General features: G+C 35.1%; 5 protein-coding genes and 1 long non-coding RNA gene across 7 annotated transcripts; 4 read left to right on the forward strand and 2 right to left on the reverse strand.

Moving 5' to 3' along the window:
* Positions 1-39680: 39680 nt before the first annotated feature.
* LOC139861401 (uncharacterized) lies at positions 39681-39890 on the reverse strand. Its single transcript, XM_071849786.1, has one exon. It carries the CDS (start codon positions 39888-39890, stop codon positions 39681-39683), a length of 210 nt encoding a protein of 69 aa, XP_071705887.1.
* A 1795-nt stretch (positions 39891-41685) lies between these two features.
* LOC139861127 (uncharacterized) lies at positions 41686-42123 on the forward strand. Its single transcript, XM_071849427.1, has one exon. It carries the CDS (start codon positions 41803-41805, stop codon positions 42010-42012), a length of 210 nt encoding a protein of 69 aa, XP_071705528.1. The 5' UTR covers positions 41686-41802; the 3' UTR covers positions 42013-42123.
* Positions 42124-44113: 1990 nt separating this feature from the next.
* On the reverse strand, positions 44114-49787 carry LOC139863554 (uncharacterized). The gene is made up of 3 exons (XM_071852174.1): positions 49539-49787; positions 45542-45850; positions 44114-44361 (listed from the first exon to the last, which is right to left on the reverse strand). Exons 1-3 carry the CDS (start codon positions 49741-49743, stop codon positions 44114-44116), a joined length of 762 nt encoding a protein of 253 aa, XP_071708275.1. The 5' UTR covers positions 49744-49787.
* A 943-nt stretch (positions 49788-50730) lies between these two features.
* LOC139861154 (F-box/LRR-repeat protein 12-like) lies at positions 50731-53589 on the forward strand. Of its 2 annotated transcripts, XM_071849452.1 has the most exons (3): positions 50731-50904; positions 52268-52326; positions 52550-53589. In XM_071849452.1, the coding sequence occupies exon 3, from the start codon at positions 52584-52586 to the stop codon at positions 53574-53576; it is 993 nt and encodes a 330-aa protein (XP_071705553.1). In that variant the 5' UTR covers positions 50731-50904; positions 52268-52326; positions 52550-52583; the 3' UTR covers positions 53577-53589. The 2 variants fall into 2 exon arrangements, with proteins under 2 accessions (XP_071705553.1, XP_071705552.1); XM_071849451.1 differs by lacking the exon at positions 52268-52326 and having other exon boundaries at positions 50732-50904; positions 52553-53589.
* Positions 53590-53885: 296 nt separating this feature from the next.
* Positions 53886-55485, forward strand: LOC139861156 (uncharacterized). The gene is made up of 3 exons (XR_011763662.1): positions 53886-54473; positions 54593-54989; positions 55390-55485. It is a non-coding gene; the product is annotated as an uncharacterized lncRNA (long non-coding RNA).
* Positions 55486-55621: 136 nt separating this feature from the next.
* LOC139861203 (ATPase family AAA domain-containing protein FIGL1-like) lies at positions 55622-56226 on the forward strand. The gene is made up of 2 exons (XM_071849522.1): positions 55622-55745; positions 55844-56226. The coding sequence occupies exons 1-2, from the start codon at positions 55635-55637 to the stop codon at positions 55955-55957; spliced, it is 225 nt and encodes a 74-aa protein (XP_071705623.1). The 5' UTR covers positions 55622-55634; the 3' UTR covers positions 55958-56226.
* Positions 56227-72089: the final 15863 nt, after the last annotated feature.

Here is a 72089-nt window from a genome sequence, read left to right on the forward strand (position 1 = left end):
ACATATGCCCAAAATACCCCTTTTAATACAAAATACAACTTCGACCCAGTGAGTTTAAGTTCCAACAAACTACGAGCATGATGTTGGGGATAAACTACCCAATCCTAGGTCGAATCCAAGCAAGCATCAAAATGGGAAAAATCATCTAATCCCGAGCATACCCTTGCCACGTCCGCCTTCGAACCTAAAAATGTAAACAACGAGAGGGTAAGCTAATGCTTAGTGAATGCAATACTTATACGCATACATACATAATCCAATTACTTGCATACACCTACACAACAACACAATAACATTAGCAAACCGCAATAACAAATAAACGATTAATCGTACGTACAACAAGTCAACATCATTAGCATAGAGATCTCAACAATAATACATGCCAAAAACGAATACGTACAATGCTAATAAAATTACACATCCCAATATACCCAATGTCGACATTCGACTCGATGGTGGCCGACGAAGAGTAGTAGGTCAAAATCGTTAACTACTCACCACCCATCGCACGCGTAAGTGGCCGACGAAGAGTAGTAGGTCAAAATCGTTAACTACTCACCACTACGCACCATGAGGCCGACGAAAAGTGCAACCGAAACATTAACACTTACCTCAATCACAAGGATGGCCGACGAAAAGCGGAACCGCTTACCATCCCACGATAAGTGGCCAACGAAGAGCGGATCCCGAAACGGATGACACTCACCACTTACCCCAACACACATATGTGGCCGACGAAGAGCGATAGGTCAAACATTAATCACTCACCACATATCTAAACATACACATGTAGCCGACGAAGAGTGATAGGTCAAACGTTAATCACTCGCTACATGCCCGAACACACACATGTGACCGACGAAGAGCGATAGGTCAAGCATTAATCACTCGTCACATAACCAAACACACACATGCACACGTGGCCGACAAAGAGCGATAGGTCAAGCGTTTATCACTCGCCACATACGCCAAACAAATATAGTCAACGAAGAGCTATCCACGCGGATATCACTCACTATATTTTCCAGCCCAATTGTGGTCCCCGAAAAGTGAGTCCTAACGGATGTCACTTACCACACCGCACGCAAGCAACCAAATTATATACATAAGCGTATAAATATTCCACTCACCTTGAAATACTTGAAGAACGTATTCCGCGATCTTAACTTCTTCCACCGACTTCACGCAAATCACCTACGCAAAGTATACATGCAAATAAGCTACTCACAATGCTTGTTCGACTTAAACAATACATATGTTCTCCTAGAACATCCTATTGACCAACTTTGACCAAAAACCATTTTTCGCTCGAAAACCTTCATAATCACAAATGACTTGTGATTATGCCTCAACAACATCATTTAAACATGGTTTGGTCATTCGATCACTCATTTAAACACACGACCCGCCCATTTGGTCCTAAAGTGTGTTTTACACCCTATTAAGCATAAAACGATACTCACAAGTCCAAAACTTATGAAATCACTTCCCGCGTTCCCGAAATAGCTAATCTTAACTCTTTTAGCCATTAAACGCCATTTATAGGGTTGTTTACTCAAAAACCCATTTTGACCTAAAACTAGTCAAAACACCAAATTGTAAGTTTACACCCCTAATCACCAACAATCCAAGTAGCTAGTGATTTCATCAACTAATTTAGTTTTACAAACCCACAATATCATCATCCAACCCTAGACCCACCAATATTAGGGTTATTGCACTAAAACTTAACCCGTTTACCCCAAACTTCCAAGAAATGGGTTTTACATCTACTTTAACACAAACCCTAGCATAATAAACGAATTAACACAACTAAATCCAAATTAGGGTTTTACCTTTTGAAGAAAACGAAGCTAGTACAACAACAACACAAGTAATGAGCTTAAACTTGAAGAATCCAAGCTTCTTCTTCCTCTTCTCAAGCTTTCTCACTCTACTCTCACTCTAGAACTTGAGGTTGAAGATGAGAGTGTTTGTGGACTTGAAAATGATCCAAAAGTGGATCTAAAACTGATCTAAAAGCCACAAATCCGTCCACAAGTGAAAGGACCATAATACCCTTCATTTAGACACTTAAAATGCTGAAAAAAAACGCATCAGACCCATTCGGCGCGCCGCGCCAAAAGGTCGCGCGCCGCTCCACACTGCAGGTCAGATTTCAGAAACTTGTTTTGGCCATAACTTTTTGACCGTAGCTCCGTTTTCGATGAACCAAATATCATTGGAAACGTAATAAGATATTCTTTCCAATGGTAAGGCTTTGAAACATCAACTCAAACTTTATTTGGGGTTGAAAAGATACGTACACACTTTGTACCTCAAACGACGTCCAGTTTTCTTCGACGTTCGAGCAAGCAACACGTACCTGCTTCGTACACTTCGTATACGAATCGTACACCATAAATACATTATGTACAATAAATATTTGGGTCTTACAAGAAGACAAAGTAAAGTACGCTACGCATACCTTCACAGGTACTGCGTTAACATGGTGGAACACCTATCTCGAGCAGGTGGGACAAGATGCTGCTTACACACTACCGTGGTCAGCATTCAAGCACTTGATTAACGAACAGTACCGTCCCAGAAACGAGGTCAATAAGCTCAAAGTAGAGCTTAGAGGATTACGAACGCAAGGTTTCGACATTACCACGTGCGAACGACGATTCACAGAGTTTTGCCTATTGTGTCCAAGAGCGTTCGAAGATGAAGAAGAGAAGATCGACGCATTTGTAAAAGGGTTACCAGAAAGGATTTAAGAAGATGTGAGTTCACATGAGCCCCCTCCATACAAAAGGCAAGTCGAATGGCTCACAAACTCATAAATCAGATTGAGGGAAGGATTAAAGAACAGGAGGCCGAAGAAGCCAACACGAAACAAGTCAAGAGAAAGTGGGAAGAAAATAGCGACAAAAGTCATCAACACAACAACAGTAACAATCACCTCAACAATCATCACAACAATAATCACAAATTCAATCGCACCATTTATCGCAACAACAAACGCCCCAACAACAACAATAACTACTACAATAACCGTCCCAACAACAATTTCAACCGCAACTACAACCCCAACAATAACAATAACAACAACAACAACAAGAGGCAGAAAAATCGATGCCTAAGGTGTGAGAAATATCATTCGGATGACTTTTGTATGGAGTTATGCACCAAATGCAATAGAACAGGTCACAGTGCTACAAAGTGTGAAGTCTACGGACCAGCGGATAACAGAAATAAAGGAACGTATAACGCCGGAACAAGTATTGCCAACGTTACATGTTTCGGATGCGGGAAGAAGGGTCATTATAGAAATAAGTGTCCAAACCCGGGGAATAATAATGGTCAAGGCCGAGGAAGAGTCTTCAACATAAATGCGGTTGAAGCACAGGAAGACCCGAAGCTTGTTACAGGTACGTTCCTTATTGATGAAAAACCTACTTATGTTTTATTTGATTTGGGTGCAGATAGAAGCTATATGAGTAGAGATTTTTGTGCTAAATTAAGTTTTCCATTGACACCTTTGGATAATAAATTTTTACTCGAATTAGCAAACGGTAAATTAATTACAGCAGATAAAATATGTCGGAACAGAGAAATTAAACTGGTTAGCGAAACGTTTAAGATTGATATGATACCAGTAAAGTTAGGGAGTTTTGATGTGATAATTGGCATGGACAGGTTGAAAGAGATGAAAGCAGAAATCGTTTGTTACAAAAATGCGATTCGCATTATGCGCGAAAAGAGAAAACCCTTAATGGTGTACGGAGAAAAGAACAACGCGAAGCTAAATCTTATTAGTAATTTGAAGGCGCAAAAGCTAATAAGAAAAGGTTGCTATGCTGTTCTAGCACACATCGAAGAAGTCAAACCCGAAGAAAAGAACATCAATGATGTTCCCGTCGCAAAAGAATTTCAAGATGTATTTCCGAAAGAATTACCAGGACTACCTCCACACCGATCTGTTGAATTCCAAATAGATCTTGTACCAGGAGCTGCACCAATAGCTCGTGCTCCTTACAGACTCGCACCTAGCGAAATGAAGGAATTACAAAGTCAATTACAAGAACTTTAAGAGCGTGGTTTCATTCGACCAAGTACATCACCATGGGGAGCTCCAGTGTTTTTTGTCAAAAAGAAGGATGGTACATTCAGGTTATGTATCGACTACCGAGAGCTGAACAAACTTACCATCAAGAACCGTTATCCACTACTGAGAATCGACGACTTATTTAATTAAATACAAGGTTCATCGGTTTATTCGAAGATTGATTTACATTTCAGGTATCATCAAATGCGGGTGAAAGAGGATGATATTCCGAAGACTATTTTTAGAACTCGTTACGGTCATTATGAGTTTATGGTTATGCCGTTTGGATTGACTAATGTACCAGCTGTGTTCATGGACCTCATGAACCGAGTGTGTGGACCATATCTTGACAAGTTTGTCATTGTTTTCATTGATGACATACTTATTTACTCAAAGAATGATCAAGAGTACGAAGAACATTTGAGAAAAGTGCTAGAATTGTTGAGGAAGGAAAAATTGAACGCTAAATTTTCAAAGTGTGCATTTTGGTTGAAAGAAGTTCAATTTCTCGTGTCATATAGTGAGCAAAGAATGTATTCAAGTTGATCCAGTAAAGATTGAAACCGTTAAGAAGTGGAAACACCAAAAACTCCTATGCAGATATGCCAATTTTTAGGATTGGCTGGTTACTACAGAAGATTCATTCAAGATTTTTCCAAAAGAGCAAAACCCTTGACTACATTAACGCATAAAGGGAATAAATTTGAATGAAAGGATGAACAAGAGAAAGCGTTTCAGTTGTTGAAGAAAAAGTTAACTACGGCACCTATATTGTCATTGCCTGAAGGGAATGATGATTTTGTGATATATTGTGATGCCTCAAAGCAAGGCCTCAGTTGTGTATTGATGCAACAAACGAAGGTGATTGCCTATGCATCCAGACAATTGAAGATTCATGAGCAAAATTATACGACTCATGATTTGGAATTGGGTGCTGTTGTTTTTGCATTAAAGACTTGGAGGCACTACTTATATGGGGTCAAAAGTATTATATATACCGACCACAAGAGTCTCCAACATATATTTGATCAGAAACAATTGAACATGAGGCAGCGTAGGTGGATTGAGTTGTTGAATGATTACAACTTTGAGATTCGTTACCACCCGGGGAAGGCGAATGCAGTAGCAGACGCCCTAAGCAGAAAGGACAGGGAACCTATTCGGGTAAAAACTATGAATATAATTATTCATACTAACCTTACTACTCAAATAAAGGAGGCACAACGGGGAGTTATAAAAGAGGAAAATTTGAAGAATGAAATACCCAAAGGATCGGAGAAACATCTTGATATTCGGGAAGATGGAACCCGATATAGGGCTGAAAGAATTTGGGTACCAAAGTTTGGAGATGTGAGAGAAATGTTACTTAAGGAAGCCCATAAAACCAGATACTCAATACATCCTGGAGCGGGAAAGATGTACAAAGATCTCAAGAAACACTTTTGGTGGCTGGGTATGAAAGCCGATATCGCTAAATACGTAGGAGAATGTTTGACGTGTTCTAAGGTCAAACCTGAACATCAGAAACCATCAGGTCTACTTTAACAACCCGAGATCCCGGAATGGAAATGGGAAAACATTACCATGGATTTCATTACTAAATTGCCAAGGACTGCAAGTGGTTATAATACTATTTGGGTAATAATCGATCGTCTCACCAAGTCAGCACACTTTCTGCCAATGAGAGAAGATGATAAAATGGAGAAGTTGACGCGATTATATTTGAAGGAATTTGTCTCCAGACATGGAATACCAATCTCTATTATCACTGATAGGGATGGCAGATTTGTTTCAAGGTTTTGGCAGACATTGCAACAAGCATTGGGGACTCGTCTAGACATGAGTACTGCCCATCACCCACAAACTGATGGACAGAGTGAAAGGATGATATAGACACTTGAAGACATGCTACGAGCATGTGTTATTAATTTTGGAAACAGTTGGGACCGACATCTACCGTTAGCAGAGTTTTTCGACAACAACAGTTACCACTCGAGTATTGAGATGGCACTGTTTGAGGCACTTTATGGTAGAAAGTGCAGATCTCCGATTTGTTGGAGCGAGATGGGGGATAGACAAATTACGGGTCCAGAGATAATCCAAAAAACTACCGAGAAAATCATTCAAATTCAACAACGGTTGAAAACTGTCATAACCCGACCTTAACCATAAGGACGAATACAATAACATATGATTTCATCGCGAGGTATTGACCTCTATATGCGACATTTTTCAAAAACTGCATTCGTTTTTACAATACAAACCATAGCTTTTATTACAAATACAAGGTTTAAACAACTTAATAATGATTATCGTTTAGCGATAATCTTAGACTTACAAACTTTAGATGTGATAATAACAATACGACCTCCAACATATTTTACATTACAAATCCTCCGATATGCAGTTTTATTTTTGACACAAATATGCATACTCAAGATCTTGCTTAAATTCAACATGTTGCAGCGGAAGCTTTTAGTTATCACCTGAGAATAAACATGCTTAAAATGTCAACATAAAGTTGGTGAGATATAGGTTTAAAGCCGGCAGCATTATGAATATAGACCACAAGATTTCATATATAAACGTTTTAATAAAAATATTCTAAGTTGTTGAGCACTTGATAACCATACTTAACATTTAATCAACGTCGCATATTCCCTTTATTATGAAATCTTACTACACCGTACCAAGTGTAGTCACCGAAACGAAGTACTGTGCAACCGTTGAATACTGGTCGTCCAGTCCGGTTGGGGTTGTCAGGCCCGATAGATCTATCAACAGGATTCGCGTTTACAATACCTCATGTAAATAGTAGTTACCAAGTTACAGGGAAGTATGCCAGTGGTACAACTCAACGTAGAATATATTTTTTTAATCACTTGTGTCCATAACGTAAATCATAAAATGCATGTATTCTCATCCCGAAATATTTAGAGTTTAAAAGTGGGACTATATACTCACTTTTGTCTTGAAGGTATTTAACTCGACTTGGTCTCCGATAGATATCACGAACCTAACCATATATATAATATATCAACATATTTTCTTTTCAAGTAATCGTTACATATATATATATATATATATATATATATATATATATATATATATATATATATATATATATATATATATATATATATATATATACTTTTAATACTTTTAATATTTTTTTAGTCCGTAGTTAGCAGTCCGATGTTAGTGGTCCACAATTAGTTGCTTAAATAAAATAAATAAAGACCCCATCGTATTCGTGTTGATCAGAATTAATCTTGACCCATGGTACCATGTTGTCAAATGACGTGTTGCGTACATAAAGTACCGTGTTGTCAAATGACGTGTTGCGTACAATCATGAGGTCTTATGATTAATCTTCTCGTGTTGTTTACGGGTGGTCCTGAAATATATAAAATAAAATCATAAGTAAATATATATTAAATATTATGTTAATTAGCCAAGATATGATTAACCCGATTTTGTCATAATATGATATATTACATGTCTTGAAGTGTTTTTAAAAATCAAATTAGAAGGATCTATTTAGTTTGCGAACAAGTTTGAAATCACTCAAACTATGTTCTTGTTGTTAAAATTTTATAACACAAAATAAAATAGCTATATAAATATGAATCGAATAAGGTTATGAATAAGGTTACTACCTCAAGTTACTTGGACAAAGCTACTGGAAAAGGTAAGAAAAATCTTGGAATCAAAAGAGTGGTGGAGTGGGATTGAAAGATTGGAAGTAATCTCCTTGAAATCGGATGACTATATTGATACGTTCTTGAGTAGGTAAATGAAGAGAGATTAGGGAGTGAATTAACTTGAAAGAAAATTGGAAATGAAATTGTATGTGTGTGTGTGTGCAAAATAGCATGATTATGGGTTGGATATATAGGAGATTTAGTTTGTTTTCTTGCACAAAAGTCACACATGAGGTTAAATGGCTGGTTCCCACATGTAACATCATGTCTAGTGGCTGATCATTGAAGTTTATTGTTGGTATATACCAATAGTAAATACGTATAGAAGCTATGTATGATACGGTTACATATACCCTTGATATACTTGTAGAAATTTTGAGGAATCGGAACTAGAATTCAAATATGGACGGGTTTATAACTGTAAAAGAGGCTCAAAACTGGGCTTTTATTTTTGGGTCAAACCGGGCCAAAATAAAATTTTAAGACATTTTTAATAAAGCAATGTTAGCCCACCCGTTTACAATACCTCGCTAAATACGTAGGAGAATGTTTGACGTGTTCTAAGGTCAAACCTGAACATCAGAAACCATCAGGTCTACTTTAACAACCCGAGATCCCGGAATGGAAATGGGAAAACATTACCATGGATTTCATTACTAAATTGCCAAGGACTGCAAGTGGTTATAATACTATTTGGGTAATAATCGATCGTCTCACCAAGTCAGCACACTTTCTGCCAATGAGAGAAGATGATAAAATGGAGAAGTTGACGCGATTATATTTGAAGGAATTTGTCTCCAGACATGGAATACCAATCTCTATTATCACTGATAGGGATGGCAGATTTGTTTCAACGTAGAATATTTTTTTTTAATCACTTGTGTCCATAACGTAAATCATAAAATGCATGTATTCTCATCCCGAAATATTTAGAGTTTAAAAGTGGGACTATATACTCACTTTTGTCTTGAAGGTATTTAACTCGACTTGGTCTCCGATAGATATCACGAACCTAACCATATATATAATATATCAACATATTTTCTTTTCAAGTAATCGTTACATATATATATATATATATATATATATATATATATATATATATATATATATATATATATATATATATATATATATATACTTTTAATACTTTTAATATTTTTTTAGTCCGTAGTTAGCAGTCCGATGTTAGTGGTCCACAATTAGTTGCTTAAATAAAATAAATAAAGACCCCATCGTATTCGTGTTGATCAGAATTAATCTTGACCCATGGTACCATGTTGTCAAATGACGTGTTGCGTACATAAAGTACCGTGTTGTCAAATGACGTGTTGCGTACAATCATGAGGTCTTATGATTAATCTTCTCGTGTTGTTTACGGGTGGTCCTGAAATATATAAAATAAAATCATAAGTAAATATATATTAAATATTATGTTAATTAGCCAAGATATGATTAACCCAATTTTGTCATAATATGATATATTACAGGTCTTGAAGTGTTTTTAAAAATCAAATTAGAAGGATCTATTTAGTTTGCGAACAAGTTTGAAATCACTCAAACTATGTTCTTGTTGTTAAAATTTTATAACACAAAATAAAATAGCTATATAAATATGAATCGAATAAGGTTATGAATAAGGTTACTACCTCAAGTTACTTGGACAAAGCTACTGGAAAAGGTAAGAAAAATCTTGGAATCAAAAGAGTGGTGGAGTGGGATTGAAATATTGGAAGTAATCTCCTTGAAATCGGATGACTATATTGATACGTTCTTGAGTAGGTAAATGAAGAGAGATTAGGGAGTGAATTAACTTGAAAGAAAATTGGAAATGAAATTGTATGTGTGTGTGTGCAAAATAGCATGATTATGGGTTGGATATATAGGAGATTTAGTTTGTTTTCTTGCACAAAAGTCACACATGAGGTTAAATGGCTGGTTCCCACATGTAACATCATGTCTAGTGGCTGATCATTGAAGTTTATTGTTGGTATATACCAATAGTAAATACGTATAGAAGCTATGTATGATACGGTTACATATACCCTTGATATACTTGTAGAAATTTTGAGGAATCGGAACTAGAATTCAAATATGGACGGGTTTATAACTGTAAAAGAGGCTCAAAACTGGGCTTTTATTTTTGGGTCAAACCGGGCCAAAATAAAATTTTAAGACATTTTTAATAAAGCAATGTTAGCCCAAAAAAAAATTTCCAAGCTGACCTGGCAGCTCGACCCCAGCCAGGGGCTCTGCCCCTTGGACCCCGCCAGGGGTTGCCACCCCTTGGACCCCGCTTATCGGGGGGCTGCCCCCGAACCCCCGTCATAATCAAGATAAGTTCAAACAAGTGTGCACTCCACACTTCCCCAAACTTGTTCGATATTTATCAAGATTATTTTGGTTACAAATTAATCGCATTACACTTAAATCATATTGGTGACATAGATCACCAACACATTATATATTGTAAGTATATATGTCAAAGAAAGTTACATATAGTTATCGTTTTGATAACTTAAGTTAGTGGTCTCAAAGTATACTTATAACTCATTGTTGTTAGTTCACAATGAAATGTTAAACCATCCTTAAATCATGTTAAATATGTATAGATATGTACATATACATAATCGTATAATTATCGTGTGTTATATAGTTCGTGATATCATCGGTCAAATTGGACGGTCAAACGTTGTGTGAAACTCTTTTCAAAAACATAAGTCTCAACAGTTTGGATTGCTTATCATGTTGGTAAGGTTTATTTTATGTAAATATTAATCTCATAAGTATAAAACGATCGGAAAAATCCGGGTCGTTACAGTACCTACCCGTTAAATAAATTTCGTCCCGAAATTTTAAAGTTGTACCTATTTTGCGTTGTCCGGAAACAAATGTGGATACTTTTGTTTCATCTGATCCTCTCGTTCCCAAGTAAACTCGGGACCCCTTCGAGCATTCCAACGAACCTTAATGATTGGTATGTTGCTCTGCTTGAGCCGTTTAACTTCACGGTCCATGATTTCGACTGGTTCTTCTATGAATTGTAGTTTCTCATCGACTTGGATTTCTTCAAGAGGAATGGTGAGATCTTCCTTTGCAAGACATTTCTTGAGGTTTGAGATGTGAAATGAATTATGTACCCCGGTGAGTTGTTGTGGTAACTCGAGTCGATAAGCTACCGGTCCGATGCGTTCGATGATCTTGAACGGGCCTACATACCTTGGGTTCAGTTTACCCCTTTTTCCAAAACGTATTACACCTTTCCAAGGTGACTCCTTTAACATAACCATGTCACCGATCTGAAACTCTAATGGTTTCCTTCGGACATCGGCGTAGCTCTTTTGGCGACTACGGCTGTTTTCAATCTCTCCTTGATTTGCACTATCTTCTCAGTAGTTTCATGGATGATCTCGGGACCAGTTAATTGTCGATCTCCTACTTCATTCCAACAGATAGGGGATCTACACTTCCTTCCATACAGTGCTTCGAATGGTGCAGCTTTAATGCTCACATGATAACTATTATTATACGAGAATTCTGCTAATGGTAGATACTTATCCCATCCATTTCCAAAATCGATCACACATGCCCTGAGCATGTCTTCAAGAGTCTGAATTGTTCTTTCACTCTGCCCGTCAGTTTGCGGATGGTATGCGGTGCTCATATCCAAACGGGTTCCCAGGGCCTCCTGTAGTGATTGCCAAAACTTTGATGTAAATCTACTATCACGATCGGATATAATGGAAATAGGTATTCCATGCATTGAAACAATTTCCTTTATGTATAATCGTAATAGTTTCTCCATTCTATCCGTTTCCTTTATAGGCAAGAAATGTGCAGATTTGGTGAGACGATCAACTATTACCCAAATGGTGTCATAACCCCAGGCAGTCTTAGGTAACTTTGTGATGAAATCCATGGTAATACCATCCCATTTCCATTCTGGGATTTCTGGTTGTTGAAGTAACCCTGACGGCTTCTGATGTTCTCCTTTGAATTTGGAACAAGTTAAACATTCCCCAACATATGTTGCAACATCTGTCTTTAAATTAGGCCACCAATAATGCGTCTTAAGATCTTGATACATCTTTCCAACTCCAGGATGTATCGAGTATCTTGTCTTATGTGCCTCATTCAATATCAACTTCCTTAATCCACCCAACTTCGGTACCCAAATACGGTTTGCAAAATATCGAATTCCGTCTTCCCGCATAACGAGTTGCTTCTCATACTTCTTTATTATTTCATTTCCTATGTTTTCTTTAGTAAGAGCTTCTTGTTGAGCCTCTTTGATTTGTGAGTTGAGATTCATGCGAATTTTTATGTTCATTGCTCGTACTCGAATTGGTTCCCGTTCCTTTCTGCTTAGAGCGTCGGCTACTACATTCGCTTTCCCGGGATGATAGCGAATCTCACAATCATAGTCGTTTATCAGCTCAACCCACCTACGTTGCCTCATGTTCAGCTGTTTCTGATCGAAAATATGTTGAAGGCTTTTATGATCAGTAAACACAGTGCATTTAACTCCATATAAATAGTGTCTCCATATCTTCAATGCAAACACTACTGCCCCCAATTCTAGATCATGCGTCGTATAATTCCGCTCGTGAATCTTCAATTGTCGAGATGCGTATGCAATAACTTTCTTTCGTTGCATAAGGACGCAACCAAAACCTTGTTGCGAAGCGTCACAATATATCTCAAAATCATCGTTCCCTTCAGGTAACGATAAAATAGGTGCCGTGGTCAACTTCTTCTTGAGTAATTGAAATGCACCCTCCTGCTCAACGGTCCATTCGTACTTCTTCCCTTTTTGTGTTAACGCTGTCAATGGTTTAGCTATTCGGGAAAAATCTTGAATAAATCTTCTATAATAACCGGCTAAACCCAAAAATTGGCGTATCTGCGTTGGTGTCTTAGGAGTCTCCCATTTTTCAATGGCCTCAATTTTAGCTGGATCAACCTGAATTCCTTTGCTACTAACAACGTGGCCAAGAAATTGCACTTCTTTCAACCAAAATGCACACTTAGAAAATTTGGCGTATAACTGTTCTTTTCTTAACAATTCTAATACCAACCTTAAATGCTGCTCATGCTCTTGCTCACTCTTGGAATAGATAAGAATATCGTCAATGAAAACGATAACAAACTTATCTAAATACGGACTACAAACTCGATTCATGAGGTCCATGAATACAGCTGGCGCATTAGTCAACCCAAACGGCATGACCAAAAATTCATAATGACCGTAGCGTGTCCGAAAAACAGTTTTCGGAATATCTTCTTCTTTGACACGTAATTGATGATAGCCCGATCTTAAGTCGATTTTCGAGTACACACATGATCCTTGTAATTGATCAAATAAGTCATCAATTCTCGGTAGTGGATACTGATTCTTGATAGTTAACTTATTTAATTCACGATAATCTATACACATTCGGAAAGATCCATCTTTCTTCTTGACGAATAAAATCGGAGCTCCCCACGGTGAAGTGCTCGGTCGAATGAAACCGCGGTCCAGTAATTCTTGTAACTGGCTTTGTAACTCTTTCATCTCAGATGGTGCAAGTCTATATGGAGCACGAGCCACTGGTGCAGCTCCTGGTACTAGATCAATTTGAAATTCTACAGATCTAAATGGAGGTAATCCCGGCAACACTTCAGGAAATACTTCAGGAAAATCTCTTGCCACAGGCACGTCGTTGATGCTCTTTACTTTTTCCTTCATTTCGACTTTATTAACATGTGCTAGGATAGCATAGCACCCTTTCTTCAAGCACTTTTGAGCTTTTAAACAACTAATGAGTTTTAGCTTTGAGTTACCCTTCTCTCCATAAATCATTAATGGCGTTCTATCCTTACGAGGAATGCGAATTGCCTTCTTGGCGCACACAACTTCAGCTCCTATTTTGGACATCCAGTCCATGCCGACTATTACATCAAAACTTCCTAATTCTACGGGTATCAAATCAATCTTAAATGTTTCTCCGGCTAAATTTATTTTACAATCACGGCAAATTTTATCGGCTTTAATTAGTTTACCATTAGCTAACTCAATCATGTACTTAGCATCTAGAGGTAATGATGAACAATTCAATTTAGCGTGAAAGTCTCTACACACGTAACTTCTATCGGCACCAGTATCAAATATAATAGATGCGGATAAGTTATTAATGGTAAACGTACCCGTAACAAGCTCCGGGTCTTCATACGCCTCCCTAGCATTAATAACAAATGCTCTTCCACGTGCAGATCCGTTATTCTTCTCTGGATTCGGGCACTGACTCTTATAATGACCCTGTTTCCCACACCCATAACAAGTAACAGTGGCCAAGGCAGTTCTATTTGCATTGGTGGCAGGAGTCTTGGTACCGTTTGTATTTGTAGCGGGAACCCTACAATCTTCAGCAAGATGACCTTTTCGATTACAATTGTTGCACACCACATTACAATAACCAGAGTGATGTTTGTGGCATCTGTTACATAAAGGATTTCGTCCCTTGTAACCTGAGTTCGAACCGCTACCTGCACCTTGCGTGGTTTCTTGTTTCTTGTTGGATTGTTGATGATTACCTTCCCACTTTCTTTTGTTTCCCGATGTCTTGACATCGGTGTTCTTATCCAGAATAATCTGGTCCATCAACTCGTTCGCCATGGTGATAGCTTCATGAATAGTCTTGGGTTTGGATGCTGTAACATTTACCTTGACCTTTTTAGGCAAACCGTCTTTGTACAGTTCAATCTTCCGTTCTTCGGTTGGTACCAATTCGGGACATAGCAAAGCTAATTCCATGAATCGCTGATTGTAGGTGGTGAGTTCAGTACCAACAGCTTTCAGGCTTCGTAATTCAGCTTCCAACTTCCTAACCTCGTTCCTTGGACAATATTCGTTGATTAGCATTGTTTTGAATTCTTCCCAAGGAGTATCATAAGCTACATCTCCTCCTACGGCCTTCACATAGTTTTTCCACCATGTGAGTGCACTATCTTGTAGGGTGCACGATGCATACTTGGTCATATCCTTCTCAATACAACCACTAATTTTAAACACCGACTCAATCTTTTCGATTCACCGGGTTAAACCAACCGGTCCTTCTGTTCCACTGAATGATGAGGGCTTGCAACCTTGAAAAGTTTTGTAAGTGCACCCCACACGAGGATTTGGGTTAACTGCAGCACCTCTTGCAGCCTCGACCCATAACATTCTGTCGTTCACTCGCTGATTGATGAGTTCCTGGATTTCTTGTTCCGTCATTCGGTTCAATCGCGCCATAATCTTCAACAAGAATGAAAAAAAATAATTATTCACATGGAATATTATAGATGTAGTATGTATTTACAGTACATCGTAGCTTATTAATAATATGAACCAGTTATTATTATAAAAGTCTTTTCTTCTTATTAGCATTTTATAATTATATCTAGGGTAGTACCTACCCGTTAAAGTTCATACTTAATAGCTTAGTACGAAAATCAATTACTACCACCCAAATAATACTTAACCATGGAAAATTATTGCATTTCACACTTCACTATTTTACATATGCTTATCTTACATCAAACATTAAGCAAACCACACTAGTAATATTATTCAAAACATTATATGATCCCATGGTTTAAAACAACAGCGCATCTTTTAACCCAAAGTGTTTGTGTTCAAAGAAATCGCTTAAAGGTTATCCTGGTTGTCTCCCTGCGTTTTGGCTGAGGAACCAAAGAACTGGATGTCGGGATAGAACTAATAGGAATAGCGGGAATAGGTGTGGAAGTATCTGGTGGAGTTGGTGCCACAACATCCTCTCTAGACTCGGGATTTAGATTTTCCATTTCAGTAGCCTTTCGTTTCTTTCCTCGTTCGAACTTGTCTTTCGTAATTTCCTGTATTTTTTCCTCCTCAGGATCACTTTCCGGTTCCTCTTCAATTGATTCATCCGGAACTTGTGAGTCTTCCCCAAAGGTATCGTTTTCATCATCAGATAGATTAATGACTGGAACACCATCTGAAGAGTCTGGTTCGGAGTCGCTGAATGTGATAATAAGTTCTAAGCCAGACATCTATCACATAACAACTAGCATGTTAATACCACATAATATTTACATATTAATTTTTAACCAACAAGGATAAGCAATAGTTTTCGAAATCAAACACGGTCAAAGTCCAGACTCACTAATGCATCCTAACAAACTCGATAAGACACACTAATGCAAATTCTCTGGTTCTCTAAGACCAACGCTCTGATACCACATGTCATAACCCGACCTTAACCATAAGGACGAATACAATAACATATGATTTCATCGCGAGGTATTGACCTCTATATGCGACATTTTTCAAAAACTGCATTCGTTTTTACAATACAAACCATAGCTTTTATTACAAATACAAGGTTTAAATAACTTAATAATGATTATCGCTTAGCGATAATCTTAGACTTACAAACTTTAGATGTGATAATAACAATACGACCACCAACATATTTTACATTACAAATCCTCCGATATGCAGTTTTATTTTTGACACAAATATGCATACTCAAGATCTTGCTTAAATTCAACATGTTGCAGCGGAAGCTTTTAGTTATCACCTGAGAATAAACATGCTTAAAACGTCAACATAAAGTTGGTGAGATATAGGTTTAAAGCCGGCAGCGTTATGAATATAGACCACAAGATTTCATATATAAACGTTTTAATAAAAATATTCTAAGTTGTTGAGTACTTGATAACCATACTTAACATTTAATCAACGTCGCATATTCCCTTTATTATGAAATCTTACTACACCGTACCAAGTGTAGTCACCGAAACGAAGTACTGTGCAACCGTTGAATACTGGTCGTCCAGTCCGGTTGGGGTTGTCAGGCCCGATAGATCTATCAACAGGATTCGCGTTTACAATACCTCATGTAAATAGTAGTTACCAAGTTACAGGGAAGTATGCCAGTGGTACAACTCAACGTAGAATATATTTTTTTAATCACTTGTGTCCATAACGTAAATCATAAAATGCATGTATTCTCATCCCGAAATATTTAGAGTTTAAAAGTGGGGCTATATACTCACTTTTGTCTTGAAGGTATTTAACTCGACTTGGTCTCCGATAGATATCACGAACCTAACCATATATATAATATATCAACATATTTTCTTTTCAAGTAATCGTTACATATATATATATATATATATATATATATATATATATATATATATATATATATATATATATATATATATATATATATATATATATATACTTTTAATACTTTTAATATTTTTTTTATCCGTAGTTAGCAGTCCGATGTTAGTGGTCCACAATTAGTTGCTTAAATAAAATAAATAAAGACCCCATCGTATTCGTGTTGATCAGAATTAATCTTGACCCATGGTACCATGTTGTTAAATGACGTGTTGCGTACATAAAGTACCGTGTTGTCAAATGACGTGTTGCGTACAATCATGAGGTCTTATGATTAATCTTCTCGTGTTGTTTACGGGTGGTCCTGAAATATATAAAATAAAATCATAAGTAAATTAAATTAAATATTATGTTAATTAGCCAAGATATGATTAACCCGATTTTGTCATAATATGATATATTACAGGTCTTGAAGTGTTTTTAAAAATCAAATTAGAAGGATCTATTTAGTTTGCGAACAAGTTTGAAATCACTCAAACTATGTTCTTGTTGTTAAAATTTTATAACACAAAATAAAATAGCTATATAAATATGAATCGAATAAGGTTATGAATAAGGTTACTACCTCAAGTTACTTGGACAAAGCTACTGGAAAAGGTAAGAAAAATCTTGGAATCAAAAGAGTGGTGGAGTGGGATTGAAAGATTGGAAGTAATCTCCTTGAAAGCGGATGACTATATTGATACGTTCTTGAGTAGGTAAATGAAGAGAGATTAGGGAGTGAATTAACTTGAAAGAAAATTGGAAATGAAATTGTATGTGTGTGTGTGTGCAAAATAGCATGATTATGGGTTGGATATATAGGAGATTTAGTTTGTTTTCTTGCACAAAAGTCACACATGAGGTTAAATGGCTGGTTCCCACATGTAACATCATGTCTAGTGGCTGATCATTGAAGTTTATTGTTGGTATATACCAATAGTAAATACGTATAGAAGCTATGTATGATACGGTTACATATACCCTTGATATACTTGTAGAAATTTTGAGGAATCGGAACTAGAATTCAAATATGGACGGGTTTATAACTGTAAAAGAGGCTCAAAACTGGGCTTTTATTTTTGGGTCAAACCGGGCCAAAATAAAATTTTAAGACATTTTTAATAAAGCAATGTTAGCCCAAAAAAAAATTTCCAAGCTGACCTGGCAGCTCGACCCCAGCCAGGGGCTCTGCCCCTTGGACCCCGCCAGGGGTTGCCACCCCTTAGACCCCGCTTATCGGGGGGCTGCCCCCGAACCCCCGTCATAATCAAGATAAGTTCAAACAAGTGTGCACTCCACACTTCCCCAAACTTGTTCGATATTTATCAAGATTATTTTGGTTACAAATTAATCGCATTACACTTAAATCATATTGGTGACATAGATCACCAACACATTATATATTGTAAGTATATATGTCAAAGAATGTTACATATAGTTATCGTTTTGATAACTTAAGTTAGTGGTCTCAAAGTATATTTATAACTCATTGTTGTTAGTTCACAATGAAATGTTAAACCATCCTTAAATCATGTTAAATATGTATAGATATGTACATATACATAATCGTATAATTATCGTGTGTTATATAGTTCGTGATATCATCGGTCAAATTGGACGGTCAAACGTTGTGTGAAACTCTTTTCAAAAACATAAGTCTCAACAGTTTGGATTGCGTATCATGTTGGTAAGGTTTATTTTATGTAAATATTAATCTCATAAGTATAAAACGATCGGAAAAATCCGGGTCGTTACAAAAACCGCCCAAAGTCGACAAAAGAGCTACGCGGACATTAAGAGAAAAGATATGGAATTTAAAATTGGAGAGATGGTCATGCTTAAGGTTTCACCCTGGAAAGGCGTTGTTCAATTTGGCAAACGGGGGAAACTAAATCCAAGGTACATTGGGCCATTCAAGATTACTGATCGTGTCGGACCAGTAGCTTACCGACTTGAGTATCTCAACAACTCGCGGGTGTACATAACACCTTCCACGTCTCAAATTTGAAGAAATGTTTTGCTAAAGAATATCTCACCATTCCATTAGACGAGATTACAATTAACGAAAAGCATCAATTCATTGAAGAACCTGTCGAAATAATGGATCGTGAGGTTAAAAGACTTAAGCAAAATAAAATACCAATCGTTAAGGTTCGATGGAATGCGCGTAGAGGACCCGAGTTCACCTGGGAATATGAAGATCAGATGAAGTAGAAATACCCACACTTATTTCCATAAGATGCGTCAACACCTTCAACTGCTTAAAATTTCGGGTTGAAATTTATTTAACGGGTAGGTACTGTAGTGACCCGAACTTTTCAATGATTATATATTATATGAGATTCATATTTACATGATTAAATGTTTCCAACATGTTAAGCAATCAAACTTGTTAAGACTTGATTAATTGAAATGAGTTTCATGTTGACAATTGACCACCCAGTTGTCCGGCGATTCACGAACGATAAAACTTGTAAAAACGACATGACGATATATATATATATATATATATATATATATATATATATATATATATTTAACATGATATTATGATAAGTAAGTATCTCACAAAGCTTATTAACAAAGAGTTATATGCATAAAATGAAACTACTGAATTAAAGAAACTCGAAACGATATATATAACGATTATCGTTATAACAAAATTTTAATTGAAATAAATACATATGTATTGTATTAAGATATGAACACACTATGTTTAACATGATAAAATGATAATTAATTATATCATTAAGTGTATTAACATTGAACTACACAAATAAAATGAGACTACTAACTTAAGGATTTCGAAACAATATATATGTGTGTAACGATTATCGTTGTAATAGTATTTTAACATATATATATATATATATATATATATATATATATATATATATATATATATATATATATATGATATTAAGATATATCCATACACCATGTTATCTTGTTAACATAACAATTTAACATCTCATTTAAATATAATAACAATGGATTAATTACATTTAACAAGATCGTTAACTTAAAGGTTTCGAAACAACACTTACATGTAACGACTAACGATGACTTAACGACTCAGTTAAAATGTATATACATGTAATGTAATAAGATGTATTAATACACTTTTGAAAGACTTCATGACACATATCAAAGTACTTCTACTTAACAAAAATGCTTACAATTACATTCTCATTCATTTTCATCAACAATTCTACTCGTATGCACCCGTATTCGTACTCGTACAATACACAGCTTCTAAATGTATATACTATTGGTATATACACTTCAATGATCAGCTCCTTAGTAGCCTTAATGAGTCATCAAACATTTAGGAACCATTCTTTGTAATCTAGTATGAATTATTTAGCAAAATTACAAAAATATTATAAATCATTCATGAATTATTTACAAAAAAAACAAACTTACATATCCTTTATATCTAATCCATGAGTCACGATCAAAAACACATACAAACACTTTCATTCTTCAATTTTCTTCATCTAATTGATCTCTCTCAAGTTCTATCTTCAAGTTCTAAGTGTTCTTCATAAATTCTATAAGTTCTAGTTTCATAAAATCAAGAACACTTCCAAGTTTGCAAGTTTACTTCCAAGCTTTCTAATCCATTCCAAGTAATCATCCAAGATCAAGAAACCTTTGTTATTTATAGTAGGTTATCTTTCTAAATCAAGGTAATAATCATATTCAAGCTTTGATTCGATTTCTATAACTATAACTATCTTAATTCAAGTAGTAATCTTACTTGAACTTGTTTTTGTGTCATGATTCTACTTCAAGAACTTCCAAGCCATCAAAGATCCTTTGAAGCTCAAGTTATTTATCATCATTTCCAGTAGGTTTACCTACTATACTTGAGGTAGTGATGATGTTCATAACATCATTCGATTCATATATATATAACTATCTTATTCGAAGATTATAACTTGTAATCACTAGAACATAGTTTAGTTAATTCTAAACTTGTTCGCAAACAAAGTTAATCCTTCTAACTTAACTTTTAAAATCAACTAAATACATGTTCTATATCTATATGATATGCTAACTTAATGATTTAAAACCTGGAAACGCGAAGAACACCGTAAAACCGGACATACGCCGTCGTAGTAAAACCGGGGGCTGTTTTGGGTTAGATAATTAAAAACTATGATAAACTTTGATTTAAAAGTTATTCTTCTGGGAAAATTATTTTTCTTATGAACATGAAACTATATCCAAAAATCATGGTTAAACTCAAAGTGGAAATATGTTTTTGAAAATGGTCATCAAGACGTCATTTTTTCGACTGAAATGACTACCTCTACAAAAACGACTTGTAACCTGTATTTCTGACTATAAACCTATACTTTTTCTATTAAGTTTCATAAAATAAAGTTCGATATGAAACCATAGCAAGTTGATTCACTCAAAACGGATTTAAAACGAAGAAGTTATGGGTAAAACAAAATTGGTTAAAAATGGTTAATTTGACTAAGGGATGAATTGACAAAAATCTATACTAACCATATCCTAACTAACTTATATTGTATTATACATGTATTCTAACATATATTATGTAATCTTGATAGACCATAGACACGTATACTATGTTTTGACATATCATATCGACGTCATCTATATCTATTATTTGGAATAACCATAGACACTCTATATGCGGTAATGTTCGAGTTAGCTATACAGGGTTGAGGTTGATTCTAAAATAATATATATACTTTGAGTTGTGATCGAGTCTGAGACTTGTATACATTGGGTCGTGAATTGATTCGAGATAATATATATTGATTTATTTCTGTACTACTAACTGTGGACAACTTTGTGAACTAAGAACGTTGGACTGTTAACTTAACAAACTTAAATCATTAAAACATAATAAAATATATTGTGAATATATTTCGATCATACTTTGATATATATGTATATATTTGTTATAGGTTCGTGAATCGACCAGTGGCCAAGTGTTATTTTCCGACGAAGTGATAATCTGTGAAAGTGAGTTATAGTCCCATTTTTACTATCGAATATTTTTGGGATAAGAATACATGCAGTTTTATAAATGATTTATAAAATAGACACAAGTACTTGAAAATCACATTCTATGATTGAATTATCTTATTGAATATCACCCTTTTGCTTGGTAACCTAAGAATTAGTGAACGCCACTAATTGACGCGAATCCTGAAGATAGATCTATGGGCCTAACGAACCCCATCCAGGTTATGGATGCTTTAGTACTTCGATTTTTATATACAGATGAGTGTACCTGTATATTTGGGGATATTCTATATGCATTTGTTAATGTCGGTTACCAGGTGTTCTTCATATGAATGATTTTTATACATATGAGTGTTCCTGTATTATATTTTTTGCAGATGAGTGTTGCTCCAGTTAATTATGAAAAATCAAATCTTGTGGTCTATTAATATAATTTGATATATAGGTTAAACCTATAACTCACCAACATTTTTGTTGACGTTTAAAGCATGTTTATTCTCAGGTGATTATTAAGAGCTTCCGTTGTTGCATGCTAAATAAAGACAGGATTGGAGTCTGCATGCTTGTACAATATTGTTTAAAAACTACATTCGAAGACTTAAGTTATTGTGTAATATTATTGTAAACTATTATGTAATGGTCGTGTGAAAACGCTACATTTTAGATTATCATTATTTGATAATCTTCGTAATATTTTAAACCTTTATCGCAAATATAAAGGTTATGGTTTGTTTCAAAAATCGAATGCAGTATTTGAAAAATGTCTCATATAGAGGTCAAAGCCTCACAACAAAATCAATTAATATGAAACATTTATAATTATTATGAACGGGACATTTCATAAGAGTCCAACCGTATGCGCAGTGCTTTGCTGTTCTGCGGTTATCGGTGTCCAATGAGAGTTTGCGTCTGGAATGACACCGAACCCCCAACTATTAAGAAGCGCCTACGCATCTGCAGGGGTTAGAAACTGTGAAACTGGACGCGGCTGCTGCCAAGGTTGCAACGGTGTAAACGATGAATTTTGCTGACCACTCTGCGTCTGCAGGGGAATTGAAACCGTAGTACTGTAAATAGGCACCTGGCCACATAATACTACATGCGGCCCCACAGTTTCTCCGCCAGTACCTATAGAGAGAACCCTTGGATCCACTGTGAAAAAATCTAGCCGTGTAGTTGTGACTGGCGAGTTTGCCCGTGGTGGTGTTATTCCATCCGGGAATATCGGCTTGTACCTTTGAAAAGGCTCGCCGGACACAGGTGGAGGGTAAGGCGTGATTCTCGCCCCCGTAGCCATAGTCTGTGTCTGCTGATTATCAGACGGCGTGTTCTGATTGTCCGTTTGAGTACGTTCCGATGATCCCCGGAAGTCATGATACTGTAAAAGAAACAAAAAATTCAGAAATTTTGTGAACAATGAGCCTTATGATTGAAAACTTTTAAAAGAAAAAACAATTAAACACGTCTTGAATTAGTTCGACTCTCAATGAAAGCACCACTTGATCATGCATATATTTTTCAAAGGGTCAATATGCTTGCTCAATACGTTAAAGGGGGGTTTAAGGATCTTAGAACTTAGCTCTCCGGTCCGGTTACCGTGAATAACCCTGGCCAACATGATGATGTCGGCGGGGTGGCTAAGTGATTAAGTCCACCTTCGATAACGGTCGTTGATCAGAAGGCCCCAGATAAGGTTGTAGGTACCAGTCTATGAAGAACTAACCTGTAAACCTTAGAAGTCGAGAATTGATGATTGTTGCTACGTGTTGTAGGTTTTCTTGTGTGTCCTCAAAAAGACGACTAGGGTATATATAGGAAAACCCCTAATTCTAGAACCGTCCTAGATAATGATAATCCCTTCCATAACAAACTCCCCCGAATCTCGGATGTAATTATGGAAAAGATATCCAGACTTGATAGCCAAGTAACCGCAATAACAGGAACAAAAGCATTCAATACGCTACCGCATACCGCATAGATAGCATACGCATACGCATACGCATACTAGTGCTTACCCGCATACGTATAGCATGCGCATGCGGGTCGCGGTATCATTACTTCTTATCTTTAATCAACTTATCTAATCTATTCGCGAAAGATGGTTTAGACACACCACCTTCATTAACAGGAATCGAGTTAGCCTGTACTTGAACCTTATCAGGCCAATAATTTAATACCCAATCCCGTACACCACCTTCATCATCCATAGTCGAAACACCTGGTACTTGGGCCAAACCAGGCCCATCATCCCGCACCCGGTCCTGTACCAACGATGGTATATCTTTATGTGTATAAACAGTACCCACATCTGCCTCCACATCGATTGACCCAAACCTCAATTCCACACCGCTAGCCGTCAAACCCAAACCATTACCATTAACCGAGATTGAAGTGGAAGGAGTCACAGGTGCATGTTTATGTGAATGAACCACCCCAGAATTCATAACATGTGCCGCAGCCACACTCGAACATCCCAAAAAGTCATTCGAGACCACAAAATGATTGGTTGACTCCAACAAATTAATATCAAATGTGTTAGCCAACTTTAACACATTAACCTCATTTACCCAAACATTATCCAAAGTGATAGCAGTATGTTCTGTTTGGCTGTTTATACTTTATACGGCGTGAAATATTGTGACACCAATTGCTCTATACATCTCAAGCAATGTAGCTCGTAAGATTTAAGTCATTATAGGTTTGTGTTACATGTATGAAATGACTGTTATGGTTTAAAATTTAGATTAGCTTCTTTCGCTGGACCAATATTTTTCTAAGTGAGCTTAAACAGTGTATTGACTCGTGTTATATGGTTCACTTTGCAGCATCGAGATAATCATTAAACCAAGGATGTTGAGAAACTAGTTTGGAGATATAGCACAATAATCAAGTTACTAGTTAGAAATGTGTTCATAGAAATAAGAACTGAGCGTACATGGAGGATATGTAGCATTTTTGCATTATATGTTATTCCATTCCATTCCATTATGAAAATGTCAAAATAAATCTTTATGCTTGTATGTATCAATTGAATTTCTTCTCATGAACATGCTTGTTTGGTAACTATTAGTTCGCCTAAGCATGTTGATAATTAATAAGAATTTGATCGTTTGTATTGAATGTGAATTTTATACAATCTGAATTGAGTTCTTTACAATGAGGAACTAGGCTATTTATAAGACAAACCATGTAACAGCTAATTCCTTTATTGGAATGGGGCGTTGTTACTTTTAAGGAATACTTTTGACTAAAAAAGGGAAATAGCCGTTAGGCTTCTCTCGGTCAACACTGGTAAACCCTTTATAGGAAATGATGAGCTGAAAACGGTTCTGATCCTTTTATTTCAACACTCCCCCTCAAGTTGAATAGTGGAGTTTCCAATATTCAACTTGCCAAGAACTTCGCTGAAGAGTCTTTCGTTGACTGATTCGGTGAGAATGTCGGCCAATTGGTCTTCTGATCTTATATATGGTAAAGAATTTATTTCTGCATCCAACTTTTCTCTGATAAAGTGTCTATCCACTTCAACATGTTTTGTTCGATCATGTTGAACTGAATTTTCTGAGATAGCGATAGCTGCTTCATTATCGCAGATAATTTGGATAGCTTCTTCTGGTGGAAAGCCAATCTCTGTCAACAACTTCTTGATCCACAAGGCTTCAACTACTCCTTTTGCTATTCCTCTAAATTCTGACTCGGCACTTGAGAGTGATACAACCTTTTGTTTCTTACTTTTCCATGCAACTAGATTTCCTCCGACAAGAGTGAAGAATCCAGATGTAGATCTTCTATCCCCTTTTTCTCCAGCCCAGCTCGCATCTGTATATATCTGAGTCTTTAGGTGTCCATGTCTTTTAAAAACAACTCCATGATCGACTGTCTTCTTTAAATATCTGATGATTCTGATTACAGCTTCCATATGGTGAGCCTGTGGTTGATGCATGAATTGACTCACAACTCCAATTGCATGTGCTATATCAGGTCGAGTATGAGCAAGATAGATGAGTTTTCCCACCATCCTTTGGTATTGCCCTTTATCAACAAGATCAGCTTCATCTTCCATATATAGCTTCTGGTTTGGAATCATTGGAGTATCAGCTGGTTTGCAATCAATCATACCTGTTTCTGCAAGAAAATCAAGAACATACTTCTTTTGACAGATAAATATTCCCTGTTGGGATCGTAAAACCTAAATCCCCAAAAAATATTTAAGTCTGCCCAAGTCTTTCATTTCAAATTCTTTAAATAAGTTTATTTTTAAGTTAGAAATTTCCTCTTTATCATTTCCTTTTATTATCATATCATCAACATAAATGATTAAGCATGTAATTACATTTCCTTTTCGTTTAAAAAAGAGAGTATGATCTGAGTTACTTTGTTTGAAATCATATTTTTTCATAAATAAAATAAATCTCCCAAACCAAGCCCGTGGAGATTGTTTTAACCCATATAAAGCCTTTTTAAGTCGACAAACTTCCCTGTTTTTGAAGTTGTCAGTAAATCCCGGAGGTGCTTCCATATAGACTTATTCCTTTAATTCGCCATGTAGAAAAGTATTCTTCACATCAAATTGGTGAAGTGGCCAATCTTCATTTGCATCGATAGAAAATAGAACTCTGATAGTATCAATCTTTGCAACTGGGGAAAAAGTCTCGGAATAATCAATCCCATAGGTTTGAGTGTATCCCTTGGCAACTAGCCGGGCTTTGTATCTTTCAATGGTACCATCTGGTTTGTATTTTATTGCAAACACCCATCGATTCCCTACTGGTTTTTTTCCTTGAGGAATGACACATTTTTCCCATGTGTCACTTTTTTTAAGTGCTTCCATTTCAACTTCCATTGCTTTCTTCCAGTTTTTCGATTTTAAGGCTTGTTCAACAGAAGTTGGAATATTTTCAGAGTAAATTGTGGAATTAAATTGTTGAGCTTCTTTTGACAGATTTCCTTGTGCTATATTAGCCATAGGATATCTAGATCGTTGCGCTTCTTTTTCTGGAGAGTACCGTTTTGGTGGGACACCTCTATTGGCTCTTTGAGGTAGGACATATCATTAGATGGTTTCATCGGGATTTGAGTTACGTTGTTCCTCTTGAGTTTGATGCTCATTATTCGAGGAGGTTTCAGTGATCTCATGGTTTTGTGGGATGGTTTCTGTAGGCTCGGAGTTTGGTATTGGTTCGAGGTCTATTGCCTCAAGGTTTGGTATTGGTTATGGGTCTATTGTTTCAAGGTTTGGTATTGGTTCGGGTTCTTGTGTTTGAGGTGGTACCCATGTCATCCAACTAAGAGTGTCATTGCCCTCGTTCTCACCCTCACTCGTGAGTTGGGTGTTGTTGTAAAAATATTCAGTTTCGACAAAGTCACAATTTATTGTAGTAAAGACATGACGTCTTTTTGGACTATAACATCGATATCCTTTTTGGTTTATTCCATAGCCAACCATGACACATTTCTCCGCACATGGATCAAGTTTGGTGCGTTCAGTCTTTGGAATATGAACAAAGACAGAACACCCGAATATCCGTGGTTCAATATTCAAAGACGTTGGTAGAGTGTGGAATTGGGACAGCGTATCCTTAGGAGTTTTTGTGCCCAAAATCTTAGTAGGTAATCGATTAATAAGATAGGTGGCGGACGCAAGCGCTTCAGGCCAGAAACTCTTTGGAACTTTAGATTCAATTAATAAGGCTCTTGTCATTTCTAAGAGCAATCTGTTCTTGCGTTCAGCTACTCCGTTTTGTTCGGGAGTATGAGCGCATGACGTTTGGTGAATAATCCCATTTTCTTCGCAAAAAAGTTTCATGGAGGTATTGACAAACTCACCTCCGTTGTCAGATCGTAAGATTTTTATATTTTTATTAAATTGGGTTTGAACCATTTTATAAAAGTGAGAGAATTTTTCAAAGACTTCTGATTTGTGTGTTAAGAAATAAATCCATGTCATCCTCGTATGATCATCAATAAACAGGACAAAATATCGCAGGTTTTTCCCCCCAATAACCGGAGCAGGACCCCGCACATCAAAATGAATTAAAGCAAAAGGTACATCTTTCCTAGTGTTACTAGGTTTAAAAGTACTACGATGGCTTTTGGCCAAAATACAGGTTTCACAATTTAAAACAACATTTGATGGAAACAAACTAGGAAACAAGGAATGTAAATATCCAGCAGATGGATGACCCAATCTTCTATGCCATAACCAGGCTTCCCTCGTAGGTGTTCCGTGGGCAAGTGACATAGTGCCTTGTGGAGAAACCTCGTCAACATAGTATAACCCCCCCTTTTCAGTGCCACGTCCAATCAACAGTCCTGTCCGAATGTCCTGCAAGATGCAGAAAGTCGGATACATCAGGACTTTACAGTTTAAATCTTTTGTAACATGGCTTACCGATAACAGCTTATGAGATAAAGCTAGAATATATAGACAATTAGGTAGTTTAATAGTTGGTGAGATTTCGATAGTACCACTACTTTTTACTTGAACAGTTTCACCTTTTGCCGTTTGAACTCTATTTTTCCTTGGTTTAGTTTTAAAAATAATATCTTTTTCATCAAACGTCATTGTGTCCGTTGCCCCACAATCAAAAATCCATGACCCAGTTTTTAAATTATTCGACACAACGTTGGTTTTAGGAGGATTTTCAATATCAGTTTTTATTTTGGCTAAGGCAGAGTACGTATTTTGGCAAGGAATAATAAACTGGGACTTAGATTTATTTACTTTATATGATTTTAAACAGGCTGGCCCAGTTGTATTTTTCATAGGATCAGTAGCAAAATTTAAACCTTTAGTGGGCCTTTTAATTTGCTGAAAAGCATTACCCTTGCACCCATTTCCTTTAGTGGGCTTCCCATTCGGCCCAACCACGTTGGCCTTTATGCTAAAAGCATCAATACCCAACTGGTCTCCCATTATTTTTTCCAAAAAATTAATCTTATTTAATATTTTACCTTTTCTATGTATCTTTACGTTTTCCTTATCCCCATTTATTTTATTTGACTTTTTATTTTTTCCAGGATGGTTCACGTGCTTGTCTTGGTTTATCCACAAATTAATTTTATTTAATATATCATATTTCCTATGTATCTTTACATGTTCCACATCCCCATTTATTTTATTCGATTTCTCATCTTCCCCGGGCTGGTTCACGTATTCTTCTTCCCTATTCACCTTTATTGTTTTACACACCCTATTATCAAAAAGAGAAGAGAAGGGTTTGAGTTTGTTACCGATGGGTTTTGAAGTGGTAGCCATGACGCCGAATCCTTGATCAGTGGTGGTAGTGGTGGCGGTTTCATCTGCCGCCGCCGCCATTGATGCTTTTCCTTTGCCTGATTTGTTCCACCATTCAGGATAACCCTTAATTTCAAAGCATTGTTCAATAGTGTGTTTTGATTTACCACACCTTGAACACTTAAGCTTGGATTTGTCTATTTTGTGAGATGGGTTCCAGTTGGGTTTTGCAGCTAACCCTAACCCCTCGGTTTTGTTGGCGGCTGCTAATCCAACACCAACTCTATGGCTTTGGCTTTGACTTGATGCGTTGGTTTGCCCTAAAATCAATTGGTGAGCAATCTCTTTTCTAACAGCTGTATATGCTTCTTCTGCTGTTGGTAAGGGTTCCAATCTTAATAGCTCTCTTTTTATTGTATCATTCTTCTGATCGAGAGCGTTTAAAAACTGAAATAATTTTTGCTCAGCTCTAATTCTGTTATAGGTCACGATGTCAGTGGAACATTTCATGGGATTAGGATCTCTTAGATCTATTTGTAACACCGGCCATTTTTTTTTTTTTATACACAGCGGAAGACTTTAATAACAAACACAATATAAGCCACGTCTTTACATTAATCCGTGTAATTACGTTTAAGTTTACACAACGGTGTTACGTTATTACAAAACATTATTTATACAAAAGTCCACATCAGAGTTGGGTTGTCAAACATGTCTTCTGCATCAATACCCATCCCATCTAGCAGTACCTAAACCTGCAAAGGGGGAAACATGTGCGGGATTAGCGCACCACTAAGTGAATGAAATCTATCTAACAGATATAGCTTAAGTCACACACAAGCTATATACATCAACAATACCTGCTAACTACCAACTAGCATACAAAAGACAATACGAGGATCGGCGGCTTGTACGAGCACACGACTCCCAGCTGATCGGGCCTGAGTCTACCGATAGTCCCTGCTACTCAATTAACAGTATAGTTATCCAGATGCAGGGGGTGCATCGTTCACACTATACTCCACAATCAGTAGCCTATGGACCCAACCTCCCCTAGGCACGGTTGACCTCATACGGACTCTAACCTCTCCTAGGCACGGTCTCGAGTCCCCAGTCTCCCTAGGCCCGACTGGTGCCATTCACACAGTGTACACATAATTCACATACAACATCAGGCAAACGATATTATTCTATCATGGCAATTCCTACACTATGCATGGTAAAAGAGTCAACCATAGTAGCATGATATGCTACTTAAACTCTATCCGTAGATAGACCCACTCACCAATTACCAGCAACTGCTCAGTTATTATTTCTGAGCTTCTTCCTTGTCCTTATCTCCTGAGAACAGCAAAAACCAAGTTAGAATAGTGTTCCCATCAAGATTAGACACACTGACAGCGAATTATAGCAAATTAGTAAAAATTTGCGTCAGCTAAAATTTTCATGCTTAACACTTATGCACTTTCAAAATTTACATCCTGAACACCAAAATACAAACGGGCAGCATAACGGCTAGAATTCCACACTTAGTAAGAATTTCACTGTCTAAGACCATCGGTCGATGGTCCCATCCATCGGCCGATCGTCAACACACCATCGGTCGATGGTCTCCCCCAATCGGTCGATCGTCAAAATTACATCCGCTGGTCAGAAATCATACACCATCGGTCGATGGTCTCGTCCATCGGCCGATCGTCCTCACCATCGGTCGATGGTCAACGACCATCGGCCGAAGGTAGTTCATCAGCTGCAACAGCAGCAAAGTGACGGGTTTCAACCCAAAATCACCAAATCTCAACTTTGGACACGTTTTTGACCTCAAAACTGGTTACATCTTTTACACTAAACATTTAGAAACATAAACCCACAACTTTTATGCACAAACAACAACAAATTGAACCAATTTTACACAAAACCCCATTTTAACAAAAACTAACTTAAAAACCCATTTAATCACAGATTTGGTCATGAAATCTTACAAACCTTACCTTGTTAGAATCACAATGACACAAGGAACGTTTTGACACCAAAATCAAGCTTCAATTCGAGATCAAATGATTTAGGGTTTGAGATGGTGAGGTTAGGTTTAGTGAGAGAGAGTGAAATGAAAAAATCAGGAAACTTCAAGAAGGGAGCTGGTCACCAGCTCTTATTTGTGTTAAAACACAATACCCCATCACACACAGGTATTTACCAGTTATCTGATATCTTTCGCCCAAGATTAGGTAATCCAAACGAGGTCCAAATAAAATAAACAAACCTGTTCTGGGACCCTTGTCACAAACTGGTCACAACAAAATTATAATAAAACACTAATAAAATAATTAAAATAAAAGCACTTAAGACTAAGCACAAACCCTAAGGGTAAAATAGGCAACTTACAACTAGCCCGGGTTTCAGTCTGTTACAAATCCACCCCCCTTAAGGAGATTCCGTCCTCGGAATCTGGTCTTGGTCAAACAAATGAGGGTAGCGAGTCCTCATCAACTCTTCTGTCTCCCACGTAAGATTAGAACCCAAACTGTGTTTCCACTCAATCAACACCATCGGTATCTCTATATATCTCAACTTAGTCACCTTTCGATCAACTACACGGACCGGCTCTTCCACCAATTTCTTATTCAAATCGACCCTTAAATCTTCTAAAGGAAGGAGTTGCGTTTCATCATCGACTTTACACTTACGAATATAACACACGTTAAATGTATTATGAATACCGGCTAACTCTGGCGGAAGATCTAACACCACAGTCTGATCATTCAACACTTCACTGATCTGGAAAGGACCAATAAATCTCGGTGCTAACTTACCACGTTTACCGAATCTGATAACCCCTTTCCACGGCGAAACTTTCAGATACACTCGTTCACCCACATTAAAGGTTACCGGACGTCTACGCGGATCAGCATACATTTTCTGCCTATCTCTAGCGGCTTTCAACTTTTCTCTCGCAATTGCAACTTTTTCGGCTGTCATTTGAACAATTTCGGGACCTGCAAACTGCTTCTCCCCGGCTTCTAACCAACAAGTCGGAGTTCTGCAACGACGACCGTACAACATTTCATAGGGCGGCATTCCTATACTCGAATGATATGAATTATTATACGCGAATTCGACCAACGGTAAATGTGTATCCCACGAACCACCGTATTCTAACACACAAGCCCTTAACATATCCTCCAAAGTCTGTATCGTTCTTTCACTCTGACCATCTGTCTGAGGATGATAAGCTGTACTTAAATTCACACGTGTACCCAAATTTTGTTGAAGACTGTTCCAAAAATTCGACACAAATCTGGAATCTCTGTCTGAAACGATCGATAACGGCACACCATGTCGACTAACTATTTCTTTCACATACAAATCGGCTAACTCACTTAACGAAGCTGTCTCACGAGTAGCAAGAAAATGAGCACTTTTAGTTAGACGATCCACTATTACCCAAATCATATCATGTCGTTTCTGAATTCGAGGTAATTTGGTCACAAAATCCATCGTTATATGTTCCCATTTCCACTCTGGAATCTGTAACTGACGTAGCGAACCATAAGGTTTCTGATGTTCTGCCTTCACTTGAGCACAATTATGGCACTTTTCGACATATCGAGCGATATCTGTTTTCATTGTCGGCCACCAATACACTGCTTTCAAATCATGATACATCTTATTACTACCCGGATGTACTGTCAATCTGGATTTGTGAGCTTCCGTCATGATTAAATCCCTCAAATCTCCAAGCTTAGGCACCCAAACACGATTGTTTAAGGTCTTTAGTCCACGTGAGTCATCAATTAAGTCCACTTTTCGTTTGGTCATTTGTTCAGATTTAATATGTTCGTCCTCTAAAGCACAGGCCTGAATGGTTTTTAAGCTGTTAATCAAATCTGAAGTTATATTCAAACTAAGAAATTTCACATTTTCACTTGACTTTTTACGACTTAGCGCATCTGCAACCACATTTGCCTTACCCGGATGGTATTTAATTTCACAGTCGTAATCTTTGATCAACTCTTGCCATCGTCTCTGACGCATATTCAATTCTTTCTGTGAGAAGATATATTGCAAACTCTTATGATCTGTACAAATAACACAATGAGTTCCATACAAATAATGTCTCCACAGTTTTAAAGCAAACACTACTGCAGCCATTTCAAGATCATGCACTGGATAATTCTTCTCATGAACTTTCAACTGTCGCGAGGCATAGGCGATTACTTTATCTCTTTGCATTAATACACAACCCAACCCGGCATAGGATGCATCACAGTATACCACGAAGTCGTCTGAACCTTCTGGTAAAGCTAACACTGGTGCCTGACACAGTAGCTGTTTCAAAATCTGAAAAGCCTTTTCCTGTTCATCAGTCCATCGAAAGGCTACATCTTTACGAGTCAACTTAGTCAACGGACCCGCTAATTTAGAAAAATCTTTGATAAACCTGCGATAATACCCAGCCAATCCCAGAAAACTCTTAATCTCAGTCGGAGTCTTCGGAGAATTCCAATTCATTACCGCTTCTATCTTTGTCGGATCAACTTTTATACCCTCGGTACAAATCACATGACCCAAAAACTGCACTTCACGTAACCAAAATTCACACTTTGAAAATTTTGCAAATAGTTGCTCACGTTTTAACAAGTTCAAAACCAACCTCAGATGTTCAGCATGTTCACTCTCTGTTTTCGAATACACCAATATGTCATCAATAAACACAATCACAAACTTATCTAAGAATGGACGACACACTCTATTCATTAGATCCATGAAGACTGCTGGCGCATTCGTCAACCCAAAAGGCATGACAAGAAATTCATAATGACCATACCTTGTTCTGAACGCTGTTTTCGGTATATCTGATTCAGCAACACGAACCTGATGATATCCGGATCGTAAGTCTATCTTAGAAAAGAATGAAGCACCCTGTAACTGATCGAACAAATCATCTATTCGAGGTAACGGATACTTATTCTTCACAGTTCTTTTGTTCAATTCACGATAATCAATACACATACGCATTGACCCATCTTTCTTTTTAACAAACAATACTGGAGAACCCCACGGTGAAGAACTCGGTCGGATAAACCCACGATCTAATAGTTCTTGAATCTGTGACATCATTTCACGGATTTCAGACGGCGCTAATCGGTATGGAGCTTTTGCAACTGGAGTTGTTCCAGGAACCAATTCAATCTTATATTCAACTTCCCTTACCGGCGGCAGACCTGGTAACTCATCTGGGAACACATCGGGAAATTCTGATACTATCGGAATATCGGCCACTGTTTTCTTTTCTTTCTTCGCATCAATCACATATGCAAGAAATGATTCACAACCCTTTGCCATCGACTTTTTCGCTTTCATCATGGTTATCAACAGAAAATTATACCCTCCCCGCTCCCCTCGGGCCACAACACGGGTTCCATCGGTCGAACGAAAGGTAATCATTTTCCTATCACACTTAATATTAGCCCTAAGCGAGCTTAACCAATCCATTCCTAATACTACATCAAAGCTAGGAATAGGTAACACTAAACAAGTCACCGGGAAAGACTTCCCTTCGATCTCTATACAAACCCAAGACACATATGTTGTGACGGGTGTGGTCTTACCATCGGCTACTTCTACACTAACCGGCTTGGGTAACACAGTAGCTGGTAAATTCAACTTAGCACAGAAATCTAGGGACATAAAACACCTATTGGTACCACAATCAAACAATACGCGAGCAGGTATTGAGTTGATTAGAAACATACCGGTGATCACTTCGTCGGTTGCCACAGCATTCTCAACTGACATCTGAAAAGCTCTAGCCTCTGCTGTTGGAGGGTTCTTCCTCTTCTGCCCACTCGAGGCAGTTGACCCTCCAGCTGATGCTGAACGCGCCCCTGACCCTGACCCTGCCCCGGAACTACCACTCTTCGACGGACAACTAATTGCACGATGCCCTGGTTTGTGACAACTCCAACATACACTATTCAGATACGGACATGCTGAAGACTCATGCCCAACAACACCACACTTTAAGCATCTTCTTGTAGCCTCAGAACACTGACCACTGTGAGAAGATCGACACGTGTGACACCAATTCCCTTTACCTGATCCAGATCCAGAACTATTCTGACCACTTTTACTCTTCGATTTAAACCCACTAGACTTCTTGGATTTAGATCCTGATTGACCAGATACTTGCCCACCTTGTTGTAGCACATTACCAAACATTCTGTTTCTGGCGGCCTGAACATCACTTTCTACCATCTTAGCCATCACAACCGCTTGAGACAACGACATAGCCGTTCTAACAAAAGTTCGGTACTCTGGCAAAATGATATTAACAAAATGTTGTATACGAGACGCTTCGTCTGGCACCCACTGTTGTACAAACCTTAGTTTATCCATATACTTCTCTACTACCTCGTCGATCGTCATTTGAGGTGTCATCTTCATTTCAAGAAACTCAGTCTTGATTCGGTTCATATCAAAAGGATTACAATACTGTTCACACACCTTCCCATGAAACTGCTCCCATGTGATCATACTCACTTGCACTTTTGGTATACTAGAAATCAAAGAATCCCACCAAATCATAGCCCTACCTTTCAACAGTCTACTAGCATATGTTACCTTCAGCTCGGGTTCACACTGACACGCTTCAAATACCCTTTCAACTTCTCGCAACCAATTGAGAGTTACAGTCGGATCAGTACTTCCAGAGAACTCAGAGGGTTTGCAATCACGGAAGTTCTTATAAGTACACTTTTTGGGTGGTTGCATGTAAGGTTGTTGAAACATTTGCATTTGGTACGGGTTCATCATCATGGGATTTTGGTAAGTAAAAGTGTTTTGCGGTGGCATATAATATTGGTTAGGTATTTGATTCTGAAACTGGTTCTGGTGCACATTAGGTATCGTTTGGGATTGCGCGGTTGGGAATCCAGGTGGTGTATCATCATTTCCAGAATGCCTTGCCAATTCAAGCTCATTAATTTTGTCCTCGACCTCTTTTAGCTTACTTTCTAATTGAAGGATGTAACTACTCTGATCATCATCAGACTCAACACCCTCTTCTGGTGCTCTAAATGTTCCGGGGTTGGATGGGCCAGTTGCGTTTCTATCAGCCATACCTGTGCTATAAAACAGCTTACACAAAAGCTTAGTGGATAACAGTTAGTTCAATCACAACTAACACACGTATATCCTATTTTCACTTAGCCCCCACTCCCACAGACATGTTTGACTTGCCTCAGGGTTTGGGAACAAAATACGCGCACGTATTTGCTGCCAAACCATGCTCTGATACCAACTTGGAACACCGGCCATTTTTTTTTTTTTTATACACAGCGGAAGACTTTAATAACAAACACAATATAAGCCACGTCTTTACATTAATCCGTGTAATTACGTTTAAGTTTACACAACGGTGTTACGTTATTACAAAACATTATTTATACAAAAGTCCACATCAGAGTTGGGTTGTCAAACATGTCTTCTGCATCAATACCCATCCCATCTAGCAGTACCTAAACCTGCAAAGGGGGAAACATGTGGGGGATTAGCGCACCGCTAAGTGAATGAAATCTATCTAACAGATATAGCTTAAGTCACACACAAGCTATACACATCAACAATACCTGCTAACTACCAACTAGCATACAAAAGACAATACGAGGATCGGCGGCTTGTACGAGCACACGACTCCCAGCTGATCGGGCCTGAGTCTACCGATAGTCCCTGCTACTCAATTAACAGTATAGTTATCCAGATGCAGGGGGTGCATCGTTCACACTATACTCCACAATCAGTAGCCTATGGACCCAACCTCCCCTAGGCACGGTTGACCTCATACGGACTCTAACCTCTCCTAGGCACGGTCTCGAGTCCCCAGTCTCCCTAGGCCCGACTGGTGCCATTCACACAGTGTACACATAATTCACATACAACATCAGGCAAACGATATTATTCTATCATGGCAATTCCTACACTATGCATGGTAAAAGAGTCAACCACAGTAGCATGATATGCTACTTAAACTCTATCCGTAGATAGACCCACTCACCAATTACCAGCAACTGCTCAGTTATTATTTATGAGCTTCTTCCTTGTCCTTATCTCCTGAGAACAGCAAAAACCAAGTTAGAATAGTGTTCCCATCAAGATTAGACACACTGACAGCGAATTATAGCAAATTAGTAAAAATTTGCGTCAGCTAAAATTTTCATGCTTAACACTTATGCACTTTCAAAATTTACATCCTGAACACCAAAATACAAACGGGCAGCATAACGGCTAGAATTCCACACTTAGTAAGAATTTCACTGTCTAAGACCATCGGTCGATGGTCCCATCCATCGGCCGATCGTCAACACACCATCGGTCGATGGTCTCCCCCAATCGGTCGATCGTCAAAATTACATCCGCTGGTCAGAAATCATACACCATCGGTCGATGGTCTCGTCCATCGGTCGATCGTCCTCACCATCGGTCGATGGTCAACGACCATCGGCCGAAGGTAGTTCATCAGCTGCAACAGCAGCAAAGTGACGGGTTTCAACCCAAAATCACCAAATCTCAACTTTGGACACGTTTTTGACCTCAAAACTGGTTACATCTTTTACACTAAACATTTAGAAACATAAACCCACAACTTTTATGCACAAACAACAACAAATTGAACCAATTTTACACAAAACCCCATTTTAACAAAAACTAACTTAAAAACCCATTTAATCACAGATTTGGTCATGAAATCTTACAAACCTTACCTTGTTAGAATCACAATGACACAAGGAACGTTTTGACACCAAAATCAAGCTTCAATTCGAGATCAAATGATTTAGGGTTTGAGATGGTGAGGTTAGGTTTAGTGAGAGAGAGTGAAATGAAAAAATCAGGAAACTTCAAGAAGGGAGCTGGTCACCAGCTCTTATTTGTGTTAAAACACAATACCCCATCACACACAGGTATTTACCAGTTATCTGATATCTTTCGCCCAAGATTAGGTAATCCAAACGAGGTCCAAATAAAATAAACAAACCTGTTCTGGGACCCTTGTCACAAACTGGTCACAACAAAATTATAATAAAACACTAATAAAATAATTAAAATAAAAGCACTTAAGACTAAGCACAAACCCTAAGGGCAAAATAGGCAACTTACAACTAGCCCGGGTTTCAGTCTGTTACACTATTTCTCCCCAAATTCCTTGCATCGTGATCCATAAATCAGATAGAGACATGTTAAGTTGCTTCATATCATTAGCTTTAACATGAAGATCAAAGTTTTGAAGCTTATCTTTGCCACTGCTGTAAGTGGTGACTAGGGCATCCCACAATGCCTTGGCTGTGGGAAACTCAGTCAAGTTGCTTGCGAGGTTGGGCTCTATATTCTGGATAAGCCATGAAAAAACAACAAGATCATCTTGTTCCCATTTTTCAAAGCTTGGATCTTCATTTTCTGGTGGACCTGATGTAAGGTGTTTGAGGAGGGCTTTTGATTTTCCTCCTATGGCAACCTTGATCATTCTTGACCAAAGTGCATAGTTTTGACTCGATACACTTAAATTAATTTTTAAGCTATCTGATAATTTTGGTTGAGTTTGAAGGCTGATCTTTAAGAAATCAGCAAGCTGACTTGATAAGTCATGATTTTGTGGGTTTTGGGTGGTGTCGGTTTCTGTTGAGCTTGAATTAACAGGGTTACCGTCGAAAGACATGGCAGCCCTCTAATGGTAAATGATTAGAAGCGAAAAACGAGTGTAAAGATCACGGATTTACACCGTTAGCTCTGATACCATGATAATTAATAAGAATTTGATCGTTTGTATTGAATATGAATTTTATACAATCTGAATTGAGTTCTTTACAATGAGTAACTAGGCTATTTATAAGACAAACCATGTAACAGCTAATTCCTTTATTGGAATGGGGCTTTGTTACTTTTAAGGAATACTTTTGACTAAAAAAGGGAAATAGCCGTTAGGCTTCTCTCGGTCAACTCTAGTCAACACTGGTAAACCCTTTACAGGAAATGATGAGCTGAAAACGGTTCTGATCCTTTTATTTCAACACATGTAACTGGCTCCACAGCTATAGAGAACACAAATCGAATTTGATATTGTCAATTGAGCGAGCTTGATTTGAGAACTCAAACTCAAGCTTGAAGACATGGATAGAGCTTGGATTAATCCATTCGCCTAATTACATACTCCGTTATAGGGACTTATGCTATATTTGGCTGCTCATTGATCAAAATGAATTTTAGAATTATTACATAATTAAGCTTAAAAGAATACCTGCAAAATTTTAATATAACGAATGTTCAATACATGTATATGAGTATATCACAAAAAACCATAACATAATCGGAAAAAAGGAGAAACAATAATTTGAAGAGATCATTAGACTGACTAAGATATAGAAATACAATATAGAACCATAAATGATATTTTGGTATACACAAGAGCTAGCCTATGTTAATGCTTATACCAACTGCAATAAGTAAGATGGTGATTAGCCCAAAAAAGATGATCGTGTGGACACAAATAGAAACCCCACTAGTCTGCATGCTATTGAACTCAACCGCACGTCCCTTACCCGGTAGTTGAAACAACAAACCGGGTGTAAGCAGCACAAAGAGCAATACGCCTATTAGAATCGGTGCCCAATCTGCCATTTCACTTGTTATCTGATTTTCTGCTTTTGGGTCTTGTGCTTTAAGGCAAATAAATAAGAAGATATAGAAGTAGATGCCTTAGCTAAGGGACAAATGACTATAATATTATTAAGTACAAAGGACATAAACTAAATTTGTTTTTGAAGCATTGGGTGCATCGTTTTCTTGATACTAACGTTTTGTGTGACGGTATTAAGAGCCGGCAAATGGCTTGGAATATCTCTTGATTATGGTATTGTTTTTCTTTCAAGTTGAGACAGCTAAATATTGTTATAGCTAGACAATACTTGGTGGAATTTGTCAGTTTCAGAACATGCTTAAATATTTATTATATGCTCTTTTAATAGAAGTAAAAGATTATAATAAGATGAAGTAGTATATATTAGGACCTCAACCACTAAGCTATCTTGGAATCCTTAAGAAGATGGACTAGTATGTCGCTAGAAACAGGAGATATATGTATGATCACATACAAATGGTATGATCACATACAAATTTAACATGTACATCAAGACTCGCAGTTTTGATTTTTGACTCTGTTTTATTAATGGGTTGATCTGGGTGTCTTATTTCTTAATGATTAACTAAATAGTTAAAAGGAAATGGGTAAAACGGGTTAAGCACGCCCTCCTAGATTCGGCCAAAGTTGAAATTATCATTGCACTAATACTGTTAGTTAAAGTTAATGCCTTAGCGTTGTAATAATCTATTAACAAATTGATAATAATGAGACGTTATGTGTCCACCGAACACAACCCATACTTAAATGACCTTTACTCAATTCGACCAGTAATCCATCTGCCTGACCCATACCATTTTCCCACCTCCAATCAAGATCTACAGACTAATGTACTAGTTAGTTCTAGAAATTTAATTTAAGGATGCCAAATTAGACAAAATAAACATTTATTGCTTAGATCACTCTCAACCATGACATAGTTCCTCCCTAAAACTAATTGACACATAAGCGGCATATCAGCACTTCCTCATCATGACTAACCAGGACTAAACACTCCCAATCATGACATATTTCCTCATAAAAATTGAGACGTACTATATTAATTAATTATTGTATTCTACACACGATACAAACAAATATACAACTCCCCTATACAAATTATCGTCCACAAAAATGTCATAAAATGACACAATGCAGGGCTAAACATCCATGACTAAGTGGACTAGTTAACCCATCCAAGCCCTCCTGGGCGACTAGCCAGAACGTTCCTTCCGTTGGAAATGGCCTTAGAAGATTATTGTATGTCACTTGGAACATGTTCTTGTTTTTGGTTTTCGGTCAAGCATTATGCTCATAACACCTTCACATGAATCACATGGTTGGCTACTTTTCTACATTTTACAACATGAAAGATGATGATAATACCAACGAATAAAGCTTGATTACAATCTTAAATAAATTCGAACCAGTGCATTTGTAGTTATCTTTATCACTTTAAGATGATGTGTTATTCAACTCTCAAGTCATCCACCTTTTATGATCCACCATTAAAGTAAGCAAACAGGATGTATCACTTAGTAAGCCATCTACCTTTACACCTACATCAAATGCATGCTGCTTTTCTTAACCTTTTCTTTGCATAAATCATAATTACCAAATTTTCTCCTTTAAAAATCCAATAAAAAGTAACACTCTTGGGATCAATAATTGTATTCTTAATTCGTGAAATTAAAAAAGATTTTATAATAAAGCAAAAGCCCCCATATCCCACTACTTCTAAATAACATACCTTACTTCCTTCTCATAATTTCTACAATCTTTTTTTCCTTCTGAAGTTTGGCATCCCTTACCTTCATCACCAAGTAAATTAGTTCCCTCTACTTATTTCAGTTTCTGCTATCACTAAACAGAAATAAAAACTCGAGTTCAAAATATAAAACAAAATAGTGAAAAATGCACACAGATTGGGGACCTGCAGCTGTAGCAGTAGTTATGTTCATATTATTATCACCAGGGCTGCTATTTCAACTGCCAGCTAGGAATAGAGTGATAGAGTTTGGGAATATGTACACAAGTGGGATTTCGATCCTAGTTCATGCGGTTTTATACTTTTGTATTTACACTATCTTGGTTGTAGCTATTGGTATTCATATTCGAACGTAATGATAATGATGATTCTTGCATTTTGCTCAAGCTTTCAGATATACCTGTTCTCTTTCTGAGCTTGTTTTCATACTGTAAGTTGTTTTGGTATCATAAATGTTTTGCATTTAACGGATGCTTAGAATTGTAATAAGCCTATTAAATGTTTTAAAATTCCATTTCCATTTTGCTGATTCAATTTAGATCGGTTCTTCATGTGATCGAAATGTAAAACAGACTTTAACTGAAGGGATATTTGAGAAACATAAACTTCATCAACCTTCAACGTGATGAATTGAGCGGGTCGAAACTGCCCTGAAGTTTTTATCCCAGAGTAGTTAATGCGGGTCAAAAATGTAAAACAGTCTTTTGTAACAGTTATAAAAAAAATTAACAAAGAAGTGTTTGTGGTGCAATTCAACAAGCATACATAACCCAGGAACTTACATTGCAATGAGTTTCCCCTGTTATGTTTATTATACAGAAACTTTGTTTTGTTAATTTTTTTTTCTCTAAAATAAAAATATCAATATTCAATATCAAATTTTGATAATCAAATCTAAATTTGGCCCTTTTGTAACCATTGTCTTAGAAATTATTAATAAACCTGTGTGTGTATTTGATATATATGATACTGAACTTTGATAAATATAACAAAGATGATCTAGTTGTTCGCAGCGGCGAAAGTATGTAGGGGCAGGGGTAGCACCTGCTTCTAGTAATCTGAGACTTTCAGTGTTAAATTTTGGATTTTTTAATTTCCCTATGTGGATTTGAAATTTTCATGCTTAATGCTTAAAAATTAAGAGTTAAAGTCATAAATAGGTCACATATACTTTCAGTTTTGTCTCAATGTGGGCTATATACTTCAAAAAATACCAATGTATGTTATATGCTCTTAAAAGTTGTATCGATGTACACAAATTTAACAAGTTACCTGTTGAATCGGTAAAATTAATTATTTAACATTTTTTTTGCATTTTATATGGCTACAAATAAGTCATATACTTCCAGTTTTTTCCAATGTAGGCTATATACTTTCAATTTTGTTCCGATGTAGGCTATATACTTTCAGTTTTATTCCGATGTATCACCAACGTCATTCTCCACGTACAGTGCCGCGTCATCGTTTAGTTGTTTATCCGGTTAATAAGTTTTGTTCGTTCATATTAGTACACTTTATGAAAGTATCTAGCCTACATTGGTATTTTTCGGAGTATATAGCCTACATTGGGACAAAAATGAAAGTATATGACATATTTATGGCTTTAACCCAAAAATTAATCAAAATCCTCCAAATTTGGGCTAAAAGCCTCCACATTTTGACCAACCCATAAGCCCATGATCCAAAAGGTTATATATTTTCGAAGTTGTGATGTGGTCTAGCGGTTGGTTGTCTGCCTCCTTAGGGGAGGTTAGGAGTTCGACCCCCGTTGGCTACATAGTAACCCACAATTTCATCCCTGCCATGAGGTTCCACCCATGGCACCTTTCCCACATCGCGTTGGGAGGGTAATGGGGAGGGGTTTTTTTACCGTCCATGCCTCGTATGGGATTGGTGCAGGTTTCCTCCTGGGCACGCATTTGGGGGCGGGTATAACTGTGTAGAAAATGAACGCGTGGGTGGTTAGGGTCCCCTGGTTGATCCTAACAGCTGTCCAAAAAAAAGGTTATATATTTTCATGATATAATGGAAGAAAAAAATTACAGTAAATGTGTATGCTTTTAAAAAAAAATTTCGCCTTCAGTTAATAATATTTATGATTCCGCAACTGGTTGTTCGTGTACGAATATCGTCACATCACATCAGGTTAAAACATCACTAGCCGTAAAAAAAAATTACAAATAACACGGTTAGGCAGTAAAAATACTTGTCATCCTCAAGTAACATGAACACAGAAAACTTCATCCGTTTTTCTAGAAAAGGTTTACGACCATAGATTTCAAATTAAGCTACAGATGCATTAATACTGTCCAGCGAGATCGATAACAGAAAAACGATGCATATATATTTTATAAATATCTTAATGACAACACAAAACTATAAAATCTGATTCAACATAATGCAGAGATAGCCAGACAAAGCTAGCATTAATCCTTATAGATCGAGATCCAACCAACATTAACCAGTATAGATATGGATATGAACAGCAAGTACCAGAATAGCGTATAGAACGAAAAATATAAGCGTGTGAACTGCAATCGCCTTGCCGTTAGTATGCATGCTTCCAAACTCCATATGTTTTCCGTTTCCAGGTAACTGAAATAGCAGTCCAGGTTGCAACAGTATGAAGAGTACAACACCGATGAGTACGGGTCCCCAATCAGCCATTATAACTGCACTCTCTGGTTGATGATGTGTAATAAAAACTTGGATTTTGAAGTTTAAATAATGAGTAGATTATTGCAGATGAGATGTGAATTGGGGGTTTGAATTAACCAGGTTTAATGTGTAACGTAGTGTATGAAAAAGTGTGTTCACGTGGACATCGTTTCCCACAAATGCAAAGTAATTCGCTATTTTGATTCCTTTTGCTTATTGTATTTGCAATTTTTATTTTATTCGTGTACCATTCGATGATGTGAAAAAAGGTACAATTTTAAATACTAGTTCATTAAGAATTAATTATGCCACCAGTTTTCCCAAAATTATACACATTTTTTTTCTTTTTAAAATTATAATGATAGTTCCTATGATTTTTGAATTGCACAAGAGTGGCCATAAACCTAACGTCAGTTATTTAGTTAACGAAACAAATTAACTGGCATTAGATTTAGGACTGCCGTTGTGTCTATTGTCATTTTTCAATCGATGTATATCTAGTTTAGAACTACCGTTAGGTTTACTCTTTAGCCTACCTGCATTTGAGTTTAAATACTATGTCATCCCCGAATCACTTAAACGGGAACAAATAAAATTTCCCTTTACAAAGTTTCCGAGAAGAAGCTAATATTCAAAAATACGCAGATTAACTGAATTATTTCATAACCGTTTTTATGCCCTACCAAATACAACATGAGGATATTAAATATCATCTGTTTATTCAGTTTCCTTTAAGTTTTTTAACAAATTCTAATTTTTATATTTAGACCATTTGTAATGGTTGTGGTGTGGATTTTTTGATGATGCGGCGGTATGAGTTGAAAATGTGAAGTAATGGTGATGTGAGTGAGTGTGGTTGATAAGTGTTGTGATGATGTGGTAAAAAATGATCAGTAGAGTTAGTAAAAAGGGGATAAAGATATTATTAAAAAAATAATCAACTGATCAAAAACTTCCGATCTAAACCCACACTCGTTGCTTTGCTCGTTGCTTTCCAACCCACGCCTACACCCATACCCTAACCCACACATTGTTACTTCAAATTTGGGTGTGGTTTGGTGCCACATCACCACTCACGCCGTGGATTTTAAACAGTTACAAATGGTCTTGTGTAATGACTTTAGAATTGCCATGAATGCAATAATTAAACTAGCAAGCACTAATCACAGACTACAATTCAATATTAAATTAAAAACAATATTAACTGGAAACCGTAATCAAAGTTACTGATTTTGATTTCTGAACTGAAGCAGAAAAAGGAACCCTGCGACAGGGAGTAACACGATTCCTTCCGAAAGCTAAGCTGAACATACTCAACACTTTCTTCACGTGATCTGCACTTCTCGGCCGCATGGTATTTCCACGTCGGATCGCTGTAATATCTGGCCTCCGGTACTTGATGTGCGGTCGAACACGCCCCGTCGCTGAAGAACAATGACATTTCCGATGACTTTGCTTCGGCGGTTTCTGGCGAATCTGCGTTGTTAGTTATTTCGTGGTCTGATGGCAGGAGTTCTTTAGCGTTTGATAGTGTGACTATTGAAATTACGATCAATGGTAAGTGGAGTGCAATTTTATGCACTGAAGCCACCGGTAATTCGTCGAAAGCTTTCTTGTTCTTTTTGCTGCTTTATAGCTAATTTATTATATCAGTTGGACAATGGATGATGGTAACTCTAACGTGGAGTGGATAAGGGGTACTTTTTGGGTTATGACGCTCACATGACAATGATGGGGGAATAAGGGAGTTGTAATGGGGGCTTTTTTTTGGGAGGTTTGTTGAAAGTTTTAGTTGATGTGGTAAGATTTAATTAGAAGTTAGGGTAAAAAGTTGTTAAAAGGGTAAAAAAAAAAAAGGTTTAATAAATAATAAAATATTAAAAAAACTTTCTAAAATGTGTTTGACATCCGATGATATACGCCCCACAAGACTTAGACCACAATCGCCCATTACAATCGTTTGTGGGGCGTTTTTGGTGACACCTAGGAGTAGATTGGGGGGACAAACGCCCCATTATCTGTGGTCTAAGTAACCTAAAAGTTTCTCAGAAGACTTTTTAGGTCCAAAAAGTAAATTAATGAGGATTGGTATTTTTACCATCATATATATTTACTTCTTCTACATAAATTTTTCAAAATACCCTTAATGATAAGCTTACACAAACTTTTGTTATAATTTATCAAAGGATATTTTTGAAAGAAAAGCATGAAATGTTGGTAGAACAAGTAAATGTGACGGTGGAAGTATCATCTCCCAGTACTAAATTTATTGAAAAGCGAAAACAATAACATTGTTCTTGTGGTTTAGAAAATTCGAAATATATTCTTTTGTGATGGATAATAAAATTAGTTCATAAGTGTACGGTTAGATTTTGTTGTTGGGAGAAAGATTTTTCATGTTAATGCTATTCGAAATGATAAATATTTATTTATGTGTACATAATCTAATCAGATCATTTAACTCTATTGTAATGAGAGTGCTTATGCCTATTGTAATTATAAACAAGTATATATAGCACATAAAAATATAGTACATAACATTCAATGTCGAATTTTTAGTGACGTTAATTCAAATGCACATGTATAATGACAACCCTCTTGAAAAATATATATATTTTTAATTGATACGATAAGTATCTTGTTTGCCTTTAATGTTAGGATCAAGGTACGTCATATTTGCTTTCTTTCTGGAAAAATTACGCAATTACTCCATGTGGTTTACTCATGATTATACCGATGGTCTCTGTATTTTTTTACATGGTAGTCATCGTGGTTTGCACAAGTTAACTTCAGTCTAACGATCTATGGGTAGAGTTTGTGGTTTGTAGTGGAAGTATACCGATGAGTTGAGTTATGCTACTTTAGGTTATATTTAGGATTTTCGGTGGTGTTTGGTTAACAGACTGATGGTGTCATGTGGCTTAAGGTCTTTTATAATTTGTTGGTTTGTTTGGTTTCACCTGTATTGACTACTCGTTTCTTCGATTTGTCTTTCCATGATAGTTCTCCGATACTCTTTTCCAGATTCTCTTCGTACATCTCGTTGGCTCAGATGAGTAGTTGTTACTGTTTCTCAGTGTCTTCTGTGTCAAGGTGTTTTTTTGTTGGTTTGGATTTCAGCTTTTTCTACATCATCTCGGGTGTTTCGTCCCTATATTATGTATAGGGGCCGGTTTGGTGGGTTGAGATTTCTTATTGGGTTGCTTTAGTTATCATCGGATTGTCTCAATTTCACGCCATCAAATTTCTATCAATAATTTACTTTTGCATTCCTCATATTGTTCAGCGCGAAGAAGTGAGTTTTGATGGTGATATTGTTTGTTTCAATCGATTGGTTTAAATTGTGTTGGTGCTTGGTTAATTTTAATCAATGTACTCATAATCAAGTTCAATATGTAGTTCAAATAGATCTGCCAAATTTAGTCAATCAGACATGTTACAATCTGGATCAATATTACAGTCTGCCCCTCGGGATGGTTAAAGGATCGGGTTCCTGTAATGCGATTCGGGTTTCCTCCCGAACGCGTGTGTGTGTGCAAATGATGAGTGTCGTTGAAATAAATGATACGCTGATGCAAGCTTGTCGTTCAAAAAAAAAAATTATGTAACTCAGTTGACGTTTAAAAAAATTTATATTTAACTCAGAAGGGCCTGCGATTAGTTGCCAAGCAACCCGAGTTCAATTCCTGGGGGCGGAAAGTATTCTCTCCAATTTCCTGCGATTAGTTTCCAAGCAACCTAGGTCCCGCGATTAGTTGTCAAGCAACCCGGGTAGGAGTTTCCTTCTAGCGTGTGTGGGTGCAAATGATGAGGGTCGTTGAAATAAGTGATCCGCTGATGCAAATTCACCGTTACAAAAAAAAAAAAAAAAAAAAAAAAATCTACACTAATTACTATTACTATTACTTTACTAATATAACTAATAGACAAAATTTGTCTTATTTGTTATGAATAGTCCTATTTAATTTTTTACTTTTTACAAATCTAACCCCCTAAGTTCTATTAAAATACAAATCGAACCCCCCACTTTATACATATATTCTAAATTATTATTTATCCCATCACTAACAGCAAAAATACTAAATAATAACACCTACCATGCTTTACCGACTTGTACACCACGCTCAAACAGTAGGACTCACATAGGCCAATAATGTGCTACTTTTTTTTTTTTGTCTCCAACGATAAAAGAAGCAACTTTCTTAAAAGGAACAACACTTCAATGCTATCAAAAGATGTCAAAAAAACATTATATTTTACAAAATAGATCAACTAACTTTAACGCTAAACCTTTCACAAATGGAACAACACTTCAATGTTAGATGTCGAAAAAAAAATCTTTTTTACAAAATATATCAAGATTTTTTTTTTAACTCGCATTCAAAACGGAGACCCCGGCGCGAAGCGAGGGCTCCCTAACTAGTTTGATTCTATTTATCGTCAAAAATAAATAATAATCGAGCGCTATATGAACTTATAGATAACTCAATCTTGAATAGCATCACAGAAACACCAAATTCAATTGCTACATTATATATTTTATTTGCTTTTGAAGTTAGGACCAAGGTATATCTCTGCATTTTTTTGTTATGAACTGAAAAAGACGTAAAACCATCTATGCTTAATCTATATTTATTATCCATGCATGTGTAGTTGTCTCTCTTTTACTAGTAATTTATTTGCCTTTTTTCAGGATTCGTATATTATTTTCTCTAAACATCCATCCATAAAAAGATGAAAAAGTTGTCAAATACATCACTCTTTTTCAACATCAATAATTACCTTTACTAGCGTCATGAAAGCGTGAATTAAATCATGCTTTCCATTTTTTTATATTTTTCACTAGACTCGTATAATATCCATGTTACTCCATACCTAACTTTGTTAATTGCTAAACCTACATACATTTTTTATAATCAATTTGTTCTAGAAAATTTTTTATGCAACTATGACCAATATCATCCGTAAACGGGGAGTGTCATCTTATTGTTACAAGTGTTGACTGATGTATTATTTTCGATTAAAAAAAAAAAAAATCATACCTCACATGTGATTTAAGAACAAAATCAAAATTAGCCAAAATAGCCTGAATAACAAGAAATTGGCAATGTTGAGCAGAACATTAATAAAAATGTAAATGGATCGTAACATTATCAAATTCAATAGAAACCAATATATCCAGATTATGTAAATAACTAAACCATATGAAAAATAATAAGTTAACCAAGGTACATATGGATCCCAATGGCTAACAAGAAAATACAAATAAGAGCGAAATAGATAACAGAATGAACCAGAATTGAAACACCACTTGTTTGAAAATTACCAAATTCCACAATCTTGTTGTGCCCTGGTATCTGAATCAGCAGACCCGGTGTTAGTAATATGAAGAGCACAACAGCTACAAACACCGGTCCCCAATCCGACATTTTCTCGAATTATCGGATATGTTTTATTGATTGATTGATTTGTGTTTTTGTGAAGTTTTTGGGTGGGTGTGTTGTGTATATACAGTTGGTTTTTAAGGATCAGTGGTGGAGGAAGAGACAAGATAGGTATGACTGTGAAAGGGGAAAAGTGAACTTATTGCTTACTCAAGTTAATCTTGATTCATAAATGGATTCCCACTTGCTAACCCCATTGTAATGTTGTACTAATTGCAACTTGGTCCCTAAGTTTTAGTGCATCACAATTTCATTATATTTTTACGCATATATTACAACAAGTTTCAGATATATCGTTTGTTTCATAATATATGAATCACTCCGTATTATAAGATCAGTTTTGATCAGTTTTGTTTCATAATACCCCGCACGATATCAGCAATTCAGACCATAGCATATAATGCTTTTTCAACACCCCTCAACTTCGACTCAATTTACACGAGGACCCCTCAAGTTTACACTTTTCTATGGGTAGAAAACGTAAATATATATATAATTTTATTAAAATAAAATAAAATAATTTTACCCGAATTTTTAACGAGCCTTATCTTCTCGCTCGGTGCGAGTTAAATTTTTTCGAGACCACCGTTCACCTCGAAAAAATCAGACGAACCCAATGGGACTAACTATACGCGAAACGGACATCGTTAAAAAACACTAGATAACGGATCCTATATTCTCGCTCGGTGCGAGTAAAGTTTTTCCGAGACCACCGTTTAACTCGAAATAATTTTACGAACACAACGTAACTAACTATACGCGAAACGGACATCGTTATAAAAACACTAAATATTTCGGACTATATTACATACATATACATACAAGTTCAACAAACAACCCAATCTACTATATATAAGAAACACGCGGTCCAATTTTTTTCTAATTCAGACCACATAGCATGTAATGCTTTTTCAACACCCACAATAAAAAAAATCACAAAATGGTCCACTTTGCATTTATCATATAGAATGCTTGAATTTAAAAAAAAAAAAAAAAAAAGTTGTCGAACGATTTTAGCTGATCTTCTAACGTCGACAGATTTTAGCTGTTAATCGCCGTTAACCTTCTCGCACCCACCATCATCGTATCTGCCGTTGCCATCCAGCATCTTACTTTCTGACTTACCTACCTTCGAGTCCTTCGCAGGTAAATTTTTTTTTTTTTTTTTAATTTTATTTATACCTTCTTATGCGTGTTTGCACTATCCATTGTTGTATTCCGTTTGATTGCTTCATATGATTTCTGTAGATTCTTTCTCTCTTCTATTAAATGTGCCGGTCATCAATGTTAAGTATGTGAAAACTGTTATCTATTAGTTATGTTCTTGATTTAGGGTTTGAAGAACCTATCCAAACAGTCGTTAGATGCGAAATTAAATTTAGGGTTTGGGCAGAAATTGTTGAGATGTTGTGGAGAAATTTGTTGTAAAGGGAATGCTTGAAATTGATAATGGATTTTAGAACATATTACCTGACCCAAAGAAAGGAAGTGATGTAATAAAACTAAACATTTTAGCTGCTGTGTAGTTACTTTGTCACCAACTATGTTTCAACCACAACCAATTTACCAACACCTGCAACATGCCAAAGAAATTATATTAAAAAACACTAAGTATTAAAAATTTAGTATACAACTAAACTACCTTAACAAATAATAACAACCATGTTCGATAATGAATGAAATAGTTTTTGTCATCAGTTCTCAAAGTTTGAAATTTTTTTATGAATGAATATGTTTAATTCAGGTTAATTGTTTGTTCTTTGATTTTAGTTACTTTTGACTTCAAATTAACTGCTAATGTGAAGTTGCTTGATCTGTTTTGAAAAAAAAAAAAAAAAAAAAAAGACAGTCATGATCAAAAGAAAGTCATGACCAAAAATAAAGTGAAATGCTTGACATATTTGAACCATATGACTTTGGCATGTTAAAATTGTTTTGACCTAATTACCTAATATTTTGGCATGTTATGACTGTTGTGATTTCATGACCAATTTTGGAAGGGAAAAAAAGTGAAGTTGCAATATGTGTTTTGAACTGTTTTGGCACTTTAAATAAGCTTGACAATAAGTCATGACTGTTGTGATTCCAAGACCAATTTTGACACTTAAAAAATCTTTGAACTGCTTTCAACAAGATGACATTGGTCATGACCATATGTGTTGACCAGTTTTGACCAGCAACAACAAATGTATAAAGTTTTGACCAACTTCACCAAATGTATATATTTTTTACCAACTTCATCAATGTCTATATTATTTTCTGGAATTAACACCTATGTTGATGACCATTTTGACACCTTATGTTCATTTTGACACCTTAAGTTAGGTTTTTAAAAGAGAACCCATTTTGACACCTTACTAAAAGACTACATAACTTAGGTTTTTATAAGGAACAAGCAACAAGGTAGTTTGTATGTTGTGTATGTAGTGGTGTAGTTTATGCGCTACAAGTAATTTATGTAGTCTATGAAGTTGACAACCCTTAAATAAATTCTATGAACTGAAACCAGTTGAAACAAATCTATCCGAAGAGCAGAAAAAATATATTGACGGCACTTTCAATCCTGACCAGATAATCGGTTTAATCAAAAAAAATTTTTTATTGAATTATAGTTATAGTTGGTGTTTTGATAGAATTGATGATTGATTTATTGCTTTTGGTAATTGATTTAATCAACTAAATTTTAATTGATTTAAAGTCATAGTTCATGTTATATTCTTTAATTGAATTAATTATTGATTGATAATTGATGATTGATTTTGTATTGTTGTTTCATTATTCCTTTGATCTACAGTAATACAATACTGATGGAGATTTACTAAAAAATGGATGTCAGTGACGATGGAAAACAGATTACACAATTTCCTGATGATATTTTGAACCTGATTTACGAAAAACTAGACGAAGAGTGTGATCAAAGATCTTTTTGCCTAACTGGTCACCGTTTTCTTGATAGCACAATTTCAAGTTGTAAATGCTTAAAGGATGTTACCAAGCTACGTAAGTCATACAACCTTGATTCAATTGTGCTTGGTACATATCTTTGTCGTTTCAGGCATTTTGATTCGATATCGGTTCTTAATCTGCATTATACTCCCATTACGGACAACGGTTTGGAAACGTTAACTAGATATTGTAATAACTCCGTGATACACGTGGATCTTAGGGGTTGTGATGACATCACAAACGCAGGAATTTGTTTTCTGAAACAAAATTGTCCTCAACTCCGGGTACTCAAAATAAGCAATTGTAAGAAATTAGTTGGATTAACATCGGAACAAGGTTTTTCGGAAACTTTGACTTATTTATCAGCAGATGCACGTGTCCTTTACCCAACTGGATTGTTAAGTGGAGGCGGTCTTGAGTATCTAATAATTTATGATCGTGATAACAATCCTAAGAATAAGGATTGTTTACTGAAAATTGGTTCAGGCATGGCTAAAAATCTTAAAATCCTTTCATTTTTGAGGGGATCCTATGTTGACGATGATATCATCGTCAATGTTACAAAAGGGTGTCCTTTACTACAAGAGTTGCACTTAACATATTGTAAAGGAATCCGGGATCGTGGTTGGCTTTCTATTGGATTACATTGTCAAAATTTGGAGACACTACATGTGAACAAGGCCAAGTACCTTACTACTAAAGGATTACGAGCTTTGACTAATTGCTCCAAATTATCCGTGTTGTACATCAACGATTGCCCACTAATCGATTCATATGATATTCACGAGTTTGAGATGAAGAGACCAGATGTCAAGATAATAGAGGATGACGCGTGTCCATCCTACCCAAGTTGGGGATTGATTCCGATGTAGTTTTTTTCCCTTAATAATAATTATGCTTTGTTTGCGTTTTGTTCTGTTTTATTTCTTACATTCAGTGACTTGGTCTTGTGTTTTTGTAACAACAGTAATCTTCATATCCTATCCTGAGTGATTTTTTATTTTCAGCACAATATATTCATGATTTTGTATTTTTTTTTTTTATTCAACGGCATGAGTGTGTTGATTTAGTTGTGCCTCTTTATAGTCTCTCGTTTAGGTTAGGGTGTGCATAGTACGAGAAAATTTGAAAGAAATTAAAAGACCGGACCGAAATGGACCGAAACCGAGCATACAGTCCTTAATTTTTTATATTTTTTAGTCTTCGGTATGGGACAGACCGAACCTAAAAAATCAAAAAATTTGACCCGACCCAATGTCGAATACATATTCTTTGTTATTAACATATCATATTCATGTGTTGTTAAGTACTTATTAGAGTTCGCAATTTTAAATCATCCAACTATAATTTGTTGGTTTCACTTTTATTCTCTAATGGGTTAAGCTAAAGCAAAAAGTTATAATTCTAAAGAAATTGAGTTGAATGTCATAGAAGATGTATCCAAGTTCATAAAACATTATAGATCACCTTAGTTAGCAAAAGTTGGTTTCTTATAAGTTTTATATGATGATAGTTTCTGCTGTAACAAGCACATTATTTGAAAGTTTTTAAACAAGTGCTTGACCCGCAAAATAATTACTCCTTTTGGTCTGAACCGTTTTGACTTTTGTACATTTTATCATTTGATCACTTTTATTACTAATATGAGGCTGATTATACTGTTTGGGGTAAAGAAGCGAGAGCCTGGATAGTACGAAATCTGTTGGAAAAGGATGGGTTTTTTAAGCTCTCAACAGAGGATATCGATATCATCTGCAAATAAACAGACGGTATCTTAAATCTTATTTCCTTTCGTCTTTTTTAATTTTAAAATTAAATGCTGAATTAATTTTTCATCTTCATCTGTTAATGGCATGACGTATGTTACTTCTACTTTGACTCGCTTCAGGATATTCAGGATCTGACATGAAGAATTTAGTGAAAGATGCTTCAATGGGTCCACATAGGGAAGCTTTGAAACAAGGCACTGATATCACTAGATAAAAGGTTGCATACCATAGACTGATAGACAAGAAGTTTCCTACACAAAACATAAGCCAAGTGTCCACGTGGTGCTTCTATATTCCCTAAACACCTTCTCAGATGATCGTACAAGTTACGAGTAGTCTACAAACTGAACTTTTATTAAAAACCACCATTTTTTAAATCTTGTGTGCTTTCTTTTGCTTCAACATCATACACTTGTTGATATATCTGGGCAGGAGCAACAAATAGACCACAAGAATTAGATGAGGCAGCTAGGAGACGACTTACCAAACGACTTTACATTCCACTTCCTTCCTCAGGTACAACTTTCAACTATTTGGTTCTACAGCTCTTTGTACTTATCAGACTTTGCAATTTCAAATCATCCAACCATAATTGGTTGGTTTCACTTTTATCTGTGATGGGTTAAAGCTAAAGCTAAAAGTTTTAATTCTTAAGAAATTCAGTTGAACGGTCATCCAAGGTGTATCCATGTTCAGAAAACATTATACATCGCCTTATTTAGCAAAATTTGGTTTCTTATACTTTTTATATGATATTTTTATTTATGTAGTAACATTGAGCACCTTATTTGAAAGTTTTTTAGTAAGTGGTTGACCCGCAAAAATAATTACCCGTTTTGGTGTGAACCGTTTTGACTTGCACTTGCATCACTTTTTATTACTAATATGAGGCTGATCATATCGTTTGGGGGTAAAGAAGCGAGAGCCTGGATAGTAAGAAATCTGTTGGAAAAGGATGGGCTTTTTAAGCTCTCAACAGAGGATATTGATATCATCTGCAAAGAAACAGAAGGTATTTTAAATCTTACATTTCCTTTCATCTTTTTTTTATTGCGGTTATTTTATTTATTATAAATGCTGAATTTTTCTCATCTTCCTCTGTTAATGGGATGGCGTATGTAACTTCTACTTCTACTCGTTTCAGGGTATTCAGGATCTGACATGAAGAATTTAGTGAAAGATGCTTCAATGGGTCCACTGAGGGAGGCTTTGAAACAAGGCACTGATATCACTACACTTCAAAAGGACGATATGAGACCAGTTACTTTAGTGGTACGTGCCTCTAAATTATGCTAAAGTTCATTTGGAATTAAATTATTTATGAGTTCATTAACATGTAATATTAATGTATTTTGTCTTTTTCTCTGTAGGACTTCAAAAATGCACTGAAAGAGGTGAGACCTTCTGTTTCTGTTAATGAACTTGACACGTATGTGCACTGGAACAATCAATTTGGGAGCATGGCACCCCCATCAAGCATGTAGTTTTGAAGCAAATTTTGATAATTCGCTAGTTAACAACTCGAAAGGGCACAAATTTGAAATCATGTTCTTCATCTGTAACATTTGTTTATAGAAACCTGTTACTCGAGTCATCATGTCGTATTAAAGTCCATATGTTCAAATTTCAGCCGTACATGAATGAGTATATTAAGTTTAGCTTCTTAACAGATTATATACCATTTGTCAAGGGGCAATGAAATCACATTGCATCACCTATGTCAAATGTCTAAGATTCTACTAAAAATAATGACGATCACCCAATGACTTGTTAATGTTGTTTTGTTTTGTTTTGTTGTGGGTTGTTAATTTGTTATCCATATTAGATTAGATGTTCAATGAGGCACATTTCTTGCATTTGAAAGGGGGCTCTCCATGGCATATTTTGATTATGATCTTCACTTAATACGATCAATGCACAGTTCACCATAGCTTCCTTTTGCTCTTTTAACGTAAGCTCTTAAAGCATAATGGAAGTGGTTAGTGGCAAGATGGACGGGCCAAAAGGGCAAACGGGTGGGTAAAGGGTCAAATAGGTTTGGGTTGTGCCTGCTGTAACCAATTACTATATGGCACGATTGAACAAATTGATTTAGACAAAAGTTCAATATATTGTTTGTAAACAGCCCCTTACTTTAGTTAAAACATCAACAAGTACTGTTCTGGTGTTTACAATATTGGTATGCCCAACTTTCACAATATTGAAGAATGAAATTAAAAACCAAACAATTTTTTTTTTGAACGATTTCTTTTTTTTTTTGGGCGAAAATAACCAAAACTCATATAGAAACGAAGTCGTTTTTCAAAAGAAAACGCCTTCAACAAAGAATACAAAGGAACAGGGGAAACGGGGAAGCTCGCACATAGAAAGAAACTATCTAAACGAAAACTATCTATAATGTGATGACCCGGGAATTTCCGACCAAATTTAATCTTAATCTATAATCGATACGATAAGCAAAGTCTACAAGGTTGAGTCTCAAAAAGTTTGAACTGTTTCATATATTCAATTGACCTTCGACTGTTCTCGATGATTCACGAACCTTTAATTGTAAATAGAAATGTATATATAAATAACTAAACATGTAAATAATTATATATCATAAATTAATTATATTAACGAACTATCATGTGATTTAGTTATTAAAACTGTTTATTTAAATATAGAGAATAAATTAAATTTACATAAGTTGTTAATGTTAACAAAAAGTATTTAATATTATATTTGAGAGTATTTGCTTCAATATATATAATTAATATATTATTTATTTGAATTTTAAAATATAATTAAATATGTAGTGATAGATGAATATATATATATATATATATATATATATATATATATATATATATATATATATATATATATATATATATATATATATATATATATGATTGAGATGCAAAATTATTGATTTTATGAGTACTATTATTAAATATTCTATAGATGTAATTAGATATTATAAATATTATATAATTATTAAATAACTAATAATATGTAATATCAATATAATTAAATGGAATTACAAGTTAAAAGATAATCATTTTAATAACACTAATATTATTACTACTTTCATTATTAGTAATATTTATATCAATATTGGTATTATTATTATTAATATGGTATAAATACTATTATAAGAATAATTAAAAATTATAATTTAGTTGTAATGTAAATATTATTAATTATTATTATTATAAGAATAATACCATTTATTACCATTCATCATCTTTATATATATTATTACCATTATTAAATTTTGTATTTTTATTAAAAATTAACATTTTTATTATTATATCAATTACTATTATTATTTGAATATTTTTATCATTATTTACACTATTATTATTTGTATTTTTATTATTACTAATATACTTATATTTATTAATTAATAGAAAAATTAATGATAGATAAAATCCTACAGATACAATCCGTGGAAGATCATCTCAATTTTAAAAGTTTGGTTTCTTGTCTAAAATTCTTACCTATCAATATCATACGTACGAGTTTGTTTCCTTTCACTATCTACTTTATATATATATATTTTTTTATCTATTCTTTCTTCTGACTTATTCAACTTGGTGACTACCCATCTGTATCTAATAAATCGTATGGCTCTGTAATATTGATTACCTCATTCAGTTCTTTCATTTCCTTTGTCAATTAAAAACCACTACATTTGTTAGTTGATAAAAATTAAACAGAAAACCCATTAAAAAGAACTCGACACCATGTTCGTTCTTTAAATTTTTGATAGCTCGAATTCGAAATCAATCTCAAAAACTAAAAATGCAGTTTGGTTAGGAATTATTCACTCAAACTTTCTGCAAAGTATGAATTTCCAATTTTCCAAAACGAATCCAAATTCGTGAGTCAAAGTTCTGAATTAAAAAAAGTCAACAGTTGTTCTTCAATAAAATCCGAACTTGTTTTGATATCTCCAGTCAAATTGATGATTTGGAAAGTTTCTTGGGGTGATTTGAAATGTATTTCATGTGGTGATTATAACCTGAAACGTTCTATTTTTTACAATCATATATATTTTTTTTTTGCTGCGTCGAACAGCTTCTGTGGGTTCTGTCTTTAATTTTTTTTTTTTCATTTGTTAATTGATACAAACACTCTACATGAACCGATTTTGTTTCGTTTGAAAGTTTTTGAATCAATTCATTGATGTATGGTTGTGATTGATTGCTTTGATCAATTGTTGAAGATGAAAATGGAAGCAAGGTTATACGGGTTATAAACAATTAGGGAGATATTGTGATGACCCGGAAATTTCTGATCAAATTTAAACTTAATCTTTGTATGATTAACATTTCCGACACGGTAAGCAAAGTCTGTAAAACTGAATCTCAAAATTTTTGAACTACTTTTATATATTTAAATACCCTTCGGTTGTTTTCGACGATTCGCGAATAATTATATGTAAATATATACATATATACTATAACTTGAAACGGTAACAATTTATTAATTGTTTGATACCGTACATTAAACTTATTGGTTTAAATATCTATTTGAATATATATGATAAGTTGAAATATTTATTATTAAATTTTATGTGTATTTAAAAACTGATTTATGTATATTAAAAAGATATATACATATATATAATTTCAAGTTATTTAGTAAACGATAGTAACATTCGTTTATTGATTCGATTGATATTTAGATAAGTTAACTAAAGCGTTTAAGATGAACCAGTAAAACACTAATTTGCTACAGTATTTTCAAATTACTACAGTACCCAAAATGCTACAGTGTTTTTGAAAATCACTATTTGCTACAGTGAATTGCTACAGTTAAATTGGCTTTGCTACAGTAACTTTGCTACAGTAAAACACTATTTCAAAATGAAAATGTATATATATATATATATATATATATATATATATATATATATATATATATATCAACAAATAACGAGACGATGATTTATAGAAGTAAATGACCAAAACACTCAAATGTATAAGTTATACCTCGAGTGGTATGGTTTAGGGATAATTTAAGACTATATTTTAACAAAGGTACGAGTCACGAAACGTAAAAAGCGAGTTTTCTAAGTGTACGAAAATGCGTTCGAGAAACCGGAATCGGGACATAAGTCGAGTAACAACGTACGACTTATCGGAACAAAAATTACAAGCCAAATATGCATGTGAATTTAATATAATATATAATTAATTATATAAATTAAATATATTATATATATTATATAATATTATGTCGACAAGCTAAATGTTAAAAGATCGTGAGCTGGAAATCTTGCCCATGCGATCGCATGGGAGAAAGGCTTGGAAGCCATGCGATCGCATGGCACCATATTGTTGGCCAAGTCTATATAAAAGCTCGACTTCGATTCTGTTTTCTCACACATATACGATACATCTTATATTTATATTATTATTATTATTATTATTATTATTATTATTATTATTATTATTATTATTATTAATATTATTATTATTATTATTATTATTATTATTATTATTATTAAGATTAATGTTATTATTAATCTAATTATTATTAGTAATATTATTAGTATTATACATAAAATACTACGAAGAGGTCATGAGCGTGTCACTTTCAAAATAGTTTTATGAGCGGGATAAAGCTAAGAAAATTATGGGTTATTGCCAAGGAGGTTATGGGTAATGTTCGGGGGTATATTTGTGAATCAAACCTAGTGTTTATCATCTCCGTTATGTCTACATACCTTCCTACAATATTAAATCACAATATTGATATGTAAGCATTTATATCTTATCTATTATATATTAATAGTGTATCCATGTGTAGTGCTCGAGTATATATATTTATACATGCTCGTATGCTAAATTTCGTCGTTAAACAGTTATGATGAATCACGAAGTAAATACATATATTACTGATAAAAGGTATATGATATGCATGTTTTCGAAAAGCTGGCGAAAAATCAATAACTTTTCATTTAGATATCGAATAGTTTCGATGAACGGATTAAAAGATATAATCAACTGAATTATGATTGACGTTAATTGAAATTGCTTTTGAATCTAAGATTTAAACAACTTGTTTACGAGATTGATAAAATAGATTTTAAATATTATCAGCCGAGTAAATGAATCCTTATATAAGATACATCTCGTTTTGTTGAACTAGTGTCAAAATTGACTTTTTGAAACGACTTTGGATAACTTTTGTATATCGATATCGAGCATTAGGATTGTGATACACTATGACCAGGCCTAGCTTGATAGACATTTATTGACCAACATATGTTCTCTAGGTTGAGATCTACGGTTATTTGGTAATCCGAGTTTCGGTCACATTTTGGTAAATGAATTTATGTGCTGCTAAGGTGAGTTTCATTGATCCCTTTTTAATTGCTTTTGCAATATATATTTTTGGGCTGAGAATACATGCACTTTATTTTAAACGCAATGGATACAAGTACATACTAAATTCTACACTCAGTTTGAACCAAAAATCCCTTAGCTTTGGTAACTGTTAACTGCCAGTTATAAGAACTGGTGGGCGCGAGTAGTAGTATATGGATCCATAGGGCTTGATATCCCCGTCCGAGCTAGAGCACTAGCCTTTTAACGGACGTATGCTATTTGAGAAGCGTACACGTTGGTTTGCGTGTATTATTAAGATGATTATACAAAGGGTACAAATTATATGTGACGATCGCTCCAAATCCATATGGACGAACACGTCATTCATTGATTTCATTGCGAGGCATTTGACCTCTATATGATACGTTTTGTAAACATTGCATTCTTTTGAAAAGGCACACCATAAATGAATATTTAAATCAAAGGTTTTCGACATCTGATGATTTCTACATATAGACAATCACCATAAATAATAGTTTACAACAGTACTTCCGTTGACAATGCAGTCAAAATAAGATACATGGTGATGATTTGGTGAATGCAACTTTTCCTTGAAAAATATGTCATGTAAGACTCTATGCACATAGCTTGTCTAACATCTAAGCAAACAGCGGAAGACTTCTAGAAAACCTGAGAATAAACATGCTAACAAGTGTCAACACAAAGGTTGGTGAGTTCATAGTTTTAATATTTCGTATAATCTGTATATAAAGGTGGATCACAAGATTTCAGTTGTTTCATCCAGAAACGTTTATCAAAATATTCTACGAAATTGAGCACCCTGGTAAATAAACTTAACGTATATATAATTTGTACCCTTTGTATAATCATCTTAAAAATGCACGCAAACCAACGTGTACGCTTCTCAAATAGCATACGTCCGTTAAAAGGCTAGTGCTCTAGCTCGGACGGGGATGTCAAGCCCTATGGATCCATATATAACTACTCGCGCCCACCAGTTCTTATAACCAGCAGTTACTAGTTACCAAAGCTAAGGGATTTTTGGTTCAAACTCGGTGTAGAATTTAGTATGTACTTGTATCCATTGCGTTTAAAATAAAGTGCATGTATTCTCAGCCCAAAAATATATATTGCAAAAGCAATTAAAAAGGGAGCAAATGAAACTCACCTTAGCAGCATATAAAGTCGTTCACCAAAATGTGATCGAAACTCGAATTACCAAATAACCGTAGATCTCAACCTACAGAACATATGTTGGTCAATAAATGTCTATCAAGCTAGGTCAGGTCATAGTGTATCACAATCCTAATGCTCGATATCGTCATACAAAAGTTATCCAATGTTGTTTCAAAAAGTCAATTTTAACAATAGTTCAACAAACGAGACGTACCTTATATAAGGATTCATTTACTCGGCTGGTAACATTTAAAAATCCATTTTATCAATCTTGTAAACATGTTGTTTAAATCTTAATTGCAGATTTAAAAGCAATTTCAATTATCGTCAATCATAATTCAGTTGATCATATCTTTTAATCCGTTCATCGAAACTATTCGATATCTAAATGAAAAGTCATTGATTTTTCGCCAGCTTTCCAAATAAATGCATATTATATACTTTTTACCATTAATATATGTATTTAATTCGTGATTCATTATAAACTGTTTAGCGACGAAATTTAGCATACAAGCATGTATAAATATATATACTCGAGCACTAGACATGGATACACAATTAATATATAAAAGATAAAATATGAGTGCTTACGTATCAATATTGAGATTCAATATTGTAGGAAAGTACGTAGACGCAACAGAGATGATAAACACTAGTTTGACTCACGAGCAAAACCCTCGAACAATACCCATAACCTCCTTAGTAATAACCCATATTTTCCTTAGCTCTATCCCGCTTGAAAACCCATTTTGAAAGTAACACGCTCATGACCTCGTCGTAGTATTTTATATATAATACTAATTAATAATAATACTACTAATAATATTAAGATTAATAATAATAATATTAATAATAATAATAATAATAATAATAATAATAATAATAATAATAATAATAATAATAATAATAATAATAATAATAATAATAATAATAATAATAATAATAATAAGAAAAAATTACGTCATTGGTACGTGTGGTTTGTTTATATTATCATGACAACACCTAAACTTTTTTTCTTGCGTAGTTGATACCTAAATTTTGTGTAACTTGCGTAGTTGGTACCCCTAGCTAACTATAGTCAAACTTTAATGGTTAACCCCTCACATGTGCCACACATGTGAGGGTATATTCGTCCATTAACAGATATTGCACTCTCAAGATTTTTAGAATATCAGTTTACAGAAACCTGATACTCTTTTCTTCATCTCCTCCATTTACTGCTTCAAAAACCCCCTAGCTTTAGACATTTTCAACGAATTAAAACCCTAATTCTAGTATTTCAAAAGATGAATTCTTTCACTAATACATTAAATCTTGATAACCTATTTGTTCAACCCCTTATGGGAAGACTTCAAATTCGCCCTTCAAATCCCTTACAACCCCAAATTTCACCCCTTTTTAATCAACCCCTATAAGACATTTTGCTGGATAAAGTCAACAACATCTCTACTGATACATGATGATAACGATGAAATCATTATAAACAACAAAACCCAATTGGCAAAAGAAGAATCAAAGCTTGAAAAAGAAATAATTAAAATCATTCTTAGTGGAAAAAGTGAGGAAACACTCAAACCTATTTCTGGTCAAGAGGTTTCGATTAGGGAACATTATGTATGTATTGGGTATCATGTTGAATCCGAGTCGGAGTATCGGGTTTGGGAGCAGCAGCGGTAGTCATCAAATCCGGGTCGGAGTATTCGGCCACCGTCGTCAATCGCCACCTCTGAAAATTGCGGCCTCCACCTTTTTATAGGTATATGCTATTTTAACTTCAATTTCTATATTTCTCATCAATTGACTATATCAATCATCATGATGCTATATTTAATTTATCATTTCCAACAAATTTGTAAACTCCTCATCAATTGAATATCAATTGAAGAAGTCAGGTCACTTGGGCTATTGACTTGTAGATAATATGTTAAATAAAGGGTTTGTACAGAATTCATTAACTTATATGATTGTTTTGAATAGTTTGTGTAGGAAGAAGAAATTTAGGAAAGGGTATAAGCTTTTATGTAGGATGAAGGATGTAACTCATATATTGTACATTGTAAACTGATATTCTGAAAGAGTGAAATTTTTGTGAACGGACGAATATACCCTCACATGTGTGGCACATGTGAGGGGTTAACCGTTAAAGTTTGACTATAGTTAGTCAGGGGTACCAACTACGCAAGTTACACAAAACCTAGGTACCAACTATGCAAAAATAAAAATTTGGGTGTTGTCATAATAATTTAAACAAACCACAGGTACCAACGGCGTAATTTTTTCTAATAATAATAATAACAATAATAATTATAATAATAATTAAATAACATAAATACGGAGTAATATAATATCAGAAGAGGAAATGTGCCACAAATGAACCAAAACGTTGAAATTTATAGACTTTGGCCTGTCCCCCTTAGCCATGCGATCGCATGGAAGTTGTGAGGGGAAACCATGCGATCGCATGGTCCCTTTTTACAGGTCACATTCGTTTGTTTTTATCTTCGTCGACATATTTAAATATTACGTAAATTCGAATATTAAAATTTTAAAAAGTCGTATTTATTAAATACTTCAGGGGTATTCTATGTAACTTATAATTAATAATTTCTATCGTTTTCATGTGAATAGTAAATGAATTAATTTAAATTCAACTATTTAAGCTACAAGTTGTACGTTGTGCTTTACAAATTGTACATTATTAATTTAACTTCGTTTCTTGAAAAAAATTACAAAAATTATATCATAAAAATAAAATGACTTAATACGTAAAATTTTTAATTTGAAATAGCATCGTTTAATAGTAAATTTTTAATCATTTCGTATATAAATATTATTCGCATGATTCCGTATATATCGAAAACTCTTATATTTATTAAAATATGTATATAATACATGTTATGACGTTCGTGAATCGTTGGACAAACAGGGTGGTCAGCCGTTATATATAAAAAAAAACATTTTTAAAAGTTTTAAAACTTGTCAAAATTCATTGCTTATCATGTCGAAAATATTAAATCATATAGAGAATTGGTTTAAATAAGTCGAAATTTTCCGGGTCATCACAGTACCTCCCCGTTAAAGAAATTTCGTCCCGAAATTTGAGTGAGGTCGTCATGGTTAACAATAAAAATGTTTTTATGACGAATATGAGTTGATAAATAGAATTTCTATCACCGTTGAATAATATGGATAAAACAATCCAATTACTCGAAGCGTATGAGGGAAGTTATCGTAAAAGAGTGAAATGGAGAATAGATATGCGTCTTATCTCTTGACGTAGTAACGATTGATTTCCGAAATTTAAAGAATAGAAAATCTTCATAATCTAAATAAGATTTGATTCTTCGGTAATTGCGGAAATTAAGATTTCCTTTGATTAAATGCGTAATCTGCCTCGATTGCTATGTCTGATATTTCGCTATAAATTAACCACTTCAGTTTCATTATTTTCACCACTCCTACATCTTCTTCCTTATTTCATACTTCCAAAAGATTGTGAAATGCTTAATCCAGTTCTGATTCTTGATATACTCCTAACTTTTATATCTGTCATTCTTCTTTTTCATCTACCACCAGAGGAATTTATTTTCTTCTACCATTACCTTGGGGTTATAGTGTTTTTCATTCTCCCGTGTCTTTATATTGCTATACGCATTGATATACACGGTTTGTAATTTCGGGGTTGTTATCGGGCTTTATATTCTCCATTATATTTCGGAGCTTCATGCTTTCGTTATCTCTTCCCGACCTTAAGTCAAGCGAATAATGGTCCAGAATTCGTAGGTATGGAGTTTTGGATGAACATAGTTAATGTTCTGAGAAGATAATCGTAATGGCACGATCTTGATTTGTCAAATTACCAGAATATCCGGAAAAGACCGAATCATCAAGAAATATATTTTCTTGATATATTTAGAGATTATATAGAATGAAAGAGTTATGTAACATGGTTCATGATGAGGGTGGGATCTGTGAACCTTTATCACGTTTCATTAGAAACTCAGCATGACTTACTGTAATATAATCACGTTGATCAAGTGTCATTATATTATACTAACTCATGCTTCAGCTCCCAACACCACTTCAAAAATATTCATATTTTAAACTCGAAGGTTTCAAAATTTAGAAACTAAAATAGTTTCTTTTATGATGTTACACAGATATCGCAAGGAGAAAATTGATTTCCGATAAGAATGACTATGGAATTATCTCCAGAAATATGGAGGATATTTATAATGAAAGATACGATGATATCTTAGAATTTCTAATATCAGAGGATGATGAAGAATATTGTCCGCAAGGGTTTAGATTCGGAGGCAAGGTATTCGTTAATGGCTTCAGCAGATACTGAATCATTTGGATTCTTTGAAGGCAGGTTTATTCTTTGTGATTTATCCACAGCCTCCTTCATACTTTGCTCAATCCGTTTTCCAGTTCCAAACCTTCTATTTTTCTCAGCTTTACCACCATACTATTCTTTATCATCAAACTTTTGACTGTTAAGGTCGTTTACAATTTTTGCTATTTCATCAGCATTTTTCCAAAATTCGGAGAACTAGTTTCGCAGTTTGGGGTGTTTTTCAGAAACTTCACATTCGAAGTATGTAAGTCTATAAGATAGACATTATATGTATATATATAACTGTTGGCGAAGAATTGCTGCAAAATTCGAAATACTGATTGCTAATTCCCGGTAGTTGGTATAGCAATTATTGTTACAAGATGTAGGTGAGTACATGATGGGGTTTCAATGAGTATAATGATTTTTCGGAAGGTCACAGATCAATGAAGTTGTTGGTAAATTTACTGCTAATGTGGTGGAACATGAAAGGTTCCCCAGTAACAAGAACGTATATGTCAAGGTTATAATAAGGTTAATCTAAAAAGTCAAAGTTGACTGGTTGAAAGTGTGGTAAAACTGGATACTTTGAAAATGGATTGCAATATTATTTTCAGTAATAACAATGCTAAAGGATCTTTCACATTTTTGAAGTCAAAGTATAGCTTTGAAAGATGTAGAGATCTAAGAATGATTTCACCGGTTCAGAGTTATGACTTGGTTTCTGATCTGTCAATATCAGAATATGTAATTGAATTTGTATGAAAACGATTGTATATCGTTGTGAGCATTGTTAATAATTTTTGAATCAAAGTTGAAGAATGTACAGTGTAACATATTAATTGTGAACTTATATATTTCCCGAGTATTACTGATGTCAAAGCAGAGGGGTATATAAAATACTATTAAATTTTAGCATGAAATACTATTAAATACGATACAATTTTACACAAGATATTTATTTATTTATAGAATGGATATACTTAAACCTTGCTACAACACTTATAGGCAGTGTACCTAATCGTACAGTAGTGTAGTTTTTAGTAAGTCCGGTTCGTTCCACAGGGAGATCTTTAAGCAAAGCTCAACGCTATATTAGTTTACTTTTATAAAAATACAAATATATATATAAGTAATATTATTATTATAAAGAGGGGTTTTTACCGTTTAATGACCGGTTTGTCGATTTTAAAACTTTAGTCGCAGTTAAAACCTAATGTAAAATATAAAATAAATACAAGACTTTAAATTAAAGCGTAAAGTAAATAACGATAATGAAATTGCGAATAATAAAAATGCGATAAAAATTAAATTGCGATAATTAAAAAGTACGATAATTAAAAGTGCGATAAAATGAAATAACAATAAATAAAAGTGCGATAATTAGAAGTGCAATTAAATATAAAATAAAGGAAATAAAATATGATATAAAAGAATTATGCTTATTTAAACTTCCGTAATCATGATGTTTGACGTGTTGGTTTTAGTTTTATGCCCATGGGTTAATTGTCCTTTGTCCTGGATTATTCAATATGTCCGTCTGGTTTTTGTCCATAACAGTCCATCAGTCATAAATATAAATTGCAAGTGTCCTTGTCAAATTATTATTATACCCGAAGATAAATATTCCAACTAATTGGGGATTCGAATTGTAACAAGGTTTTAATACTTTGTTTAATGAATACACCAGGTTATCGACTGCGTGTAAACCAAGGTTTTACTACTTTGTTAACAATTACACCAATTACCCTTGAATGTAATTTCACCCCTGTTTTAATTATTCTAGTGGCTATTAATCCATTCCCGTGTCCGGTTAAATGAACGATTATTCGTACATATAAATACCCTGCCCATCGTGTCCGATCGAGTGTATATGGTAATTTATAGGGACGCCCAATTGTAAATCTTTATATTAACATTAACAAACTTTCATTTAGTTAAACAAATATAAAGCCCATTAATAACCCATAGTCTAGTTTCCACAAGTGTCGTTCTTTTGTCCAAACCCCAATTATGGTACAAAGCCCAATTACCCAATTTTAGTAATTAGCCCAACATCATGATTACTTCGTTTTAAATAAGCATAATAATAACTTAGCTACGAGACATTAATATAAAAAGGTTGAACATAACTTACAATGATTAAAAATAGCGTAGCGTTACACGGACAGAATTTCGACTTACACCCTTACAACATTCGCTAACATACCCTTATTATTAGAATTATAATTAAAATTAAAATATAAATTATAAATATAAATATATTACGTATATATTGAGAGAGAGATTGAGAAATAAGATGTAAAATTCGATCAGAATTCGGTTGGCTTTATAGCCAGAAGTGAATTTTGGGGCTCCGCGACTCGCGGCAAAATGGCCTTCAAACTCCGCGAGTCGCGGAGAGGTATTTTCAGTTTACACCCTTGGAGTTTCCTGCTGCCGACGGTTTTAAATATATATATATAATATATATATAATTAATATAATTAATTATATATTATATTATATTTATATATATAGTTAACTTGTAATTTTTAGTCCGTTGCGTCGAGCGTTAAGAATTGACTCTGGTCCCGGTTCCGGATTTTCGAACGTCCTCGCGTACAATTTAATATCTTGTACTTTGCGTTTTGAATCTTGTACTCTTGTGATTTCGAGACGTTTCTTATCAATAATTGGAACCTTTTTGATTGTCTTTTGTTCTTTTGAGCTTTTTGGTCGTTTGCGTCTTCAATTCGTCGAATCTGTCTTTTGTCTTCACCTTTTATTATTTAAACGAATATCACTTGTAAATAGAACAATTGCAACTAAAAGCTTGTCTTTCTTGAGGAATAATGCTATGAAATATATGTTCGTTTTTAGCATTATCAAAAATTCCCACACTTGAGCGTTGCTTGTCCTCAAGCAATATTGTCTTGAAATACTAGAATCACTTCTTTATTCTTCACACTTTGTACATCAGTGATTTCTATATGGCGGTATAAACAATGGTAGTAACGATATGGTTTACAGTCCCACATGACTATAAAAATTTAGATCCATTAAGGAAATTGGATCTTTATGAAAACATTTGATCTTTTGAAAATTAAATCTAGTTTTTACCCTAGATAAGTTTTCCGGAATAACCCTTTACCGGTGTTTGCAAAATATTTTTGTGGGTTTGGTGGGTTTCAGATTTGAAAATTTTAGCTCAAAACTTGCGGTTTTGTGTCACCCACTTGCTAACCTTGTATTTGGAAAGCAACACGTCCAGTTTACTTGTTCCGTATATTACCTTTCGGCAAACTACCGTCCGGTTGTAAAGGAAAGCGTTGAACAAGCAACTGTTAAGGCAATGTCCCGTGACATGCTTTTGATTATGGTCTATAACGTGTCGGACGCAATTACTATCCTTGGTAGGAGCAATAGTAAAGCTCACCCTTATAATTTGTCGGTTTGGCACGAGGTCCTGTCTTTGACCATGCTATGCAACCACCGTTCTTACGGTTGACACCCGATTTAGTTCAGGTGACCTAATGAATTCCAGGTGAATTCCTAGGATTTTACGTTCAATGGTAATGAACGCATTGAAAATAGGGTTTTCAGAAAACAAATCGGTTTGTATTTTTGATCAAAATATTTTCTCGTTCAAGCTCGAGTTTAGATATCATCGAATTCCATGAGTTTGAATTCTCAATCTTTAAGGTCAATCTCTAGGATTGAGTAATATCAGTCTTAAAAGCTGATTTTTAATCTTTAAGGAGATTATCCTTTCTGGGGATCTGATTCATTAGTCTTATCCAGCTAATTTGCACGGTGCCTCCCCATTGTACGAGATAAATCCTTCTCATGGTTAGGATAAATCTGACCACTTGACGACCCTGTTTAATGCTGAGGTCCGTGGATTTCCTGCTGATTTTAGTGATGATTTTTCTAGATTTTTCGTCAACCTACAGCTGGTCTGAACGACAACTTCATGACCTAAATCAAGAAGCGCGTGTCTTTTTCGGAAGACTTTACTTCCTTTTAATGATGGAATTGATTCATCGTGTAGATCCATCTCTTCTTTTCTTTCATCGGGTAAAACAGTTTAGTTTAGTTCAAAGCAAAAGTATTTTCAGTTATTTGTTACAAATATATGTGACATATGTTTAAAATAACTTGGTAAATTTTCCCACACTTGGCTTTTTATTTTTCTTTTTATCGTCCTCTATTCCATTTTAAATGAATTTTAACATTTTAGTTTGTTTCTCAATTTATGTCCTTTCCGAGGTAACAATAATTTCGGTGTTAAAACCTAGTTTTATCGTTCATAAATATGTATAAACATGATTTGAATTCATTTAATTGAAAAATTTTACTAGAATTGGGTAGTCAGTATATAAGACTAGGGCTGTTCTTTTTTTATCAGAGAGCACTAGATTCTAATACAACTACTGCTTTACTAGTATTTTTAATGGTAACCAAGTGTTTAATATAAAAATTTTTTAAAATCCGAAATAATTTAACCCCTTCCCACACTTAAGATCTTGCAATGCCCTCATTTGCAAGAAATCAGTAACAATTTAAATTATTGAGGGTGATTTGTGTGAAAATGATTAAATTTTTACCAAAGTTTCCAAATATATTGGCGTTTGTTTGCTGAATGATAAATGGTGCACATCATTTGTTCATCCCGTCTTGTTGTTATTTCACATATATTTTGCATCTTGTCGTCAAAATTAGTTGCTTTAGCTGAACTTAATGCCAGTCTTTGAAAATGCGTTGTTTTACCCTGTTATGTACATAAGATAAATTGCAAACATATATACATATTTTTGAAGTTTGGTATATTACCCCACATTCAAAAATTATTAAAATCTAAGAATAAAAGTTAGATAATTATAAAAATGATTACAATATTAACAAAAGTATTAAACATATCAATAATTACAAATTACAAAATAATAAAACAAAATAAGTAAACTAAGGATGATATTGGTACCAATAGGGGTTCCACGCATAACCATAAGTGCTATAGAATGCTTCGGCAGGGTCATACGTAGGATATGGTGGCTGCATCTCTATCGACCAAGGAGGGAAGACGGGTTTCGGTGTAGGAATATAGTTTCTACCTATATGTTGGCAATGCGCTATGATCTGGTTCTGATGAACTTGCCAATCTTCAAATGCTCTCTGTCTAGCATTTTCGTATTCCTGAGAAGCTATAAACCTATGCATTTCTTGCATCTCATTCCCCCCTCCTACATTACCTTGTTCCTGGTTTCTCTCTACCTGTGGATGTCTACCATTGTATCGTACTGCGGCGTTATTTCGCCGCTTCAACACTTTCGCACCATGGTACACATTTAAACCTATAGTGTCGTGGGGTTCCGGCTCTTCTACTAATAATCCCCCCCGACTTATATCCACACCGAGATATTCACCAATCAAAGTAATAAAAATACCACCTCCTATTATGCTATGTGGACGCATCCCTCGAACCATAGCTGATAAATAATAACCCACACAATATGGTATACTTACAACGCTGTGTGGGTCTCGAATACACATATGGTAAAACAAATCTTGTTCATTTACCTTTTCTTTGTTTTTACCCCTTTGTGTAATCGAATTAGCTAAAAACCTATGTATTACTCTTAATTCGGCTCTATCTATATCCAAATAAGAGTAGTTTCCTCCTTTAAAACGGTGATGGCTTGTCATTTGACTCCACACACCGTGTGTATCAAAATTTTCATCTATTTTCCTACCGTTTAGTATCAATCCTCTACAATC

The sequence above is a fragment of the Rutidosis leptorrhynchoides genome, chromosome 8 (assembly GCF_046630445.1).
Source record: "Rutidosis leptorrhynchoides isolate AG116_Rl617_1_P2 chromosome 8, CSIRO_AGI_Rlap_v1, whole genome shotgun sequence".
NCBI classification, from domain to species: Eukaryota; Viridiplantae; Streptophyta; class Magnoliopsida; order Asterales; family Asteraceae; genus Rutidosis; species Rutidosis leptorrhynchoides.

What these genes read in the sequence shown, in the direction of transcription:
- LOC139861203 (XM_071849522.1), top strand. Translation starts at nt 55,635, where the DNA reads ATGAAGAATTTAGTGAAAGATGCTTCAATGGGTCCACTGAGGGAGGCT. An exon ending in TGAGACCAGTTACTTTAGTG is followed by an intron (nt 55,746 to 55,843) that starts GTACGTGCCTCT and finishes TTTTCTCTGTAG; the next exon opens with GACTTCAAAAATGCACTGAA.
- LOC139863554 (XM_071852174.1), bottom strand. Translation starts at nt 49,743, where the DNA reads ATGTCGGATTGGGGACCGGTGTTTGTAGCTGTTGTGCTCTTCATATTA. An exon ending in TGGGATCCATATGTACCTTG is followed by an intron (nt 45,851 to 49,538) that starts GTTAACTTATTA and finishes TAATTTCAATAG; the next exon opens with TCACACTATCAAACGCTAAA. An exon ending in CAGTTCAGAAATCAAAATCA is followed by an intron (nt 44,362 to 45,541) that starts GTAACTTTGATT and finishes TCAAAATCCAAG; the next exon opens with TTTTTATTACACATCATCAA.
- LOC139861127 (XM_071849427.1), top strand. Translation starts at nt 41,803, where the DNA reads ATGCACACAGATTGGGGACCTGCAGCTGTAGCAGTAGTTATGTTCATA.
- LOC139861401 (XM_071849786.1), bottom strand. Translation starts at nt 39,890, where the DNA reads ATGGCAGATTGGGCACCGATTCTAATAGGCGTATTGCTCTTTGTGCTG.
- LOC139861154 (XM_071849452.1), top strand. Translation starts at nt 52,584, where the DNA reads ATGGATGTCAGTGACGATGGAAAACAGATTACACAATTTCCTGATGAT.